The sequence below is a fragment of the Populus alba genome, chromosome 17 (assembly GCF_005239225.2).
Source record: "Populus alba chromosome 17, ASM523922v2, whole genome shotgun sequence".
In the NCBI taxonomy this organism is placed as follows: domain Eukaryota; kingdom Viridiplantae; phylum Streptophyta; class Magnoliopsida; order Malpighiales; family Salicaceae; genus Populus; species Populus alba.
This window is the reverse complement of record NC_133300.1, coordinates 2,378,884-2,450,972: the sequence shown is the minus strand read 5'-3', so window position 1 is coordinate 2,450,972 and position 72,089 is coordinate 2,378,884. Positions and strand designations below refer to the sequence as shown.

At 35.3% G+C, this 72,089-nt stretch overlaps 3 protein-coding genes and 1 pseudogene across 3 annotated transcripts; all 4 read right to left on the bottom strand.

Annotated features, from left to right (window-relative positions):
- Positions 1-6,238: 6,238 nt before the first annotated feature.
- Positions 6,239-10,575, bottom strand: LOC118045978 (putative disease resistance RPP13-like protein 1). Its single transcript, XM_035054727.2, has 2 exons — positions 10,032-10,575; positions 6,239-8,463 (listed from the first exon to the last, which is right to left on the bottom strand). The coding sequence occupies exons 1-2, from the start codon at positions 10,356-10,358 to the stop codon at positions 7,519-7,521; spliced, it is 1,272 nt and encodes a 423-aa protein (XP_034910618.1). The 5' UTR covers positions 10,359-10,575; the 3' UTR covers positions 6,239-7,518.
- Positions 10,576-33,907: 23,332 nt separating this feature from the next.
- LOC118045975 (putative disease resistance RPP13-like protein 1) lies at positions 33,908-36,590 on the bottom strand. The gene is made up of 2 exons (XM_035054723.2): positions 36,123-36,590; positions 33,908-35,316 (listed from the first exon to the last, which is right to left on the bottom strand). The coding sequence occupies exons 1-2, from the start codon at positions 36,543-36,545 to the stop codon at positions 34,237-34,239; spliced, it is 1,503 nt and encodes a 500-aa protein (XP_034910614.1). The 5' UTR covers positions 36,546-36,590; the 3' UTR covers positions 33,908-34,236.
- Positions 36,591-43,415: 6,825 nt separating this feature from the next.
- Positions 43,416-45,192, bottom strand: LOC118045981 (uncharacterized). The gene is made up of 2 exons (XM_035054730.2): positions 44,048-45,192; positions 43,416-43,731 (listed from the first exon to the last, which is right to left on the bottom strand). Exon 1 carries the CDS (start codon positions 45,118-45,120, stop codon positions 44,101-44,103), a length of 1,020 nt encoding a protein of 339 aa, XP_034910621.2. The 5' UTR covers positions 45,121-45,192; the 3' UTR covers positions 43,416-43,731; positions 44,048-44,100.
- On the bottom strand, positions 45,186-53,383 carry LOC118045979 (putative disease resistance RPP13-like protein 1; annotated as a pseudogene).
- Between the last annotated feature and the right edge of the window lie 18,706 nt (positions 53,384-72,089).

Genomic DNA, 72,089 nt, shown 5'->3' with positions numbered 1-72,089 from the left:
AGCTTTTTTTTAAAATAACAAATCATCATGATTGGAAAAGAAAGTTTCAGTAAAAAAAATTATATCTTTATAATAATTTATGTGCTTGTAAGGAAAAATAAAAGAATAATTAATTCACATAAACAAAATAAAAATTCACAATAACAAAATATATATTTTATTCTTTTGTAAAGATTCATATGCAATATTTAAAGGCCAAGTGAATGAAGCTCATGCGCACCTATGCTTGAAAGGCTAGGCTCAAAGGCTTGATTTGCAACATGGTCAGCCTCCATTGGACCTAAAAGGTCAGGTTTGTGTGTGTGTGTATATATATATATATATAAACATATAACATGTTATTTGTCTAAGATTTTTTTGAATTAGAATAGAGAACATGTCATTCACTTGAGCAAATAACATATTGTTGTTTAGTAGGAAATTGGAATCCACCTTTTGAGCTACCAAACTTTCAAATATCAACTTGTTTTCAACCAAAAATATCTTGGGACCTTAAAAACAAACCATACAAAAAACCTTTATAAACACCAATTTATCTTTTCTATTATGGTTAAATAGTGAAATCACATGTATTTAACTTCCTTTTTAAAGGTAAATCTACTAACACTAAAATCAATATTTTTTTTATTCTTGAAATATAACTCACCAAAAATACTTGTTTTCTTTTTTTCTTTTTCTAGCAATTTTCTTTCTATACTCGCTATATCAAGGAATTGAAATGTAAGGAAAATAAATTTTTAGAATTAAATATAAAATAGCTAAAATTACAAGGGTTAGAAAAAAAATAGAAACCACAATGAACTTTAATGAGAAATTCCAAGAACAAAACTCAATAGTCAAAGAGTGAAACATGTGGGAAATGAAGTTTACAGCTAAAATATGAACACATAAAATTGATTCAAAAATATTTTTTAAAAAACTTCATTTGGCATTACTCTTAGAAGGTATTTGGTATAAGGCTAAAAAACCATGGGTGAAATTATCACAAAAATAAATTATTATTATTATTATAATAGCAAATTTAAAAAGTGTAATTGTTGGCTTATAAAAAAATACTGATTTCTTACAAATTGAACCAGAAAATACTTGTGAAAAAAATAAAAAAGGAGAATATAATTATTTGGCAGTATGATTGCAATTGTTTTAATTTTTCGTGTCAAAATACATAATAATAATGTTTTTTTTAATTTTTTAAAAATTATTTTTAACATTAGAACATCAAAATAATTTAAAAATACTAAAAACATATTGATTTAAAATTAATAAAAAATAAAAAAAAATTAAATTTTTTTAAAAATATTTTAAAATATAGACGCTAACAATACAATATCTAACTTCAACTTTTTCATTGATTGAGCTTGTCTTTTGAAAAATCCAAGAACCTCAATAGAGGACAGCCTGTCGACCAAAACCTCAATGACAGCACAGATAAATATCCTCTACTCAACTCCAGAGCCACGGTGGATTTTTGCGGAAGGCCGACAATATCAAAAGGACGGGAGAGAAATAAAAAAAGGTAAGAAAGCAGAAGCCATGGTGGATCTTCGCGGACGGTGTGAGAGAGAAGGCCGTCGAAAGCAGAATCCAATGAATTGCATTAAGAGAACAAACATACAGACTGTTAAAGGAAAAGAAAAGACAAGAAGCCCCATGTAGTATTCAAGGGAGGAGGGAGGAGGGAAGCGCCTGCTCTGATATGGATTCAAGCTTAGGGCAACCCTCGATACTCAATTTCCTAAGAGAGGTGAGGTGATGAAGCCCCTTATAGTCCAGAGACTTCAGATTTCCCAGACGTTTGATTTTAAGGGTTGTGAGAGTGGAGGGCAACGTCTCCTCGTCAAAAGACTCCACATCGTTCCCAGTAAATCTGAAGCATGAAAGAGAAGGGAGTGCTTGCAAACCACATACCTTGAGCTTGATACAATCCACAATGCAAAGTGTGTGTAATTTGGAGGACAAACCTCCTTCAGGAAACGAATCAACTTCTGGAAGTGATCTCAATTGCAAATCCTCAAGGGAAGGGAGGAGGGAATGCATGTTTTCTGGCAAAGACTTCAAATATAAGCAACCCTCTGTTCCCAGCACCCTTGGTTCTCCATTATTCCTCCATCATTCAGATCACCCTGGTTTGCTTCTTGTCTCAAAGCGATTGAATGGCGACAATTATAATTCTTGGCACCGTGCCATGAAAATTTCTCTAAGTGCCAAGAATAAGACAGGTTTTATTACTGGCAAAATAAAAGAACCCCATGAGGCTTCAAATCCTGAAGAACATGCTCTTTGGCAGCGCTGCAACGACATGGTACTTTCTTGGATTCTAAATTCTCTTGAGCCAAAATTAGCGGATTTTGTTCTTTCATGCAACACTCCTGATGTTATCTGGGAAGATCTTCGTGAAAAATTTTCTTTAGGGAACACTCCCCGTATTTTTGAAGTTCAGTGAGACATCTATAGGATTGAGCAAGGTCAGATATCAGTTGCAGCATATTACACAAAATTGAAGGGTTTATGGAACGAGCTTGTATCTTTCAATTCAGAGACATGTACCTGTGGTGCGCAGACTAATCGGACCAATCTTATTCAGTTTCTCATGGGACTCAACGAGTCATATTCAGATGCAAGGGGTCAAATTTTACTGATGAACCCTTTATCAGTTCGTCAAGCTTATGCCTCCGTTGTACAGGAAGAAAAACAACAAGAGTTGGGGGCTGATGTCATCATACCATCAAATACAGCAGCCATGGTTGTGCGTGGCAATTACAACATGTCTAAGGGTCGGCAAAACAATCAAGTTCATGGGAATCAATCAAATAATTCACGTAATAAAGAGCCTTTTTAGTGCACTTACTGTGGTGATATGTATCACAGGAAAGCAACCTGTTACAAATTAATTGGCTACCCTCCTAGTCATCCGAAAAGTAAAGAAAAAGCACCACACCAGCGCCAAGGCTACTGTTGTAACTCAAATTTTGACCCACCTTTTTTATAAAAATCCAAAAATAGCAAAAAAAACAACAAAAAATCCAAAAAATATGTTTTTAATATATTTGCATCATTTTTAGCATTTTCAACGTCGTCTAAAAAAGAATTTAAATTTTCAAAGGTTTTTGGAACGCGTTCGACTTTTCACGTGTCATTTTAAAATCATTGATTTTCCTCATCGAGTCGACGTTGATATTGCTCGTTTTCAAAAAAATACAAAAAAATAAGAAAAATTAAAATTTACAAAAAAAAAGAGGAAAAGAGAAGGAAAGGAAAAGTTGAGGGACTAGTTTGAAAACCTAGCAAAACTTTTTTCTATAAATACCATGCTATACAGAATTTTAAAGGGAGGGGGGGTTTATTTTGTAATTTTGGGGAGGCAACATAAGGGAGGGTTTTCATTTGGTAATTTTGGGGGAGAGGGAACCAAAAACACAAAGAAAAACCCTACAAGCTTAGCTCTATTTTTTTTCTCAGCCGCCAGGCCGGCGCCTCCCCAGCCCCCCCTCATCGGATTTTTTCTTCTTCTCGCCGGCCAAGGGCTTGCCAACAGCCACAGCCACAGACGTCTCACCCTCACGGTCCCCCCTCTCTGATTTATTCTTTCCTTCTTTTCCCCAAGGCTGTTGATTTTCCATCCCCACAGACCTGCACTTTCCTTCTCTTTCCCCCCCGATCTGTTCTTCTTTCTCTCCACCGGCCGCAGGCCACGGTCTCCACGCCAGCACAGACGCAACGAAGCTTCGTTCATCGGCGCAGATCGGCCTCCAGCAGCAACCCTGCTGTCCTCTTCATCTTCGTCCGACCAGCCTTGCAGCGGCGTCTCCTCCACAGGAGCAAGCCACCGCCTCCGCCTGTTTCTTCATGACCAGCCGAACACAGCGGCGCTCACAGACCTAGATCTGCCCGCCATCGTCCTCCACGACCGATCTGCCACCGGAGAAGAAGAGGAAACGAGAACAGATCGGCGGAGGGAAGCAGACCCGAAACGAAGAGGAAGAGAAAAAAATAAATAAATTGAAAACAGAGAACAAAAATTAAAATCGACTGGTGTGTGTTCTTTGCTTGATCTGCAGGTCGGCGCCGGCAAGGAAAGAAGAGGGGAAGAAGTCGACCCAGACCCCCTGTTGCAGGTTTTCTTCTGTGGCGGCGCGTGAACTCACGCGCCGCCAGTGGCGGTTGCGCGTGGATCAGACGCGCCGCCACTGTCTTGCCGCTCCTGGAGTATGCCTGACACTGTTCCGGAGGTGCAGAAGTGGTTTCTAGTTTGTTTTGGGTTTAATTTTTGTAATTTCAAGTTGTTTAATGTAATGTTTGTGTAATTTTGAGTTTTTTTTATATAGTTTGTATTTTATGTAAATGTGGATGTAAAAAAAAGAAAAGAAAAGAAAAGAAAAGAAAAGAGGAAGTGATAAATAATAATAATAAAAAAAAGAAATGTTTGTGTGTGTTTGTATTTTTTTTTTATGTATGTTATTGAATAAAAAAAATAAAAAAAGGAATTTAAATGTTTTTTTTTTTTGTTTTGGGTGGGCTGGAACATCAGCCCAGCCCCTTTTCACTCCGGGCTGGAACATCAGCCCAGCCCATGTGGCTGGGCTGAGTCCATTTTTTTCTTTTTTGGGCCGGAACATCAGCCCATGGGTCTGGGCTGAGTCTGTATTTTTTTGGGCCGGAACATCAGCCCAGCCCATGCGGCTGGGTTGAGTCCAGCCCTGTTACCAGAGGGCTGGAACACCAGCCCAGCCCATGCGGCTGGGCTGAATCCAGCCTTGTTCTTTTTTTGGGCTGGAACATCAGCCCAGCCCATGCGGCTGGGTTGAGTCTAGCCCTGTTACCAGAGGGCTGGAACACCAGCCCAGCCCATGCGGCTGGGCTGAGTCCAGCCTTGTGCTATTTATTATATGTATATATATATTTATTTATTTATTTTGTGTTTTTTTTACATATAATTTTTTTTTATATATGATAAAATTGCAAGAATAAAGAAGAATTTAATATTCTGATTTCATCACGGATAAAGAATCATGAACTTACATGTAAGTTGTATTTTCTGAAATTCGATGAAAGAACAGAATTTTTAAAACTTCTTTAATACATCAAGTCCACAAAGCAGCTTACCTCAGGTAGGGTGCGTTAGGGGTGCTAATACCTTCCCTAACCACAACCAGTCCCGTACCCGCGATTTCTGAAAAGACCAGTACATCAGGTTTTCTAGTAGCCCTCAATAAATTACTAGGTGGCGACTCCAACGAACCAAATCAGCAAAACAGAATGAATAATCGCCAGCCGATGTCGCGTGCCGGGATTTTTTTTTTGGGTGCGACAGCTACTATAGGCACTCTGCATCTGGAAACCCCTCTGCAAATCAAGTGGATTTTAATCCCACTTTTCAGGAACTCCATGTCTCTCTGCCCAACTTGACTGAGGATCAATATGATACTTGATAGTGGGGCAACCCATCATATTACTTGATTGCTCACAATCGCTGGATACTTGATAGTGGGGCAACCCATCATATTACTTCTTATCCCACATCATTAAAGCATGTCGACAAGAATTTATCTTTGGCACCTGTTTCCTTACCTAGTGGAGACGTGGCAAACATTATTGTGACTGGCTCAATTCAATTTAACAATTCTTTTCAATTGAATAATGTCCTCTGTGTGCCAAGCTTTAAAGTTGATCTTATGTCTGTTGGCAAGACAACCGAGGATTTAAATTGCTCAGTGACTTTTTTTCCATCTTGGTGTATTTTGCAAGACTTGGCTACGAGGACAATGATTGGTGTGGGTAAGCGACGTAATGACCTGTATTAACTTGTGGCATTGGCTTCAACTCCTCCTTCTACCCGTTTTGCTTGCAATTTGATCATCTCATTCGATCTTTGGCATCCCCGATTGGGACACCCTTCTTCTAATCGTTTATAATTTTTAGCTAATCATTCACGCAAATTCAATTTTGATTCCAGTCATACATGTGACGTTTGTCCATTGGCAAAACAAACTTGTCACCCTTTTCCTTCTAGTTCAATTTCAACTTCGAAGTGTTTTTCTCTTATTCATTGTGATATTTGGGGTCGTTATAAAACCCCTTCTATTTCTTGTGCCTTTTATTTCTTGACCATTGTGGACGATTTTTCTCGTTTTACATGGGTTTTTTTAATGCGTAACAAGAGTGAGACACAAACTCTACTTCGTCAGTTTTTTCATTATGTTGACACTCAATTCAATACAAAGGTTCAAAACTCCGTTATGATAATGGGGCTGAATTTCTTTCATTAAAATTTTTTTTCCTTGAGGAAGGCATTCTTTTTCAACACTCTTGTGTATACACACCTCAGCAAAATGGTGTCGTTGAGCGCAAACATAGACACATCCTTGAAACTGCCTGTGCTCTTCGTTTTCAATCTCATTTGCCAATTAATTTTTGGGGAGAATGCATTCTTACTGCCGTCCATATTATTAATCGCCTTCCTACTCTGTTGCTTCACAACAAAACACCTTTTGAAATTCTTTACAACAAACTTCCTGATTATTCTCGCATGCAAGTTTTTGGATTTATTGCCTTTGCAATCATAGTCAATCCATCCTCAAAATTTTCTCCCCGTGCCATAAAATACATTTTTCTAGGTTATCCTATGGGACAAAAAGCTTACAAATTTTATGATATTGCAACTCAGAAAATTTTCACCAATCAGGATGTGGTATTTCTTGAGGACACTTTTCATCATCCATCACAAGTCACTCCTACAGCACACAATCCATCAGCCTTGCCTATTCCTCTCCCTATTATGTCGATCCCTATTCCCATCTTCCTTCCTCATCGGTCACCATTGACCCCTTCGATTCTCCCATTTCCTCTTCACCTGTACCAACTGACTCAGTACCCTCCCTTCCTGAGCCACTTTTCTCCACTCCATTAAATCCACCAGCTACACAGCAAACCCTTGTTCAGTCGGCTGACTCTACCCTTCTTGAACCTCCTCTGGTTCTTCTTGATCAGCCACTTCGTCGTTCTCAATGTCCTCGAGAAGCCAACGTTTGCCTCAAGGATTATGTTTGCTCGCAGGTGACTCTGCCTCCACATCAATTGTTCTCGGCCTCGTCTACACCTCCACCAGGTACGAAATATCCTCTCTGTCATTTTATTTCTATTATTGGTATTCTCCATCACATCTCTGTTATATTGCAAATGTTAGTCGTGATAAGGAACCTCCTACGTATGACCTTGCTGTGAGTGATCCTAAGTGGCAGGAAACTATGAACTCTGAGCTTCAAGCTCTCATTGACAATCAGACATGGAGCCTCGTTCCTTTGCCTCCTGGCAAACGCCCGATCAGTTGTAAATGGGTGTATCACATCAAACGCAAGGCTGACGGTTCTGTTGAGTGCTATAAAGCCTGTTTGGTCGCTCAGGGTTTCACACAAACTGCTGGAATTGATTATCATGACACATTTTCCCCCACTGCAAAAATGGTAATTGTCTGCTGCCTCCTTGCTATTGCTGCTAGTCTGAACGGGCCTTTACATGTTGCTATTGGATATCTTCTCCCATTCCTTGACATCTCCTTGTTAGAGCTGGAGGGATGTTTTCATTCGACAAACCCCACATGTTGCTATTGGATATCTTCTCCCATTCCTTGACATCTCCTTCGGAATGCAAAAGACCCCCAAGAGTTTTCGCAGCCAGCGGTAAACCTTTGCACTTTCTCGCTATTTCTCTGCCAAATGTTTCCAAGTGTGAGAATGCTCCAGAATTTGCACTGCTAAATGCATGCCTTGCAAACAACTGCCAGCAATCTTCATCGCTGATTACATTCAAGCGGTGAGAGGGGATGACAGTTTGCGTGACTCTTGCTACATCTTCATTCCGTGTTGTCACGACAATCTTACTTCCAGGCTCTGCATACTGCAAAGGCAGCAGTAATTTAACCCATTCGTTGTACTCAATGTTCCACGCATCATCTAGAACAAGTACAAGTTTTTTCCCTTTCAATGCCTCCATTAGAGATTCATCTGGTTCTTTGGTGCGGCAAGTACCTCCGTTGATCTTCTTAAGAATATCATCAACTATCCTGGTGACGTCAAATTGTTGAGAAGCCCAGACCCAGGCTTTGAGCTCGAAGCACTCATCTACCCGTCTGTCTTTGTAGATAAGCTGAGCAAGAGTGGTTTTACCAACCCCTCCCATGCCCACAATAGGAATCACACCTACATTTGCACCATTTGTATTGTTTTTTGTCAACAAGTACTTCATTATGGCGTCCTTATCAGCTTCCCTTCCATATACGTGATATTCATCAACCACAGGAGTTGTTTTCTCTGACAATGGTCTCCATCCACCAGTACCTTCTATGTGGCGCAGATCACCCTTGTGTTTAACTAAACGTTCAAGCTTCTCATAGATCTTTTGCAACTCTGCTTCCATCTCTTTCATCCTTTTATTAGCTGGATTAAGAATTGGAAACAAATTCCTTACCTGCAATGGCGGAACATATCCATGTATATGAGATAGAATTTAGGAACATATAAATACTAAAATTATTAAACTCGTACCGAGTAAGCTAACACACAGATGCAATGATGTTTTGTTTATAAAAAATTAAAATGAGATTATTTTCTTAAAAAAAATTAAGTCTAACCAAGATTCTAATGAGATGATAGGATGGTGAATTAACCCTCCAGGTTACTAAAATTTGAAAGATAAATTCAACAATTAGCAGAGTAAACATAAAAAAGTGATGCAATGATATCGTTTGAAAAAGCTTTTGAAAAATAGTATATTTTCACCTTATGACACCTAAGAAAAGCAATATTTACCCTATGTGTTTCTCAATTTCTTATTTGTAGGCATAACAAGATAGTTGTATTACTTCCGAATAACGACATTTAGTAAATGTTGTGCTTTTAAAGAGCGACAAGGTGAAACTTCAATCATCTGACTCAATTAATTGACTTGTTTATAATGATTACTTAAATCGGTTGACCGATTATGAAAATAATAAGAAAAATCTCAAAAATACCAAAATCAAGGGGCCTCGATGAGATTTTTTATATCTAGAGATTTGACAGTTTACATAGTGACACGGTGGCTACAATAAGGAAAATGATTTTTTAAAACTTCTACACAGGTTTGAGTGCGATCTAACAGTCGAATAAAAAATTATAGTCTTTTAGTCGTTATTCTGGTTTGGCGGAACCAGATCTCCTCTTGAGCCTTAAACTATCTCATCGGTCCGAAATGTATTTGTTAGGTCATACATGTAATTCGTTTAGGACAAATTCTCATTTAGTTATGATAGACACACACATGGCTATTTAAAATCACTTTTTATCACAAGTCTTTATACATCATTTGACATTGAAAAATAGATAACAAATACTGTGTGAATAATAATTTTTTAAAATTTTAATTGAAATCTATTTTTTTTAGTCTACATATTGAACACATATATATTTTGACTCATAATTAATATTTGAAAGAAAAAAATTCATAAAATTATAATTTTTATGTGAAATGATTGACTAGTTAATACAATTGAATCCAATCAACTGACCAGTTGAACCGGATGATTGAACTTTCACTTCATCGTGTTTCAGAATAACAACATTTACTAAATGTTGTTATTCAAAAATACAAAAGTATGCTATTTCATAATTTTTTTTTCAAACGGTGTTATTATACCAATATTTAACATTTATTGTGCTTATTTTAAAAAAATATTGAATGGTCAACTTTTGATTTTTTTTTAAAAAAAACAATTTAATTCAAATTCTAGAATTGAACATGTTTTAATTAAGTTGACAGCTGGGCCAAGCCAGTGGTTGGAATTTGTTGGAATAATAATGAGTAGTGGTTGCAGGAGAGTATCATAGGGTTGGTTGCATGAGATAAATTAGCATCATTGAGTGAGGGGTGTTGTTTGCATGAAATATTTCAAGAAAAGATTTGAAATTTTCTGATATTTTACAATTTCGAATTGTGCTTGTAAAAATCAGAGGGATCGATACTAACATTATACGAGAAAGGCAAGAACATATGCTTACCGGATTCCTCACACGTCGAGAGGCAGCTTTAATATCCTTGGATCGTAGGTGTTCATATTCAATCACCTCCATTAAGTCCTCAGCTTCATACACAGCATGTCTAGCATCATTAAGCCACCTCTGCACAGCGGGCTTGGTAATCTGCTTCTCCTCCGCGTCGTCGAGAAGTCCGTTGAGAGTATTCAGTGTTTCTTTCAGCTTTCCCAGAAGACCATCATTGAGCTTGTGGCTTTTGAAGAAGCCCAGAATCTCAGGAGCGGTCACCTTCTCGCTCAGAACCTCAATGACAGCGGAGAGAATTGATCCTCCAATGTACTCCACAGACATGATGGGATCTTTGCAGAGAATTGGAAGGAAGCAGAAGCAAAGAATTGTGGAGAAGAAGATAGGGAAGAGAATAAGACATTTAACGAATGGAAAAGGAAAGAAAAATCAAAGTGAGTACGCGGGTTCTCAGTTGACTTCACAGCTCAGCCACTCGAAACTATTGACCCCAGATTATCACTATACAATTCATCGGATACCCTACGAGTTCAGAAAAGACAGTTTCTAAGCTCGAGTGAGAGTAACCTTTGAATAGTTTCTTAAGAAACAGAAAAGAAAAAGAAAAAGAAACGAATAGAGCCATCACATATGATTTTAATTTTAAATTTTTATTAGTAAATATTTTATCTTTTAAGTAATCTATCTCTCCAAAATATTTAATACTCCTTAAATAAATATAAAAACTACTCTCAAAAATTTAAAAACCCAAAAGAAATATTAAAACTAGCCGGAGAATAGCATGTTTTGGGTCAAAAACAGCCTAAAAAGTTTTATTAGTAAATTATTTTTGAGATGAGTCTATCAAAATAATTTAAAATATAAAAATATTAATTTTTAATAAAAATAAATTAAATTATTTAGAAACATAAATTAAACGTTCTTATCTTCGTAATCTCAGGTAGGAAGCCCACAGGAATTTGCATAGGCAGAAAGGATCAAGGGAGACAGCTGGGAACCTTCACTACCAGAAAATTAATAAATACCAACGGAAATACCGAGGGAATATTTCCGTCGGTAAATTTCCGAGGGATTTTACCGACGGAAATATTTCCGAGGGATTTTACCGACTCAAAGATTCCCTCGGTATATACCGAGGGAATTACCGTGGAAAAAAAAAATAAAGCAAAGCAAAAAAAAAAAGATGACGTGTCATTTTTTACCAACGGAATTACCGACGGAATTTTTCCGTCGGTAATTCCGTTGGTAAATCCGTTGGTAAATCCGTCGGTAAATCCGTTGGTAAACTGTGAACACTGTTCATCATGTCAATTACAAAGGGAATTACCGACGGAATTTTTCCGTCGGTATTTTACAGAGAGCTCCAGAACTGTTCATCTTCCAATTGCACTGTTAATTGTTTTACTTTACGGACAAAATCACCGACGGATTGAAAATTCATCGGCGTGTTTTGGCGGTTTTCTGAAAAAATTCAATTGATTTAAAATTTTCATTTAAATATTACAGACGGAATCACCGACGGATTGAAAAATCATCGGTAATTTTTGGCAGTTTCTAAAAACTTTTTACGAAATTGAATATTTAAATTAAATATTGAACCTTTGTATTTAAATTAAATCCGCTTATTTCACAAGAGACAGACTCATTTCTTCTTCTTCTTCTTCTTCTTCTACTACTACTACTTCTATTTCTTCTTCTTCTTCTTCTACTACTTCTACTTCTACTTCTTCTTCTTGTTCTTCTTCTTCACTATATGTAAAAAACATCAATATGTATTTCTTTCTCTTCTTTTCTCTCCTCATCTCCTTCTCTTTTCCTCCATGCTCGGGTATGTCTTCTTCTTCCTTCTTCTTTTATCATCTTAGTTTTTTTTAATTAATATGCTTCACGAATTGTTTTTTCCTTAGCTTCACTTGCAAGTATATTAAGGTAAGATCTTTCTTTTTTCTTATTTTTTCATGATTTTTCACTATATTTGTTTTTTATTTAATTTTAATTGATTTTGTTCTTAATAATTGTATAAATGTTGTTGTGAGTTTTTTTTTTTTTTCATATGAGATCAATTTTTAGTTGATTTATTTATAGGATTTTTAAATTTTTAGCAATTGCGACTTCATTTTTTTCATATGAATTTTTAGTTGAATTAATTTTTTTGTTTTATTTATTTGTTACAAATTTGTTTGAGTTGATTTTCTTATTCTTTTTTCCAAGCATTTTGAGTATATATTATACAATGTTGATTTATGTTAATTTAATTATTTTATAATTTTATAAAATAATTTTTTTTAAATGTTTTTAAATAATTACCGACGGATTTACCGACGGAAATTTCCGTCGGTAAATCCATTGGTAAATCCATCGGTAATAAAAAAAAATTTACCGACGCGCCTATTCCGCCAGTAAATCCGTCGGTAATATTATTACCGATGGAATTACCGACGGACAAAAAATTACCGACAAACGATTCACCGACGAAAATTCTCCGTCGGTGATTTAGTCGGTTAATTAATTACCGATGGAATATGTGTCTTATGCCGATGGAAAAATTCCGTCGGTAAAACTGTTAAATCTTGTAGTGCTTGACCTCAAAGACCCAAATATTAATTTTAATTTCTCAATTTCTTTCCAAGTGTTTATATTGCATCACTCTCCCACTCTACCGAGTCGTTCCTCGAATATTCTCAACGAAAAGGATTTAAAAAAGAAAAACACAATTTATTAGCACAGATTGTGTTGCCGGCCAAGAAAAGCAACCGTGATAAGTGGGGAAGTTATCATTTTCTTACTTTTGTGGTGTAAAATTATTGATATGAAGCTATCTGGTCAATTATCAAATTAACAAACAATCTTCCTTTGACGTTGACTTGTCGTCTCATTTGCCTGAAACCAAGCATACGTTGTGGAATTGAAAACTAAGCAAAGTTGCAATCAATCTCGTAACTTATGGATTGATTTGGTTCTGCAAGGAGTAATATCACAGCCAGCTTTGAAAAAAGTGTTGTGTTGTTTTCATAGCAGTTAATTTTTAAAATATTTTTAATTAAAAATATATTCAAATAATATTTTTTTTAATTTTTAAATTTTATTTTTGACATTATCATATTAAAATGATATGAAAACATAAATTATTTAAAATAAAAAAAATTAATTTTTTTTAAATTAATTTTGAAATGTAAAAACAAAACAACCTTGAAGGAGGTGTTTGAGAACATTATAGTGGTTACTTTTCAAAATATTTTTACTTACAAATATATTAAAATAATATTTTTTATTTTTTTAAAATTTATTGTTTACTTCAACACATCAAAACAATGCAAAACTATATATAAAAAAAGTAATCTTCAACAAAAAGAGTTAAATTTTAACGAAGAACCTGCAATTCTAAATGGGACAAAATATAACAATGCAAGGTAAAAAGGCTGTCAAGTGCTGGCAAGGCAGAGTTCCGAATATGACAATAAAGGAAAGCAAACATCCGACTATCTTTGTTGTGGCTCCGAATGGATCTGTTGCTCGGATAAGGGACCAATGTAGCATTTCGGCTAAATTATACTTAATTTTCCTTTAATTAAGTTAATTAAACTTTTTAAATTTTTAATGAAATCATTGAATTTAATTAATCCTTTTAATTTTGATCAAATTAACTTTCAAACTTAATTTTATTTTGGTTTAAGCTGTTAATTAAATTAATAAGGCCCATTAAAAGTTCAGTTAAGGTTCTAAACTTAATTATTTTGCAAGTCTGCCCCAATAATCAATATATTTCTTCAATTTAGTCCTAAATTGTCATTTTTTTGTTCAATTAGGCTCTCCATTGAAGCAAATTGAGTTCTCAACCTTTTCCATTTGGTCCTCATGGTGCCATGTTTGACTAAATCTTTCCATTCATATTTGATTATAGATTCCACTCAAATTGTATGTTTTGGATTAAAAAAAATATATGCTTTGTAAGGAATTTAAAAGTTTTTGATTGAGAAAATTTATGAGAAGGCCCTGAATTATAAGATCCAAATTATCCATGATATTATTGCTCATATATTGTTAAAATTAAAATAAATTTAAAAAGGCATGCTACTTATAGGAATGTATGAATCGATTACACACATCCATAACATCCTGATGTTGGAAGGCTGTCCCTAGGACAAGAACAAAGCTGGTAATTAATTGATGAATCCATTTAATTATGCTTTTAAATTTCAAGATTATTTTTTGGGTTATATTCTAATTATCCCCTAACCATCAACCAATTCTCAATTGAATTCTAGAAAAATAAAAAATTGTATCTATCATCTACTGAAAAATACACAATCAACCCTTGCCTTAAGGTTTTTTGCCTTTACAATCATCAAAAAGAGGGCCTATTTCTCTTCTTTTGTTTGTGGATCTAGTAGAGAATTATGTGAAAATTGAGAGATATGTCAGTTCCCTTATTATTATTATTATTATTATTATTATTATGTTAATTTATAGCTTAAATTAAATTGATGAGTTAACTCGCTGATCCTGTTAAATGTTATTTGTGTTTCTTTCAATTTTCCGAGAAGACCATCATTGAGCTTGTGGCTTTTGAAGAAGCCCAGAATCTCAGGAGTGGTCAGCTTCTCGCTCAGAACCTCAATAACAGCGGAGAGAATTGATCCTAGCTCCAATGAACTCCACAGCCATGATGGGATCTTCCCAGAGAATTGGAAGGAAGCAGAAGCAGAGAATTGTAGAGAAGAAGATAATAAGATGTTCAACGAATGGAAAAGGAAAGAAAAAACCATGTTCTTAATATAAAATATATTTTTGTCGAAAAAAAAGAGAGTTTTGAATAAAGAAATAAGTTTATTCTCCACAATTTAAATTATTAGAATTCCTACAAATATTTAGCTTAAGTACAACAAAATTAAATATAAATAAGTTTTAAAAATTGAACTGCGACGCCGGAGATGCCATACTGGCTATTTTCTTGGCTAAGTGACATGGCATTTTCATCAAGGAAAACTTTTAAAATCATGGTTCAGTAGATCTTTCAATTAATGTGATATTACCATTATGAAATTTATAAACATTATCACCTATCGATTCATTATTATTTGTTTATATAATTATTAGGATGCCTTGTAAAGATATCAACGGTCCTAATAATGCCAAGTGTCAGAAGATTCACTACCAGAAATTCGCTAAATACCAACGGACATACCGACGGAATTTTTTTTGTCGGTAATTTTCGGCCGAAATCACCGACGGAAAATATTCGTCGGTAATTAGGTCGGTAATTACCGATGGAAATAGGCCGTCGGTAATTACCGACCGAATTACCGACCGAAAATTCAGAATTAATGAAAAAAGGGCGGGCAGTGGCGCGAGGGTTTTAGCGGGTGATTTTTCCGACGGAATCACCGACGGAATTAAAAACTGGGGCCCGTACGCGTGATGGGACCTGTTCACCGTCAAAAAATACCGAAGGAATCACCGACGGATTTGAAATGCCAGATCCGTACCGGTGACGTGACCGGTGCACCGTTAAAAATACCGACGGAATCACCGAGGGATTTGAATAGCAGGTCCGTGCGGTGACGTGTCGATTGCCCGTCAGAATTACCGACGGTTTTTGCCGACGGATTAACCGACGGAATACAAACCGTCGGTAATTCTGTCGGCAAAAGTGAATATATGGCCACTCTGTCGACACTCTCCTCCCCCATTTCTCCTTCTTCTTCCTAATCCTAACCCTCCCCATCTGCAAAATAACCAGCCCCCCCTCGCCCCAAAACAAAAATCTTTCTCATCTTAGCACAACAAGTTGTATTTGTTTTGTGGTCACAGCATCCGTGTTCTGATTTACCGATGGATTTTATCATTTTTTGTAAGTAATTCTATCTTTTAAAATTTTAACATTTAAATGTTAATTTTATTGTTTTTTTAGTATATATATTATTTTTTTTAGTAGATGTACATGTTTTATTGTTATTTCTCAAACAAACTTGTAGTATATGAATGTATAATTTTATACTTGTTATGGTTTGTTTTAGATTTTGTAAGATTGTATTTGTTTGAAAATTGTTAAAACTTAATTTGTAGAATTACCGAATTACATGTTGTGTTTTGAAATAATTAAGAGCTTGCTTAATTAATGGGTCCTTTTTATAGAGGTTCGATAGAAGTCATGGATGATCGTTCATGGATGTATCTAGATTCACCCCAAGGATTGCGGAGGATGGATTATTGTAACGGGGTTCAGGGTTTTATTAATTTCGCAACATCTATTCCCAGAAATTTTACTGGAGGCGGTATTAGGTGTCCATGCAGAAAGTGTCAAAATAAAAAAGTATCTGCATCCAGATGTTGTAATGATGCATCTTCTACACAAAGGGTTTGTGGAGGATTACGAGTGTTGGTATGCACATGGAGAGGTATTTGTTAGTAATAGGAGAATGGGAGAAACGGTGGTTGGGTCAACTTCTAGTGCTAGCAACGTGCATGAAGCGGCAAATGACAACACTAATCCTTACAGAAACATGGTTATGGATGCAATGGGAATGAATCAAGATAATGTCAATCAATGTCCAATCGTAGAAGAAGAACCTAATGCAGAGGCAGCTAGGTTTTTTGATTTGTTGAAAGATTCTGACGAACCATTATGGGATGGCTGCACAAACCACAGTAAATTATCGGCTGTGGCACAGGTGTTCACCATCAAGTCAGATCACGGGTTAAGTGAGGCCGGGTATGACAAAATTATTGATTGGGCAAGAAGCATTTTACCAGAAGGGAACAGGCTCAAAGAGAACTTCTATGCTGCGAAGTCCATGATGAAACCCCTTGGTTTAGGATACCAGAAAATTGACATGTGCCCTAACTTCTGCATGTTATACTACCTTGAAAATGTTGTGATGACCGAGTACATGACATGCGGGCATTCCCGTTACAAACCCAGAACTGGCAGGGGGAAAACTCTAGTGGCATAAAAAAAGCTTAGATATTTCCCGATCACACCAAGACTGCAGAGGTTATTTATGTCACCAAGGACTGTTGAGCACATGACATGGCACCAAACACACGATGCCGTTGATGGTGTGATGGTGCATCCTTCTGACGGCGAAGCGTGGAAACGCTTTAACAGTGTTCATCCGGACTTTTCTGCTGAATCAAGGAATGTTCGACTTGGGTTGTGTACAGACGAGTTCAACCCATTTGGGTCATTTGCTGCTCCCTATTCTTGTTGGCCGGTCATTCTCACATTTTATAACTTGCCACCGGGAATGTGTATGAGGCCGGAGTTCATGTTTCTATCTACTGTCATACCCGGTCCAAGCAGCCCGGGGCGGAATATAGATGTTTGTCTTCGACCGTTGATAGATGAGCTGGCGCAGTTGTGGTCCTCTGGATCTCTGACTTATGATATATCGAGGAAACAAAATTTCCTTATGAGGGCGGCTTTGATGTGGACTATCAGTGATTTTCCAGCTTATGGAATGCTTTCTGGTTGGAGCACGCATGGGAAACTCGCATGTCCATACTGCATGGAAAACAACAAGGCATTCACGCTAGCAAACGGAGGTAAAGCTTCTTTTTTTTACTGTCACCGTCGCTTCTTGCCACTTAATCACAGGTTCAGAAAAAATAGAAAAGATTTCTTTATTGGTAGAGTTGAAAAAGATGTTGCATCCCCGCGTCTTTCTGGTGAAGAATTGCATCATGTTGTATCAGAGTACGGTGACATTGTGTTTGGCCTTCAATCAGGTAAGCAAAAGTTTCCTGGTTTTGGTTTGACCCATAATTGGGTAAAGCGAAGTATCTTTTGGGAGCTTCCGTATTGGAAGACTAATCTTCTCCGCCATAACCTTGACGTCATGCACATCGAAAAGAACGTGTTTGAGAATATTTTCAACACCGTCATGGATGTGAAGGGGAAGACAAAGGACAACATGAAGGCTAGATTGGATATAGCTTTATACTGTAACCGTAAAAATATGGAGTTGGTTTATGACGAGTCACGGGTTGCAAAACCAAGGGCAAGCTTCGTGTTAGAGAAAAACGCACAACTGCTAGTCTATAAATGGCTTAAGAGTCTGCGTTTCCCGGATGGACATGCATCGAACATATCAAGGCTTGTTAACATAGAGGACTGCAGATTGTATGGAATGAAGAGCCATGACTGCCACGTGTTTATGCAAACACTCATCCCATTAGCTTTTCGTGATTTGTTGCCAAAGGGAATATGGGATGCACTAACGGAGATCAGTCATTTCTTCAGAGATATATGCTCCAGCAAGATGAATGTTGAGCACATTGAGATGCTTCAAACGAATATCATCGAGACACTATGCAAACTTGAGATGATATTCCCTCCTTCATTTTTTGACTCAATGGAGCATCTCCCTATACATCTACCGTTCAAGGCAAAAGCTGGAGGACCGGTCCAGTATAGATGGATGTACCCATTCGAACGGTGAGATATTACAGTTGCAATGGGATTCATATCTTAAAGTATTTTCTATGTTTTTCTTATTTGAAAATACTTGAATTGTACTTCAATGCAGTTACTTTTTTAATCTAAAAAAAAAGGTTAAGAACAAGGCGCATGTTGAGGCTTCGATATCTGAGGCCTATATTGTTGAAGAGATATCAACATTTATCTCGTACTATTTCGAACCTCATCTGAGAACAAGAATCAATCGCGTTCCACGGCATGACGATGGCGGTGAAGTGCCTTCCAGTGGGAACTTGTCAATATTCTCCAATACTGGACGACCCACACCTAAAAATGCCGTAAGAGGAAGATATTTGTCGGAAATAGAATTCAAACAAGCACACAACTATGTTCTATTTAACTGTGATGAGCTGAGACCATTTATTCAGTAAGTCTATATATGTGTAATAGTAATTAAACTTTGTCAGTAATATACTGTTAATTATATATTATAATATCATACACTCATTATCACTTGCAGGCAACATCGACAATATTTGCTCTCCAATAACTCGCAGCTGACCGAATCCCAGATCTTTCAATTACAAGATGAACAATTTGCCACATGGTTCAGAACACATGTAAGCACTATCACAAACTCATTCTAACGTATGCATGTCATTACGAGATTCTCGTTCATTTACCGTGTATTGATGTACATTTAATTACATATATTTACAAGGTTTATCAAATGGGAAGGAGTGCACCCAAGTCATTGTCTTCACTAAGCCTCGGCCCTGAAAGAAAAGTTAGGTGCTACAACGGGTATTTTGTCAATGGATATGTTTTCCATACTGAAGAATACGGGCAAGGAAGAAAGACATACAACTGCGGTGTTTGTGTTAAGGGATCAACAAGTAGCCAGTTAGAAGTTGACTACTATGGTAGATTAGAAGAGGTCGTCGAACTGCAATATCATAGCGAGCAGAATAAAGTGTTTTTATTCAAATGCTATTGGTATGACACGACGGACAAAGGAATCAAAGTTGATCCGCACCATGGTTTGGTCGAAATCAACTCAAAAGGTAGACTCCGCAACATAAACGATGTCTTTGTTTTCGCAAAGCAATGTCAACAAGTTTATTACACATACACCCCTTCATTTAGAAAGGATCGTTCAAGAGTTGATTGGTTGTCCGTTTTAAAAACGAAACCACGGGGTCGTGTCGAGGTTGTTCAGGATGAGAACGAAGACACAAGTGTGCGAGATGAAGTCTTTCAAGTTCGTGAGTTGGTTGAACCATATCGAGTTGCTCCTTCGATTGAATTGGAAGAAAATTCAAATTTTCAAGTTCTCGATGATAGTCTTGTTGATATTGACGGAGAGGAGTTGAATGTTGTTCTCAGCTCTAGCGGACAAGCAAATGTCGATGAAGAAGATGATATCCATATTGAAGATTGCGATGAAGATGATGACAATTCAATTGACGAGGAAGAAGAAGAAAATTCCGACTAATTATGAAAATGAAGCCCTATGTAAAAACATTTGTCTCATGTAATTTAGATTATTGATGATGTATTTTGTAAAACAAAATATTTACTGTTTAAGCAATGTGGTTATTGTGTTTATATGATGGACAGTTTATCAGTTAAGTTTCTGCAGGAAGGTAAACAGGCAATACAAAGACAACCTTTCCTGCATCATGCAATCTTACCGACGGATAGTGATCCGTCGGTATCTCACAGAGAGTTCGAAATTAATTACGCGAAATGCCACCACCACCGACGACATTACCGACGGCTTCACCGACACATACACCGATGGATTCTAGTCTGTCGGTATCTCACAGAGAGTTCGAAAATATTTACAACAAAATGCCACAATCACCGACGTTCATACCGACGGATAATTATCCGTTGGTATCTCACAGAGAGTTCGAAAATATTTACAACAAAATGCCATAATCACCGACGTCCATACCGACGGATATTTATCCGTTGGTATCTCACAGAGAGTTCGAAAATATTTACAAAAAAATGCCACAATCACCGACGTCCATACCGACGGATATTTATCCGTCGGTATCTCACAGAGAGTTCGAAAATATTTACAACAAAATGCCACAATCACCGACGTCCATACCGACGGATATTTATCCGTCGGTATCTCACAGAGAGTTCGAAAATATTTACAACAAAATGCCACAATCACCGACGTCCATACCGACGGATAATCATCCGTCGGTACCTCACAGAGAGTTCGAAAATATTTACGCGAAATGCCACCAACACCTAATTACCGACGGAGTAGGTCCGTCGGTAATTTGTCGGTTACACATATTACCGCCAGAATTACCGACGGACCGAACGTTTTCCAAAGTGCGTTAATTGCGCCACTGAACTTGTCAGATTACCGACGGAATCACCGACGGACTACGAAAAATTTGGAGGGCTTTTAAAAATTCGGAGCGAAATTCGAAAAATACCGACGGAATTTTTACCTGTTACCGACGGAATTTTGCCCTGTTACCGACGGAGGTGAATTCCGTCGGTGATTCCATCGGTAAAATTGACCTATAAGTTCCAGCCCCGCCGCTTCGCCTCATTTTTTCTTCTTCTCTCTGCCGCTTCGCTTCTCCTCCGTTTTTCACCTTAGATTTTTCATTTTTTTCACCTCAATCCTTAAACACTTTCACCTTTAATCTCTAGCAAGATTTGGTGTTGTAAATCTTCATTATATTAAAAGGTATGTGTTTTTTTTCTAATTTATTTTATTTTATTTTATTTTTAGTTGTTTTTATTTTTGTTGTGTTTGATGTTTTTTGTTGCAATGTAGATAAAGTTTTGAATTTGACACATTATTAAGGTATGTATATTTCGTTCCTTTTTTTTTGAATTTTTTGAATATTTTTTGAATTTGTTGAATATTTATGAATTTAATTGTTGAATAATTTGAATTTAATTGTTGAATTTATTGAATATTTTTTTGTTGTTGTGTTGTTAGAATTGTTATTAGTTAATTTAACTTAGAATTAGTTAAAGTTGAATATTTGAATATTTTTTTAATATTTTTTGAATTTGTTGAATATTTGTGAATTTAATTGTTGAATAATTGAATTTAATTGTTGAATTTATTGAAAAAAATTTTTGTTGTGTTGTTAGAATTGTTATTAGTTAATTTAACTTAGAATTAGTTAAAGTTGAATATTTGAATATTTTTTTGAATAATTTTTGAATTTGTTGAATATTTGTGAATTTAATTGTTGAATTTATTGAATATTTTTTGTTGTTGTGTTGTTAGAATTGTTATTAGTTAATTTAACTTAGAATTAGTTAAAGTTGAATATTTGAATATTTTTTTGAATTTTTTGAATTATAATTGTTAATGTTGAATTGTAATGATTAATTTGTTGAATTATAATTTGTTGAATTTATTGAATATATTTTTGTGTCATATTTTTTATTGTTTTGAATTTATTGAATTGTAAGGATTAATAGTTGAATATGTTGGAATAATTAGTATAGATTGGTTCGATTGGATGTGGCTATTGTTAATATTTGCAGGTTTGTGAATTTGGGTAGTATCCAGTATGGGGGAGGTGCTGCTGATTTTTTTTTTAACTTTTGAATTTTATTATACAATTATTAATATAAAATTGTTTAGATGCGCAAAATGAAAACCAGAGCTGGTCGTCTAGTCGTCTAGTCGAATCAAGTTCGTCTAGCAGCAATGATGATGTTTCCTTAGGTGCCTCTCAAGAAGAGGCACCTACACCACCTGCGCCGTCAACCGATGCTGCCTCTTCCAGCGATGTTTCACATCGCAGACGCGGCATGCCTTCGAAGCGGAATCAATTTACCCGCCAGTTCGAGGCACAGTGGAAGGACGATCTTTCAATGTAAGTTTGTTAATGTTTTAGTTTTTTTTATATAAAAAAAACAAATTTAAAACATAATTTATGAAGTAATCACAAATTAATTTCATTTCTTTTCAGGTTCACAAACATTGAGGCCGCCGATTAATATCATCGGCGTTTAAAGCGTCGATGGAGATTCCATTGTTTCAATGGAGTCAGATATCCAGACATCCTGAATGGATGCCTCAAATCAATGCATGGTTTCGTAGATTTTGAGGTTCGTGTTAATATATAATTTTCAGCTTATTTCTAATAAATTCAAGTTATAATTGTAAATAATTTATTAACATTTTAAAAGATTATTTTTTTATATACAGCATCGATTCTGCTGGGACGATGAACATGACAGTGTTTGTGAGGAGGGTGTGGGAAAATCACGCGGCAATTAGGTAACATCGAAAACAATACGACTTTTTTTTTACATAATTATTTATGTTTTGAAATGTAATTTTTTCGTGCGTGAATTAGGTTGCGTGATTTTTGGTATGACGCCCAGAAAAAAGCAAAAAAAACAGTGAGGGATAAGGGGTTACAAGGCTGGAACGATATTGCGGTTTGGAGGGATTTCAAACCAATATACATCCCGGAAGATATATGGCCGCACTATCTTCAGCACGTGACGTCTGAGCGGTTCACTCGACGCTCACAGTCCGGTGCCGGCAACCGGAATCGGCAAATTCATGGCTCAGTTTGCTGCACATGCGAAACGGATGGTAAGATTAATTTAAATGAAATATATCGTTCAATTAATTTGTTGTTAATACATTTGTTTCATTATATATAGGCTACGTCTCTTGGACGTGAGCCGAGCCCTATGGAGCTGTTTGTGGAGACGCACGTGCGGAGTCATGACCGCCAAAAGGGGACGCAACAGTTCGTTGACAACCGTGCTCAACAGTTTGTGGTGTGTTTGTTCAACCATTTTATTTTATAAGTTATTATCATGTTTATTGAATTGAATATGATTTTTTTTTTTTCAGGAGACCTATAATAATCGGTTGAGGGAGAGATACGGGGATGATCCTTCGACCCATCCGGAATTCGATCCGGATTTGTGGATGGAGGCTGGATCGTCAGGTGGACCCGATAAAAATCGGGTTTACGGGCTCTCCAACACTACCGCTGCCAAGTTGCGGTCGACCGGTACTGCTTCAACCGGTGGGAGCTCCCAATCTGTATCGAGCTCCCAATCTAAGGAGTTTGTGGCCTTGCAGCAAAGGTGCGACCACCTATCAGAGGCGTACACACAACTTAAAGAAGAGCAAAGATTGGCGAACGAACAACACAGATTGGCGGACGAACAACGCAGAGCAGAGTCTGAACAACAAAGAGCGGCCTATGAAGAGCTTCGTCAAATGGTCATGAACATGACACAAGGTGGAACATGTGCGCCTAATCCTTTTTGGCCGCCTAACCCCCACCCTCCTCCTCCTCCTCCTCCTCCTCCTCCACCTTTATATTAATTGTTTTTTTTTTAAACACATTCATTTTGTAATGAATATTATTTAACTTTGAGTTTTTTTTTGCTTAATATAAATTTTATTTGCATAATTGGTTTGTATTACTATTAATTTATATTATTTTTTTCTAAATAATTAAAAAAAAAATTACACAGGGATTTACCGACGGAAAAAATCCGTCGGCATTGGACACCCATCACCGACATATTCACCGACGGAAATAATCCGTCGGCATTGGACAGTGTCTGCGGTATTCCATCCCATCACCGACGAAAATAATCCGTCGGTATAAAAATACCGACGAATTTACAGACGGATTTATTCGGTCGGTATGAAATATCACCGACACTTTTGCCGACGGATGTAGTCCGTCGGTATTTACATAACACCGACGGAACATATTCCGTCGGTATATTCCAAGCGGGAAACTTTTTTTTTTTGGCGCACACGGTCCGTCGGTAAATGTTTTTTTTGTATTACCGACCGATATAGCGACGGAATGTGGAATCACCGACAAAAGGTATTCCGACGGGAGTATTTCGTCGGTAATATAGTCGGTAAATACTTTACCGACGAACGTTCTATCACACATCGACGGAATATTTTCATCGGTAAAACTGTGAAATCTTGTAGTGATTAGCAATTAATATTGTTACAATGTTGTTAGTATTATTTGTTACAAAGGAGAATCTGTTAGCATGAATACTGAGTGTAAACGGAAGAATATTCTTCGTATAGTATCTTCCAATACTGCATAAATAAACTGAGAATAAGGTATGTACACATTAAGCAAAATTAAGTAAGTAATATAACAGTGCATGAATTTCATCTTCTGCTTCTCTGTATAACAGATTCATTTATTCTCCATTCTTCGTTCTTTTCACTCTCTAATCTTTCTTCATTTCTATTGCATTTCTATATAAATATTACTGTCTTTCATTGTATCAGAGCACTGGAACTCTTGATCTTGTGGCCATTAACTTCTGAATTCTGGCTTTATTCTCATCCTCTTCATAAAATTATTGTGTACTTGTTGATATGCCTATCAGCTATTTGATATATTGCCTAACAGATCCTCTTCTTCAAAACTCCAGTTTTTCTATTACTTCACCGAACATTATAATCTTCAATTTTCTGCTTTCTCTTACATTCTAAAATGGTGAGTAGCTCTCAACTTCATATTATTCAATCTCCTATCACTTCTCTGCTTCCTGCAATCTCTATTGCTATAACAGTGAAGCTTGACAATACAAACTACCTCGTTTGGCAATTTCAAATGAAAATTCTTCTTGAGAGTCATGGAATTCTAGGATTTGTTGATGGTTCCAGAAAATGTCCAAGTCATTTTGATACAGATTTTGATATTGAGGGTGTTGAATCTAATGATCATCAGATTTGGAAAATGCATGACAGAGCACTTATGCAACTACTTATTGCCACTCTTTCTTCTACTGCCATTTCCTATGTCATTGGTTGCATCAGCTCTCATGATATGTGGATTCAATTGCAGGATCGTTTTTCTACAGTAACCAAGGCAAGAATCTTTCAGATGACGAGTGAACTTCAAACCATCAAAAAAGGTTCAGAACCGGTGTGTCAATATCTGCAGAAAATCAAAGATGCCCGTGATCATCTCTCTGCCGCAGGAGTTTATTTTGAAGATGAGGATATTGTGATCTTGGCTCTCAATGGCCTTTCCTCTGACTATAACGCATTCCAATGTATGGTTTGAGGTAGAGATAATGTGTTATCTCTTAAAGATTTTCGCTCTCAATTGCTTGTTGAAGAAGCTACCATTGAGCATACCCATTCATCTTCTCCATTTGTCTCTGCTATGCACGTTCAGAATCAAGTCTCTCAAGGCAAGGCTCTGGTTCTTGATGAAGGTAATTCTAATCCTCTTTCTTCCAACTTCAAGTCAGCTCCTACTTCTTAATTTTCCTCTGGCTTCCATGGAGGTTTTAACGGCTATCAGAGTGGTTTCAATGGTCATAACACTGGTGGTTATTTTCACCACCGTGGCTCTCAATTTAAGGGTCGTGGTAGAGGTCACCATACTTTCCCATCTGGCCAACGATATTATCCTGCTCAACCAAGCTTTAATCCTGGTATTCTTGGTCCTGGAACTCATATCCCTACTTGCCAAATCTGTGGTAAAAGAGGTCATGTTGTTGCCGATTGTTATCAACGTCACAACCAAACCTCAGCCCCTACCTCTTTTGTTCAATGTCAAATTTGCTGGAAATATGGTCATTCTGCCATTCAATGTTATCATAAAGGCAACTTCTCCTATCAAGGTCGTCCTCCTTCCAATAATCTGAGTGCTATGGCTGCTACCTTTCCTCCACCTCCTGAACCATTTTGGGTGGCTGATACTGGAGCAATAACCCATATGACATCTGATTTCTCTCAACTTTAGGAGGCTACTCCTTACTCTGGTCCTAATGCTATTAACACTGCAGGAGGTTCAGGTTTAAGCATTTCTAGTACTGGCTTTTCTGTTTTGCCTATTTCATAATGCTCCTTACAATTACACCAAGTGTTGCATGTTCCTAAGCTATCTCAACATCTGCTGTCAGTTTATAGGTTGTGTAAAGATAATCATTGTCGATTTATTTGTGATGACTTTGATTTTTGAATTCAGGACAAAATCACGGGGAATGTCCTTCTCAAGGGATTGTGTAGTCACGGTTTATATGCTATTCCTTTTTCTGTTTCTTCTAGTTCCCACACACCTTTTCAACTTGCATCAGCTTCCCATCGTAATCAGTCTTGCTATCTTGGTCATCCCTCTAATAGCATCACGTCCACTCTTCTCACTCAGTCTCAGATTCCCTTCACTTCATATCCTACCAAGTATGTTTGTACCACTTGTTTAGAGGGCAAAATTACTAAGCTTCCTTTTCCATATCCAACAGTTAAGTCTCTTCACCCTTTAGAAATCATACATAGTGATGTTTGGGGCCCTACACCCGTAATGTCTATTGATGGCTTTAGATATTATGTTAGTTTTGTTGATGAATGTACACGGTACTCTTGGATTTTTCCAATGATCAATAAAGGAGAGGTTTATTCTATTTTTGTCCATTTCCATACATTTTTAGTTACTCAATTTTCTGCTACACTTAGGGTCTTTCAAAGTAATGGAGGTGGTGAATATATTAGCAACAACTTCAAAAAATTTCTTACCAAGGGCATTGTTCATCAAATGTCATGTCCCTATACCCCTAAACAAAATGGTCTTGCTGAGAGAAAGCATCGACATATTATGGAAACCGCCATCACTTTGTTACAAACTGCCCATCTACCTTATAAATTCTGGTTTCATGCTTGTGCTACTTCCATCTATTTGATTAATAGATTGCCTTGTCAAATTCTCCAGCTGCAATCTCTTTTTTCCTTGCTGTATGGTTCCTCCCCTGTCATCCATCACTTGTGCATCTTTGGTTGTGCTTGTTTCCCTTTACTTCGGCCTTACAACACTCATAAACTACAGCCCAAAACTTCCACATGCATCTTTTTGGGCTATGCCGACCAATATAAAGGGTATATTTGTTTTTCTCTTCATACCAATCGCATCTTTGTGTCTCGCCATGTCCTCTTTGATGAATCATTGTTTCCTTATATTTTTGTGCCTATGCCTACCGTATCTTCTTCTTTGCATATGCCTGATATCTCTCCTTCTTCCCAATCTGTCTCTCTTCATAAGTCTATTTTGCCTCTTATTTCTCCTCCTTCTGCATCATTACCTTCTTTGTCAACTGGTATATCTTCACAGCCCTCTCCTCTCCCCGTGGATCCTGATTTCCACCCTGAGCGACTGTGTGTTGTTTTACCTCTCTCCCCTATGAATATTCATCCCATGACTACCAGGTCTAAAAGTGGCATTTCCAAGAAAAAGGCCTATTCTGCCACTGTTCGGTCTCTTGATCTTTCTCAGGTTGAACCTCGTTCCTTTAAGATTGCTTCTGCCACTGTTGAATGGCAATCAGCCATGCAGGAGGAAATTGAGGCTCTTCATGCCCAGGGTACTTGGGACCTTGTTGCTTTGCCACCTGACAGAAATCTTATTGGTTGTAAGTGGGTCTACCGGCTGAAGAAGCATGTTGATGGTTCTATGGCTCGTCATAAGGCTCGCTTAGTGGCTAAGGGGTTTAGTCAAGAGGAGGGTATTGACTATGGAGAAACCTTCAGTCATGTGGTGAAACACACCATTGTTCGCCTAGTTCTTGCCCTTGCAGCTCACTTTAATTGGTCCTTGCGGCAGCTTGATGTGAAGAATGCATTCTTGCATGGAATTCTTCATGAGGAGGTTTATATGACACAACCTCAAGGCTTTATTAGTAAGGCGCACTCCTCTGATTTTGTTTACAGGCTAAGGAAGTCTTTGTATGGTCTTAAACAGGCTCCTCGTGCCTAGAATGAGCAGTTCACAAGTTTTTTGCCCAGCTTGGGGTTTCAAGCATCTCTTGCTGATTCCTCTTTATTTGTTCAGCACTCTTCTCATGGCACTCTGATCTTGCTCCTCTATGTTGACGATATCATTCTAACTGGCAGCCATTCCTTTCTTTTTTCATTTGTTATTACTACTCTATCTCAAGAATTTGACCTCACAGATTTGGGTCCATTGCATCATTTTTTAGGGCTGCAGATTTCCTATCTGCCTTCTGGTTTACTTGTGTCTCAAACCAGCTATGTCACTGACTTACTTGCCAGGGTTGATTTGTAGAATTCAAAATCTTGTGCTACTCCTTGTCTTCCTCATCATCACTTGCTCAAGGATGATGGCCAACCCTATTCTAATCCGTAGCAATACAGGAGCATTGTGGGAGCCTTGCAGTATCTCACTTTCACCAGGCCTGATATTGCCTTTTTGGTGAATCAAGCTTGCCAGTTCATGCATAATCCAATGGTTTCTCATGTTGTCGCAGTCAAATGTATTTTGCGATATCTCAAAGGTACCCTACATATTGGCCTTCACTTTCATCCTGGTCCTCTTCATTTGTAGGCCTATAGTGATGCCGACTAGGCTGGAGATCCTAATGACCGCCAGCCTGTCTCTGGTTCTCTTGTGTATTTTGGTTCCAGTCCTATTTCTTGGTCTTCTAAGAAACAATATACTGTTTCTCGTTCGTCTACGAAGGCTGAATATCGCGCTCTCGCTATCACTGCTGCAGAGCTTGCCTGGATTCGTCAACAACTTTGTGACATTCATATTCCTTTACTTCTGCCACCTTTAATTCATTGTTATAATATTTCTGCTATCTCCCTTGCTTCTAATCCAGTGTTCCATTCCAGGATGAAACATCTTCAGATCGATTATCATTTTGTGAGAGAGCAGGTTATCATGGGTGATTTACTGGTTCAGCATGTCTCCTCTAGTGATCAATTTGCTAATATCCTCACCAAAGGCCTTTCCATCTCTTTATTTCAGCATCATTGTTCCAATCTAATGCTTGGCTCCTCCCAGCCTATGATTGAGGGGGCATGTAAAGATATAAATGGTCCTAATGATGCCAAGTGTCAGAAGATTAGCAATTAATATTGTTACAATGCTGTTAGTATTATTTGTTACAAAGGAGAATCTGTTAGCATGAATACTGAGTGTAAACGGAAGAATATTCTTCGTATAGTATCTTCCAATACTGCATAAATAAACTGAGAATAAGGTATGTAAACATTAAGCAAAAGTAAGTAATATAACAGTGCATGAATTTCATCTTCTGCTTCTCTGTATAACAGATTCATTTATTCTCCATTCTTCATTCTTTTCACTCTTTGATCTTTCTTCATTTCTATTGCATTTTTATATAAATATTACTGTCTTTCACGCCTTTCGACAATATGCTTTCGTACATTGTATTTGAAAGTGATTTTCAAAGTATGTTTTGTATATAAAAACTTCGAATTAATGTCTTTTTTTAATTATATTTTGATGGTTTTTACTTATTAACAAAAGCATTCCTCCAACCCAAACGTAATTTTGCAAATGCACTTCTCCAACCCAAACGTGATTTTGCAAAAGCTTATGGACTACATTAACAAACACACTGCATCTCTAATATTAATCTTAGGCAGCATTAGTATAAATTTGAGAAATAGGGATGAATTATTATAGAAGCAATGATTACAAGTGTTGATTTTAGGGTGTGAAAGTTGGCTTTTAAACATGTTTTGTGTATTTATAAATTAAATGGTTAAATGTTTTTTAGAAAGAGATAAAAACATTATTTAATTATCGATGATAGATAAATTTTCTGTAACTATGTGCATGCAAATAGTTTTTTGAAATTATAACAACATCATCTTGAAAATTCACAAAATGGATCGAGGGTTATGAACTGTTAAAAAACTAGACTCAAATTCTCTATACAATAGATGAATCTGAAGCTTGTAGAAAGAAGTAGGAAAAAATAGCTAGAAAAGTGGGAGAAGGAAGGAAGGCTAAAGAAGTGGACAAGATCTCCGTAATAGCTCTCATAGCTCTGGATCTGTTGCTTGGACCGGGGATCAAATATAGCATTTTGGATAATCCTGGTGTCTGCTTCTACAATTTCTTTTCACTTCTTAAAGGTTAAAAGGCTGAACGTGCAACTTTTTTTTTTTTTTAGGGCAGGAAATATGTTTTATTTTGCCTAACAAAAACATATGCACCTCCTTTTGTTTCCAACCACAAAAAAAAAAGAGGGGATATAAATTTGAAACACTATTTATGTTTTTATATGATCATAAATGATGGAAGGTAGCTCAAATCATTAAAAGATTGAGTTTTAGTTTATGTTTTAATTTAATTTATTTGAATTTTTAGTTGAAATTTATTATTTAAACATTATTTATTGGGTTTGATTTAATTATTATTAATTATTTTATTTAGTGGATTATAAACTTAATTGCTTGTTCTACATAGAGTTGTAGTATTTATCAGCGTTTTCTTCTTTTTCACTGGCTTCCTTTTCTTTTCTCTCTTCTTTAACTTCAAATTTTTTTGTCCTGTATCGAATTTGGTATTAGAGCATTGTTTTTGGGTGGGATTAGAATTGTTTTCTTCACTTGTAGTCATGATTTAGAAGAGGGAGAGGAGGCATAGAACTTGTGAGAACCAAAAAGGTAGGCACATTAGAGAAGAAAAAGCTACTAAGAGAGGATGGAGGTGGTGATGCTGCAGTTCTTGTCTCTTTTTTTCTTGAACAAACCGATGGAGAACACATGAGGCGAAGGTAAGGGTTTTTTGATCATTTTTTGTCCTTTCGTTGCTCTCTTTATGGTTTCCATATCTGATTACTTTTTGCTTATGCATTTGCAATTGAAACCAATCTCTCTCTTTTTTTTTCACTTTGTTTTTCTGTTTTGTTAACGAGAAGACCTTTAATAATGAATAAAGGATGTTTTTTGTACAATTGATTTGGTTGTGGCATGGTATTGTAAATGCACATGCAGTTCTTTCTGCCTTTCAGGCAGGTCTGGACCTAATGACTGCAAGTGTCTAGTTTTTTTATTTTCTGGTTTCGTTTGGAACCAATGGTTGATATGTGCGGATAACACTTATAATACATATAGTTTTTATTTTTTTTTATTGATTTTTTTATTTTTATTTTATAAAAATAGTATTCATAGCTATTTGTCTCTAATCATTTTATTTTATTTTATTTTTATATTAAATTTAACACCATTTCTTTTGATATTTTTAAATCCTTCAACTAATTAGATATTATTTTGATTTTATTCCTCATTATTTGATTTCTATTTTTTAATAATGAATTTAATCTTTATTTTATTGGTTTTTTTAAAGATTTCATCACTTATCTTTTCTTTTTTTTTTAAAGGTTTGCACATATTGATTTTGGTTTTTTCATGAGAGAAATTATATTTAAAAAAAAATTATTCTTCAATAATTAATTTTTATGAAATTAGTTTTTGTGTTTTATTTTTGCTTTCCTTTCGATAAAATTATCTAAAAATTATCTAAATCACATGTCCATGTTCACATGGTTGACTTAGAAAAAATTTAATTACTTTATTTTTCAGTTGACATGAGATTGTTATTTTATCCCGGTTGAGGGGTTGTTACAATATTAAATTTAGATTTAGATTCAATTATAAATAAATTATATTCCATAAAATATTAAAAAATATAATTTTAATAATAAATTTATTTTTACTTTCACTTAAGGCTCCGTTTGTTTACTGGAGAGTAGTTTCCTTTTGGAAAGTGAATTCCGAGAAAGTATTTTCTGATGTTTGGTAGTGTAATGGAAAATGAGTTAGAAAACACTTTACAGTGTTTGGTTATGTCATGGAAAATGAGTTGGAAAATAACTTATTAATATTTTATTTTTCTCAAGTTTATTAAAATAATGAGGAACAAATCTTACAAATTAAAAGGTTGAATGAGAATGAAATTAAAAATATATATATAATTTCATAAATTATCTCAAATAAAATAAATAATAATCAAAATAATATAGATCAGATCTAAAAAATTAAAAAAAAAGATGAAGAAATTAAAATAATAATAATCAACATTTCATAAATTATTTCAAATAAAATAAGTAACAATCAAAATAATAAGGACCAAATTTGATAGATAAAAAATTTCAATAAAAATATGATAAGGAAAAAAGCAAATAGCAATTATAAAAATAAGGACCAAAGTTAATATAAAAATAAAATTTTAAGAGATGAAATTGAAAAATAAATATTCAAAACAAAATATATACAACAATCAAAAGTTTGAGGATCAAATTTGATATAATCAGCAAATAATAACATTTCTAAATTTTTCACAACTTCCGGAAAGCGTTTTCCCCCCAAATTTTTCAGGAAAACACTTTCCTGAAAACCAAGCCAAATTTTTCTTTTACTGGAAAGTGTTTTCCATTGATCAACTTTCTATTGGCAAACAAACACAAGAAAGTTTGGAAAGTGATTTCCCGGAAACCACTTTCCGGAAAACAAACACAGCTAAAAGGAAAACACTTTCCTGAAAACCAAGTCAAAATTTTTTTTAACTGAAATTGACTGGAAAGTGTTTTCTGTTGACCGGAAAGTATTTTCTGTTGACCGGAAAGTGTTTCATGAATGAATTTTCTACACGCATCCAAATTCCTTCCTCAAGCTGCGGACATTCTTCAATAGAAAGCCTCAATAAACAAGGAAGGTGACGAGGCACGGCACTTGTTAACTCGGGACAGCCTGCTATGAAGAGCTCTGCAAGATGAGGGAAAGCACCAGCTACATCTGTTTTCCATTCCTGCCATTTTTTCATCCCCTTGAACTTTAATATTTTGAGGGATTTAAATGGATTCTCCATCGAAGGGTCACTTCCATAGAACTCGGGACCAACTGCCACGACATCATCAAATCCTTTAATATAGAGCTCTTCAAGAGATTGCAGCTGCCCCAATGGTGGCAAGAGGATGCAGTTCTTACATCCAGAAAGTGTCAACTGTACCATATTTAAGAAAGAAGAGTTTCCAAGCCAGCCTGGAAACGTTGTACCCCCGTAACCAAGAATGAAAAGCTGTTTCACATTTTCAGAAGGGTCCAATCTCTCAAGTACTTCTCTCTCGTGCCGCGTGTCATCCGTATTGCCATCCCACATCAACCCCAACTCCTCAATCTTCTTCTTACCCTTCAAATCGGCATCCAAAGCATCTTGAGCATTTGCAACATCTCTGAGATTCCGAATAGAAAGTGTTTTCCTTATATGTGAGAGCTTGCCCAGCTCTTTCATGCTAGACCCACTCTCTTTTCCGACGATGTAAGATTCCAAAATTCGAAGCTTTGTGAGTTTCCCCATTTTTGGTGGCATCTCTTTCAAATTTGTCGCTTCAATGTTAAGATGTTGTAAGTTGACCAAGTTGGAAATGTTGGATGGCAACTCCATGAGATGCCGGCACCCATTCAACAATAAACTTTGCAAATAGTACAAGGTGCACACATTTTCAGGTAACCTTTCAATTGCGGTGGAAGAAAGGTCCAAGTGCCGCAAATGTTTCAAGTTGCCAATGGAATTGAGCAACTGAGAAGAAACATCTTGTAGATAAAATAAAGATAGCATTTGCAAGCGCTTAAGATTTGGCAAGATGTCATTTCAGTGCCTCAATATCAACTTTCCTTAAAGTATAAAGTGGAAACAAGGTGCGCAAATGTTGGACTCCATGAATGCTACGAAATATCCGAAGTCCTCCGCCATATGCTGCCGCTAAAGGGATTGATAAATAACGAGTCCTTTCTGGAAACGAGCATGAATGTTCACCCTCCAACACAGAGCCCGATTCATTAATACCAAGCTTAAAGCAAAATTCTCCTGACGCGTATTCAGCTAAATCACTTATGATGTCATGCATGCTGAAAAAATATGATGGAAACGAGCATGAATATTCAAGTGAGTGCTGGAAAAGTGACCTGGAGACAAGATCATCAAATTATTTTTCACCTATATCTTCCATCTCCTCAACGCCTCTGGGCTGGACTAAAAACCCTTGTGCCATCCATTCAGTGATTAATTCATCCTTCTCGAATACATAACCCTTGGGAAATATTGCGCAATAAGCAAAACAACGTTTGAGGTGTGAAGGGAGATAATAATAGCTCAATGTTAGAGCTGGAGGGATGTTTTCATTCGACGAACCCCACATACTGCTATTGGATATCTTCTCCCATTGCCTGACATCTCCTACGGAGTGCAAAAGACCCCCAAGAGTTTTCGCTGCCAGCGGTAAACCTTTGCACTTTCTCACTATTTCTCTGCCAAATGCTTCCAAGTGTGAGACTGCTCCAGAATTTACACCACTAAATGCAACCCTTGCAAACAACTCCCAGCAATCTTCATCGCTTATCACATCCAAGCGGTGACAGGGGATGACAGTTTGCGTGACTTTTGCTACATCTTGATCCCGTGTTGTGACGACAATCTTACTTCCGTGCTCCACATACCGCAAAGGTAGCAGTAGTTTATCCCATTCATTGTACTTGATGTTCCACGCGTCATCTAGAACAAGTAGAAGTTTCTTCCCTTTTACTGCCTCCATTAGAGATTCATCTGGTTCTTTGGTGCGGCAAGTACTTGCGTTGATCTTTTCAAGAATATCCTTAATAATCCTGGCAACATCAAATTGTTGAGAAGCCCAGACCCAGGCCTTGAGCTCGAAGCACTGTTTTACCCTTTCGTCGTTGTAGATAAGCTGAGCAAGAGTGGTTTTACCAATCCCGCCCATACCCACAATAGGAACCGCACACAAATTCGAGCCATCGGTGTTGTGTTGTGTCAACAAGTGCTCCATTATGGCTTCCTTATCAGAGTCCCTTCCATATACATGAGATTCATTAACCAGTGGAGTTGTTTTCTCTGACAATGGACTCCATCCACCAGTACCTTCTATGTGGCGCAGATCACCCTTGTGTTTAAGTAAACGTTCAAGCTTCTCAAGGATCATTTGTAACTCTGCTCCCATCTCTTTCATCCTTCTATTAGCTGGATTTAGAAATGGAACCCGATCCCTTACCTGCAATGGTGGACTAAATACGTGAGATAGAATTCAGGAAAATATTATAATTTTATAATATCAAAACATAAACATTAAGATTTTTACATCTAGAGAATTAATAAGTTTTCTTTCTACAGATCTTTTTCAAGAATTTACAATTGTTGATGCTAACTTAACATTAGTGATTTTCATAGCCCTTATTATATTATATTAAAAGTAAAGTATTTATTTTTAATATTTAAAACAAAGATATGAAGCTTTCATATATAAAATATCATTTCAGAGTCTAATTGTGCTAACAAAAAATAAGTGCATAATTCTTGGTGATTATTGTATATATAAATACTAAGAAATTTAATATTTATAACCAAAGGTTTTGAATCTAGTAAGTCCTAATTATTCATCATTAAAAATATTGAAAGACAATTCAATTTTATATCCCTTATTTTTTCAGAACAATTAAAATTTATTTATGCTCTTATAAAAAATATATAATTTAATTAAAATTGACAAAATTTATATAAATAATTCAGATTTTAAAAATCCAAAGCCCATGTTTAGAAAACTAATTAATAAATGAGAATTTGCAAGCATAATTTCGCCAGAGACACCAAAAGCCAATGATATTAGTTGCATGCATAACAATGAATACTCTTTAATTAAAACTCACAGAAAGACAACAACCATGCCTAAAATTATTTTTTCCTCGTTTACAGACTAGAGAGCATAAATGAAAGTTTAAAAAAAAACAAAAACAAAAACAAAAAAACAAACAAACATTTTATGAGGAAGCAAGGTCTATAGGTGCAAGAACTTATGCTTACCCAATTGCTGTCAGGTCGATCAATGTCCTTGGATCGTAGATATTCATAATCAATCTCCTCCAATATGTCCTCAGCTTCATACACAGCGTGTTTAACATCATTAAGCCAGTTCTTCACAGCAGGCTTTGTAATCTGCTTCTCCTCCGCATCGTCGAGTAGTCCGTTGACAGTATTCAGTGTTTCATTCAGCTTTTCCAGAAGACGGCCATCGAGTTTGTAGCTTCTGAAGAAGCCCAGAAAATCACGAGAGGCCAACCTGTCGACCAAAACCTGAATGACAGGGGAGAGAATTGATCCGCCGATCAACTCCAGAGCCATGGTGGATTTTTGCAGAAAGGGTGAGGGTGGGAATATGTGAGAGAAAAGAGTAGTGGAAAGCAGGAGCCTTGGTGGATTTTTGCGAAAGGGTGAGAGAGTGATCATGTGAGAGAGAATGATAAGCCACTGAATTGCATGATGGGAATACGTAGGCTTCGAAGGAAAGGAAGAGACAAGAAAACCCGAGGAAGCGTATGCGTTTTCTCTCAATGTATAAAAATGATGGGATCTTTGCATCCTTTCTCTTTCTCCATTCATTCATTACAATTCGTACATTTCTTATTTAATTCACCCTAATTGCAACAATTCAAACAATATAATTACTATTACTACTGCAGAACCCACGAAAATAACCATTGTAACGTCTCTGTTTTTTTTTTTCATTTATTTATCTTTGATTTCTCTATAAAATATATATATATAAAAAGAACAAGAATAACCACCATTACAATAGAGTTGGATCATACTCCCAACAGGATCTAAATAGTATTAGGTATTGCTGTCAACAGGATCCAATAGCAATGATCGAGTCTGTTTCATTAAAAATTCAGGTCTGCAATTGGCTCGGAGTAAACTAGTCGACCCATTAGGTCAACCTGGAACTCGGGTGACCAGCAAAAACTCGGTAGAGATCATTTTTTTTTAAATGTGTTTTTTTTCTCCTACCCAAAAACCCTTCTTTTTTTCATTTTTTTTATTTGTTTACTAACTCATTTCAAAATTCACTATATAAACACTAGAAGAATGTTTTATTTTTTCAATGTGAGATTTGAAGCCCTTTAGTATATACATTCTATGTTCTTCAGAAAAAAAAAGTTATGTTTTTTCAAATATGAGATAAAAAAAAAAAACCTTTTTAGTTTAAATACTTCAACTTAGAAGAATAAGATGATATCTTTCCGATATGAGATAAAAAAAATCTTTTGAAATAATATTTTAAACTTAATTGTTTACAACATGTATAACCTATATCCACGTGGATTGTTTCTTGAAATTTTCATATAAAATAATAAAACATCAAGTATGGTGACTCGGGGCCTTGACTAGGTCTATTTCGTTCAATATTTGGGCCTGCAAGTGGCCTAGAGTAAACTGGTTCACACACCGGGTAAACCCGGAACTCGGGTGACCCAATAAAAACCCAATAGAGATTGTTTTTTTATTAAATGTGTTTTTCTCCTACCCAAAGACTCTTTTTTTCATATTTTTCAGTTGCTTGCTAACTCATTTCAAAGTTCACTATATAAATATTAGAAGAATATTTTATATTTGCAATGTGAAATTTAAAGTCTTTTAATGTGTGTGTATTCTATGTTCACAAGAAAAAAGTTAATAGTTATTCAATGTGGGATAGAAAATATTTTTTATTTAAATACTTCAACTTAGAAGAATACGATAGTCTCTTTTCAATGTGAAATACAAAACCTTTTGAAATAATCTTTTAAACTTAATTTTTTACAATATGTATAGCTTATATCCATATGGATTATTTCTTATTTTTTCATATAAAATATCAAAACCTCAAATATGTCTTTTTAATTTTTCTTGGTTGACCCAAGTCAACCCGTGTAAACCAAGACTTAGCCCATTAGTCAGGTTAACCCCTAGGCTGGGTTTGATAGCTATGGATGCCATGAAAATATAGCTTTAAAGAATGCAATTGAAAAAAAATAAAGTAATATGACCGGTTAAAAAACCAAAAAAATAGATAAAATCTTCTCTCTTTTATTTTGTTTAGAGCCACTTTTAAAAAATATTAATTTTTTTGTTATGTGTTTAAAGATAAATTTATGGACACTAAGATCAATATTTTTTGTTCTTGAAATACAACTCACCAAAATACTTCTCTTTTTATCTAATGACTTTATCTTTATACTCATAACATCAAGGAATCAAAATGTGAGGAGAATGAAGTTTTAGAATTAAATATAAATAGCTAAAACTACGAGGATAAAAGAAAAAACTTTAGAAACCCAAATGAACTTTTATGAGAATTTCAAGGACCAAAACTCAATATTCAGATAGTGAAACGAGTGGAAAATGAAGTTTACGGCTAAAATGTAAACACATAAAACTACTAGGTTAAAAAATATTTAAAAAAAAAAAAACTTCATTTGGTATTACTCTTAGAAGGTATTTGGTATAAGGCTTAAAAATATGGTTGAAATTATCACATAAATAATAATTATTATTATAAGAGCAAATTTAAAAAGTGTACATGTTGGTTTTTAAAAATGACTAATGTATTTACCAATTAAACAATTAAATACTTGTGAAAAAAAGAGAGAATAATTTAATAATCAACTTCAACTTTTCCATTAATTAATTAAGATCTAAAAAATCCAAAATTTATATTTTTTTAATATAAAGTTAAAAAATTTACATATATTATAAAAATATATTTCATAAAAAAAAAATTTATATATAATTCACAATCGCTCATTGCAGGACTTCATATGTTTGAACACATTATAGGATCTTCTCATTATCAACACTTTTAAATATATCTTTTTCGATATAAATAACCAAATAATCATTCAACAAATTATCCCCAATTCGATTGTGTAATCGACTTTTAACCAATTTCAACACTTAAAATATTCTCTTTACTGATGCAGTAGCCACTGGTAAAATTAATGCTAATTTTATCATGCAATATATGTTAATTATTAAATTTATTACTTATATACTAAAACACGTTGGATTTTCACTATGTATTTGTTACTATGCAATTTTTTTTTTTTCAGTTTGGTCATGGCAGCCGGGCCCAAGACGCTGAGGTCTGGCGTGAGTGCTAGACCCAATCACCAAATCCTAGGTCTGGCAGCCATGTAAGACCCAAACATGGCCGCCACACCCAAGTCTCTAAGGTCCGGCTCAGCCGCAAGACCCAAGTGTATTGGGTCTAGCTTGACCTACCAGACCAAAGAGATATGAGTGTGGCATGGCTGTCAGACTCAACTATCTTGGGTGTGGCATGACCGGCAGACCCAAAAGACTTAGGTCTAGCTTGCTCGCCAAACCTAAAGGTCTTGGGTGAGGCTCGATCACCAGATCTAAGGCTATTGAGTCTGACATGGTCGTCAGATCTAAGGATATACCAAATATCTTGGGTCTGACATGGTTGTTATCATAGTTATCAGACTCAGTCCCACTTGACGGGTCAACCCAGGACCTGAGTAACTCAGGGCTTTGGTTGGGTCTGTTTCATTCAAAATACAACTCTCCAAAATCAACATTTTTTGTTCTTGAAATACAACTCACCAAAATACTTCTCTTTCCTCTTTGTTTTTCTAGCGACTTTCTCTTTATAATTGCAACATAAAGGAATTGAAATGTGAGGAAAATAAAATTTTAGAATTAAACATAAATACATGAAACTATAAGGATAAAAAATAAAAATAAAAACTTTAGGAAATAAATTGAACTTTTATGAGAATTACAAGGATCAAAACTCAATAGTCAAAGAGTTAAACGGGTGAGAAATAAAGTTAACGGTGAAAATATAAAGATATGAAACTATGAGGTTCAAAAATATTTAAAAAAATTTCATTTTGGTATTACTCTTAGAAGGTATTTGGTACAAGGCTAAAAGAACATTGGTGAAATTATCACATAAATAAATAATTTTATAATAGCAAATTTAAAAAGTGTAATTGTTGGCTTATAAAAAAGACTGATATTTTTACAAATTGAACGGTTAAATACTTGTGAGAAAAAAAATAAAAAAGAAGAATAATTTAATGTTTAACTTCAACTTTTCCATTGATTGAGCTTGTCTTTTGAAAAAGCCTAGAACCTCAGGAGAGGACAGCCTGTCAACCAAAACCTCAATGACAGCACGGAAATTCTTCACAAGATCTCAGGTTAAGAATATAAGTTTCGAGTTGATTATAAATTGTTACAAGCTTAACCATGAAAGTCGGCCGTGCTGGCATCCCTGACTGTTTGCCGGGGATCGTTTTGTAATGATATTCTCGTCGGACGTGATCTTTCTTCTCTACTGTATTAATGATGCATCATTTAGTACAAATCTTTACATCTTCTCTGTGACATCCCACGAGCTCTTGAAAAGAATGGTGCAGTGCAGAACCCTACCATTCAATGAATTGTTAGGAGATGAGGTCAAGATTTCTGAGTCAGGAAGTTGTCGATTCTTGCGAAAGGGTGAGAGAGAGAGAATGATAGCAGTAGAAAGCTAATATAGCCACGGAATTCCATGATGGGAACACGTGGACTTTAAAGGAAAGGAAGAGACAAGAAAACGCGTGGAAGCGGTATGTACGAATAAATTTGATAATCGAATAATAAAAAAGATAATTTCTGTGTTTAATACAATAAATTTAAAAATATATAAACAGTTAAACCGTAAAAATTATTATGGATTAATTATCTTCTTGTGGACATCCATAAAATATTAATAATAAGTTTTTTACATGAGAAGAATGATAAATTATAAATTATAAATTTAATATATATTAAAAATAAAATTAACTTAATTAGATATATAAAAATTGATGAAAGAAATATTTTATAATATAAGAAACAAATTAAGTCGTTAAACTTTATTTATCTAGATAAAATGTTGATAGCAACCATATTCGTTGCACATTTGAATTAATCCCATAAATTTTAAAAATTATAGTTTAATTGGTTAAATTTTAAATTTTTTTTTAGAAATTACTGGTTTGAGTTTTAAAATTTTAAAATCATTAAAAGTTTATATAATTATTAATTTTAAAATTTATAAAATTAGTTGAGATATGGGTGTAAATATCAATAATGCGCTGCCGTGGATAGCACATAACTTGGTGCATCGGAAGCACGATGTTAATTTCCAGAGCCACCAATGATGCGCCGCCGTGGATAGCAAAGACGAGTTAATTTTAGGACTCTTTTGACTATTCTTCATCTCTGCAGAGTCAACAAAGCCACTTTCAAAGTCTTCTTATATAACAAGACAAACCCTATTTATGACATTGATGCATACCTACCATCCTTTGGTTTTTCTTTTCCACACAAAATAGCTCCCTTCGTGGAAATCTTAATTGTTAACTTTTTCACCGTGATAATGGTTATTTTTTATTTAAAAAAATATTAAAAATATATTTTTTATTTTAAAAAATTATTTTTTATATCATCACATCAAAATAATCTAACCATAATAAAATAATATTAATTTCATGTAAATATTTTTAAAAAAATTATAAAATACAATTTTCAATATAAAAACAAATTGATGTATTGCCAATGTGGAAACCCAAAGAATATACAACCTCGGTGAAATTAACAGGTGAATACGACCGTGCCCTTTCATTTTTCCATGCCAAACGCTCCAGAGAGCTAGCGTTCTCTTCTTTGGTTTATTGACCGTGCATGTCCCTTACATAAGGTAATTTTTATTTTTGTGATGTAAAAGTATTTTTGAAAAAAAATTATTATTTTTCATTTTTATTTCAAATTAATTTTCAAAATGAATCTTTAATTTTGACATTCACTGGGTTCTTCAAGAATTTAGCACATGACATGTTAAGTTTTCAGTAATTAAGAAAAAAGGGCCAAATGTTTTCACCTAGGGTCACACCGAAATGATAGGCAGGATTGCCGTCACCGTCACGGGCAAGAAGGATCCGACATGTACAATATTAAATTCATGGAAGCCGGTTTAAAACTTCCTAACCATATTAAATTATTTATATTATATTTAGGGCTGGGTCACAAAATAAATTTATTAAAAAAATACTAAATTAAAAAAAAAAACTTAAAAGGCCAAGATTTCAGTTATTTTATTTTTTGAGCTGAAACTATAAACATCATTAAAAAACAAATGTTGAAAAAAACATTTTCTTACAAGCCCGAGTCCTTGCCAGCCTTGGTGCTCAATGTATTAATCTTTTATATCAGCATGATTAAGGCATCATCAAGTGGATTAAGTATGGATTAACTGTCTTCAAATGGGCATAAATAAGATAAGAATAATAAGTTTTCATCTATGCCTTTAAGATGAAGGATGGACCCGAGTTTTAAAGTATAAAATAATATAAATATATAACTAAATTAATTAAGATTTAAAAAAATCTAAAAATTATAAGTTAATTTCTAATATAAAGCTTAAAAATTTATATATGTATTATAAAAAGATGATTTATGAAATTTTATTTTTTTATAATTTATAATTGTTCTTTGCAAGATTTTATATATTGAAAACGTTATAGAATTTTTTTATTATTAACACTTTTAAATATATCTTTTTCGATATAATTAACAATAATCAAACAATCATTTATCAATCTTCTTTGATTCGATTGCGTAACCAACTTTTAATTAATTTCATCGCTGAAAATATTCTCTTTATTGATGAAGTGGTTTGTCTCCATTAATTTTGAAGCAAGATCATTTATTCATTTTACTTTTGGAAATTCTTCACAGGATCTCATGTCACGAATATAAGTTTCAAGTTGATTATAAGTGCTGCAAGCTCAACTATGAAGAAAATAGATGGATAGAATTAAGCAAGATGAATCAACTTTTGCTTATCATAAGCCATTATTTGCCACTCCATCACTACAAAGGGAAAGACTCTTTTCCTTGGCCAACAAGCTATATTGGCTACAGTTTTGCCTTGGGTGTACCATTTATTAGTTTTTTTTTTTTTACAAAAAAGTACTTTGATGCTTTCAAATTGATTCATCAACTTTTTTTTATGTATATGTTTTAGATTATTTTGATGCACTAATCTTAAAAATAAATTTTTAAAAATAAAAAGAAATATTATTTTGATGTATTTCAGTATAATTTTTTTAAAAAAAAACAATCACAATCACACTACTAAATACTCATGGGATATAAAATTGTGACCTTAGAGAACAAGTCAGCTTATTGATGAGAAGTAGAAATATGAGCATTACAAATCAAGAGCTTCTTCTAGGCAATCAAGTTAAAGACTAAATTTGATGCAAAGTACAAATCTTAATAGAACTCGTTGAAAATAATTTAGATAATTTTTTTCTTAATTTCCTTACATTGTTGGCAAAAAGTTTGCGAAAAGGTGGCAAACTTGTTCGCAACACAGAGTTCCAAGTATAACAACTCATGCAAGCAAACATCCGACTCTGTCAAGATCTCTGGATCTGTTGCTTGCACTGGGATCAAACATATCATTTTGGATGTCCTGATTTCTGAAATGCTGCATCGTTGGCCAGCAGTTATCTCTTTCAGGTTTTACCTTTTCTTTTCACTTTGCCATCATCCTCATTTCATCCTGGGCATAGGCCATCTATCGAGTTTAATCCTGAACATAGATCCATCAAGAATATAATGCTGTTAGTATTAAGCATCTGTTAAATATTCTGATCAAAGTTTTTGTTTTAAATATCTCATAAAATCCCAGTGAATTATCAAGTAATAGCTGATATACAATGTTAGCAAAATCACTATTATTCTTCTTGTTTTCATTTATCTTTGTTTTTTGAACAAATTGTTGGGAACCTATCTCTACCTCATGTGGTGATGGGCTGTGCGGTGAAGATATGTTGTTGTGAAAATGCCATGCTCCAAAAATAGAATTTAAAACAAAGGAGATGCAAGGCTGAGAATTTAGTAAATACCTGAGCACGTTGGACAAATGACAGGAGAGTGTTATTGCATAATTCTTCATCCTCTAATTATAAACTTTTATACTGCTGATGTGAGAAATTTTGGGCCAATTTTCCCCCGTCTCCCTTTCACACCTTGTGGCCAGCAAAGGACAATCGATAATCTTAAGATATTCAAGGGAGGAGGGCAGCCCTTCTTCTGGCATGAACTCAAGCTTAGGAGAATGCGAGATCAACAACTTGCGAAGAGAGGTGAAGTGTTGAAGCCCCGTATAGTTCAGAGATTTAAGATTTCTGAGATCTGAGATTTGAAGAGATACAAGGGAGGAGGGCAGCCCCTCACCTGGCACGGACTCAAGCTTGGGAGAACTAGAGATACGCAATTTACGAAGGGAGGTGAGGTGCCGAAGCCCCTTATATTCCAGATCTTCAAGATTCAAGATTTCAAGGTTTTCAAGGGAGGAGGGAAGCATGTCTTCTGGAAGGGACTCCAGCTTAGGACTCTTGAGAATCAATGTGCGAAGAGAGGTCAGGTGCTGAAGCTCCTTGTAGTCCCGACCTCGTTGATCCCATAATTGAAGGCATTCAAGGGAGGGAGGCAGCCCCTGCAACGATGCAAGCTTTGGACAATTCCAGATCTTCAATTTGCGAAGAGAGGTGATGCGCTGAAGCCCCATGGATTCCAGAGATTCCAGTGTCATGACATGAAGGTATTCAAGGGAGGAGGGAAGCGCCTGCTCTGATATGGACTCAAGCTTAGGGCAACCCTCGATACTCAATTTCCTAAGAGAGGTGAGGTGATGAAGCCCCTTATAGTCAAGAGACTTCAGATTTCCCAGACGTTTGATTTTAAGGGTTGTGAGAGTAGAGGGCAACGTCTCCTCGTCAAAAGACTCCACATCGTTCCCAGTAAATCTGAAGCATGAAAGAGAAGGGAGTGCTTGCAAACCACATACCTTGAGCTTGATACAATCCACAATGCAAAGTGTGTGTAATTTGGAGGGTAAACCTCCTTCAGGAAACGAATCAACTTCTGGAAGTGATCTCAATTGCAAATCCTCAAGGGAAGGGAGGAGGGAATGCATGTTTTCTGGCAAAGACTTCAAATATAAGCAACCCTCTAACACAAGGCTTGTCAAATCTGGGGCAGCTAGTCCTCCTCGGGGAAAGACACCAAATTAGGACACTGTCTGACAGTCAAATGACGGAGAGCAGGAAGAGATCTCTCGCCTATACAAAGAGATTCGAGATTGAGACATTGTTTGACTGTAAGTGTGGATACCTGGGGTAAATGGTCTAGCCGGCAGGAATTAAATGAACTACATCTATCGATTTCAACATCTGTGAAAGAAGAGGGATCCACATTACTCATTTGCTCCATTCCCTTTAGTTGGGGATATTCTCTAAATTGAAGGCACCGCCCACCGCCATATAATACCGATGCATTTATACGACCACTAGAACCATCAAATACATTGATTTCGGTGAGCAGGGGAGCCTCTGGAATTGAAACCACAAGCTGCGGACACGCTCGAATCTCAAGTATCAATAAAGAAGGAAGGTGATTAGGCAAGCCATTTGTTAACTCGGGACAACCTGCTATCAAGAGCTTTGCAAGATGAGGGAAAGCACCAGCTACATCTGTATTCCATTCCTGCCATTTTCTCATCCCCTCGAACTTTAATATTTTGAGGGATTTAAATGGCTTCTCCATCGAAGAGTCACTTCCATAGAACTCAGAGCCAACTGCCACGACGTCATCAAATCCTTTAATTTGGAGCTCTTCTAGAGATGAAAGCTGCCCCAGTGGTGGTAAGGAGATACAGTTCTTACATCCAGAAAGTGTCAACGCTACCATATTTGAGAAGGAAGAGTGTCCAAACCAACCTGGAAACATCGTACCCCCATAACCAGTAATGACAAGCTGTCTCACATTTTCAGAAGGCTCCAATTTCCCAAGCACGTCTCTCTCATGTTGTGTGTCATCCGTATTACCACCCCATATCAACCTCAGCTTCTCAATCTTCTTCTTACCCTTCAAATTGGCATCCAAAGCATCTTGAGCATTTGCAACATCTCTGAGATTCCGAATAGAAAGTTTTCTCCTTATATGTGAGAGCTTCCCCAGCTCTTTCATGCTAGACCCACTCTCTTTTCCCACAATGTAATATTGCAAAGTTCGAAGCTTTGTGAGTTTCCCCATTTTTGGTGGCATCTCTTTCAAATTTGTCCCTTCAATATCAAGATGTTGTAAGTCGACCAAGTTGGAAATGTTGGATGGCAACTCCATGAGATGTCGACACTCTCTTAACAATAGAGTTTGCAAATAGTACAAGGTGCTCACACTTTCGGGCAACCGTTTAATTAATGTCTGAGAAAGGTCCAAGTGCCGCAAATGTTTCAAGTTGCCGATGGAATTGGGCAACTGAGAAGATTTATAGCTCCACCGATATAAAGATAGCGTTCGCAAGCGCTTAAGATTTGTCAACATGTCATTCAGCACCCACTATCAATCCCCCCCACGTATGTTAGTGGAGACAAGGTGCGCAAATGTTGGACTCCATGAATGCGAGGAAATATCTTAGAGACCCCATCATATAGTGTTGAAGTGATTGATAAATGACGAGTCCTTTCTGGAAGCGTGCATGAATTTTCACCCTCCAACCCAGAGCCCGATTCTCCATCCATAACAAACTTAAAGCAGAATTCTCCTGACATGTATTCAGCTAGATCAGTTGTGAGGTCGTGCATGCTGAAATATGATGGGGCGTAAAGTGATTGCTGAAACAATGACCTAGAGACAAGGTCATTGAAGTATTTGTCACCTATTTCTTCCATCTCCTCAACACCTCTGGACGGGACTAGAAAACCCTGTGCCATCCATGAAGTGATTACTTGATTCTTCTCAAATACGTAACCCTTGGGAAATATTGCACAATAAGCAAAACAACGTTTGAGGTGTGAAGGGAGATAATAATAGCTCAATGTTAGAGCTGGAGGGATGTTTTCATTCGACAAACCCCACATGTTGCTATTGGATATCTTCTCCCATTCCTTGACATCTCCTTCGGAATGCAAAAGACCCCCAAGAGTTTTCGCTGCCAACGGTAAACCTTTGCACTTTCTCGCTATTTCTCTGCCAAATGTTTCCAAGTGTGAGAATGCTCCAGAATTTGCACTGCTAAATGCATGCCTTGCAAACAACTGCCAGCAATCTTCATCGCTGATTACATTCAAGCGGTGAGAGGGGATGACAGTTTGCGTGACTCTTGCTACATCTTCATTCCGAGTTGTCACGACAATCTTACTTCCAGGCTCTGCATACTGCAAAGGCAGCAGTAATTTAACCCATTCATTGTACACAATGTTCCACGCATCATCTAGAACAAGTAGAAGTTTTTTCCCTTTCAATGCCTCCATTAGAGATTCATCTGGTTCTTTGGTGCCGCAAGTACCTGCGTTGATCTTCTTAAGAATATCATCAACTATCCTGGTGACGTCAAATTGTTGAGAAGCCCAGACCCAGGCTTTGAGCTCGAAGCACTCATCTACCCTTCTGTCTTTGTAGATAAGCTGAGCAAGAGTGGTTTTACCAACCCCTCCCATGCCCACAATAGGAATCACACCTACATTTGCACCATCTGTATTGTTTTTTGTCAACAAGTACTTCATTATGGCTTCCTTATCAGCTTCCCTTCCATATACATGAGATTCATCAACCACAGGAGTTGTTTTCTCTGACAATGGTCGCCATCCACCAGTACCTTCTATGTGGCGCAGATCACCCTTGTGTTTAACTAAACGTTCAAGCTTCTCATAGATCTTTTGCAACTCTGCTTCCATTTCTTTCATCCTTTTATTAGCTGGATTAAGAATTGGAAACAGATTCCTTACCTGCAATGGCGGAACATATCCATGTATATATATGAGATAGAATTTAGGAACATATAAATACTAAAATTATTAAACTCGTACCGAGTAAGTTAACACACAGATGCAATGATGTTTTGTTTATAAAAAATTAAAAACAAATTAAAATGAGATTATTTTCTTTAAAAAAATTGAAGTCTAACCAAGATTCTAATGAGATGATAGGATGGTGAATTAACCCTCCAGCTTACTAAAATTTGAAAGATAAATTCAGCAATTAGCACAGTAAACATAAAAAAAGTGATGCAATGATATCGTTTGAAAAAGTTTTTGAAAAATAGTATATTTTCACATTTTCACACCTAAGAAAAGCAATATTTACTAAATTTTATTATTACTAAGCATATCAAGATAGTTGTCGTACTTCGGAATAGCGACATTTAGTAAATGTTGAATTTTTAAAGAACGTCAAGGTGAAACTTCAATCATCTGACTCAATTAATTGACCTGTTCATAATGGTTAGTGAAATCGATCGATTGATTCTGAAAATAATAAGAAAAATCTCAAAAATATCAAAATCAAAGGGTCTCGATGAGATTTTTGATATCTAGAGATTTGACAATCTATATAGCGACACAGTGGCTACAATAGGGAAGATGATTTTTGAAAACTTCTATAGAAGTTTGAGTGCGATCTAACAGTCGAATAAAAAATTATAGCCTTTTTAGTCGTTATTCTGGTATGGCGGAACCAAATCTCCTCTTGAGCCTTAAACTATCTCATCGGTCTGTAAATGCATTTGTTAGATCATACACGTAATTTGTTTAGGACAAATTCTCATTTAGTTATGATAAAACACACACATGACTATTTAGAATTACTTGTTATCACAAGTCTTTATACATCATTGACATTGAAAAATAGATAATAATTACTGTGTGAATAATAATTTTTTAAAATTTTAATTGAAATTTATTTTTTTAGTCTACATATTGAACACATATATATTTTGACTCATAATTAATATTTGGAAGAAAAAATTCATAAAATTATAGTTTTTATGTGAAATAGTCGACTAGTTAATACAATTAAATCCAATCAACCGACCAGTTGAACCAGATGATTGAACTTTCACTTCATCGCGCTTCAGAGGAACAACATTTACTAAATGTTGTCATTTGAAAATGTGAAAGTATGCTATTTCATTTTTTTTTTCAATCGGTGTTATTATACCAATATATAACATTTATTGTGCTAATTTAAAAAAAAAATTGAATGGGTCAACTTTGATTTTTTTTTAAAAAAAAAATTAATTCAAATTCTAGATTGAACATGTTTTAATTAAGTTGACAGCTGGGCCAAGCCAGTGGTTGGAATTTGTTGGAATAATAATGAGTAGTGGTTGCAGGAGAGTATCATAGGATTGGTTGCATGAGATAAATTAGCATCCTTGGGTGTTGTTTGCATGAAATATTTCAAGAAAAGATATGAAATTTTCTGATAATTTACAATTTCGAATTGTGCTTGTAAAAATCAGAGGGATCGATACTAACATTATACGAGAAAGGCAAAAACATATGCTTACCCGATTCCTCACACGTCGAGAGGCAGCTTTAACATCCTTGGATCGTAGATGTTCATATTTTTGACCATTTTTATTTTAATTATTATTATTATTTTATTTACTAAAAAAAAACGATAAAAAATGATGATAAAAAAAATAATAATAATAATAATGATGAAAAAAAACAAGTAAAATGAAATAAATAAAGAATGAATTAAAATTTGGGCTAAGGGCAACATGATTGGAAGTTTTAGGGTTTAATTAAACTTTGGAATTAATCTAATTAAGTTTGGAATTAATTTGTTTAATCCAATTAAGGGTTTAATTGAAGAATTGATAAATTTTTAGACTTAATTAAGCTTGGAATTAATTTAATTCATCTAATCAAGGGTTTAATTGGAAAATTAATAAGTTTTGAGACTTAATTAAGCTTGAAATTAATTTAATTCATCCAATCAAGGATTTAATTGGAGAATTGATAAGTTTTGAGACTTAATTAAGCTTGGAATTAATTTAATTCATCCAATCAAGGATTTAATTGGAGAATTGATAAGTTTTGAGACTTAATTAAGCTTGGAATTAATTTAATTCATCCAATCAAGGGTTTAATTGGAGAATTGATAAGTTTTGATACTTAATTGGACTTGGATGTAATTAAATTAATGAAATCAGGGACTTAATTGAAGAAATATTAACGATTGGGGTCCAAATTGCGAAATTAAAATCCAAGGATTACATTGAAAAAGGCGCGCAAATGCAGGGGGCTAATTACCGTTTAAACCAGGGGCTTAATTACAAAAGTTTTGAAACTTTGAGGGTCAAAGTAAAAATGGCCACTGCTGTCTCCAAAACGGCGTCGTTTTGAAGACGCTGTTCATCTTCTTCTTTAAACCAGCAACCGTTTTCCACAGTAAAGGAGGCCGAACGTTGCAGCAGTAATGGTCGTCCGTTGGCCTCAGTTATGAGCGTTTAATGGTGGCCGTTCTTCAGCCTACGACCCGTTACCAAACCACCAAATCCTATATAAACCGAGCTGCACCAAAGAGCAAGGGGCTGGTGGCAGAATTGTAGAGAGAGAGGAAACCAAAACCGAAAACAATACCAATACAAATAAACCAGAGAGGCTCCTAAGTTTTTTTGGTTAAACCCCAGACCAGGAGTGAACCTTTTCCCAACCTATACCAGCTCAAAACAGGAACACAGAAACGAACCGAGAGGGACTAGAGAGAATTAAAAAAAAATAGAGCACAGGTGAACTTTTCAGAAGAGGGCAGAGGAAACAGAGGGCAGTTAGGCAGAGGTCGAAGGAGGAATTCTGGCTTACTATTGACGGGCGCCACCGCTGATCATCGCCTGACACGCTGACACTCCGGCGAAGCAACCTGCAACAAGGTAAGCTTCCTCTGTTTTCTTCGTTCTTTAACTTTGGAGATTTCAGTGCCTTTTGCTTACCAAAGAAAGAGTTCAGTGCATTTTGGCACTGTGTGAAGGTAATTAATTACCTTCGCACGGTGCCATGCACGCATGACGTTGGGTCATGCGTGCTGTAGCCCAGCCGGGTCACTGGCTTGGGCCAGTGACCGGGCTGGGCTGGCTGGGTCTAGCCCAGCCCATGTGGGCTGAGCTGGGTCTAGCCCAGCCCATGTGGGCTGAGCTGGGCCCAGCCCAAAAAAATAAAAAAAATAGGAAAAAATAGAAAAAATAAAAAAATAAAAAATATTTGTATGCATGAATAAAAATAATATAAACTTACTGGTTTATTCACCAACGCCAGAGTCGGGAATAAAATACTGGTTTGAGTTTATCTCATTTTTATTTGTTATTTTTTATTTAGCAAAAAATATATGTGCATGTATAAAAAAAAATAAATTTATTTTTTTTTTACTTATTTATTCACTAACGCCAGAGTCGGGAATAAAATAAAAACACTGATTTTATTTTATTTTATTTTATTTTTGTCCTTTTCTATTTAATTATATAAACAAAAATAAAAAATATGTGAATGCGTAAATTTAGTTTATTCACTAGTTTTAGAGCCAGAATCTAAAATATTAATCTAAATTTATTTTATTAACTACGTAATAATTACCAACGCCAGAGTTGGAATTATACGTAGTTAAATATTCACTGACGCCAGAGTCAGGAATATTGTGAATAAATCGTCAGAACATAAACCAATAAAATTTAGCAATTTAAGACAAAAACAACAATGCAGTTTGCCTTAGGCAGAACGTTTAAGGGGTGATAATATCTTCCCTTTTACGTAACCAGTCCCAAACCATAGAATCTCTGTTGACCAGTTAGGGTTCCTAGTGACCATAATACTAGGTGGCGACTCCTTAAACCAGACATTTTTTTTTCCTAAAAGAACCGGATGCCAGAAATTTGTTCTTTTTCCATAATTCAAGAGAATTTTTTTTTAAGGCCGCCGCGATGTCGGGTGCGACAAGATTTTTAATATCTAGAGATTTGATGGTCTACATAGCAACACAGTGGCTACAATAGAAAAGATGGTTTTCGAAAACTCCTATAAAAATTTGAGTGCGATCCAACAGTTGAATCAAAAGTTATAATTGTTTTAGTCGTTATTCTGGTATGGAGGAACCATATCTTCTCTTGAGCCTTAAACTATCTAATCGGTCCATAAATGTATTTGTTAGGTCTCATACACGTAATTTATTTAGAGCAAATTCTCATTTAGTTATGATAGACACACATGATTATTTAGAATCACTTATTATCACAAGTCTTGATACATCATTGACATTGAAAAATATATAACAACTACTGTGTGAATAATAATTTTTTAAAATTTTAATTGGAATCTATCTTTTAGTCTACATGTTGAACACATGTATATTTTGACTCATAATTAATATTTGAAAGAAAAAATTCATAAAATTATGGACCAGTTGATCAACTAGTTAATACAACTGAATCCAATCAACTGACCAGTTGAACCAGCTAATTGAACTTTCACTTTGTCGTGTTTCAGAAGAATAACATTTACTAAATGTTGCTATTAAAAAATACAAAAATATGTTATTTCATAATTTTTTTCAAACGGTGTTATTATACCAATATTTAACATATATTGTGCTAATTTTAAAAAAAAATTGAAAGGGTCAATTTTGATTTTTTTTTATTTAAAATTATTCAAATTCTAGATTGAACATGTTTTAATTAAGTTGACAGCTGGGCCAAGCCAGTGGTTGGAATTTGTTGGAATAATAATGAGTAGTGGTTGCAGGAGAGTATCATAGGGTTGGTTGCATGAGATAAATTAGCATCATTGAGTGAGGGGTGTTGTTTGCATGAAATATTTCAAGAGAAGTTATGAAATTTTCTGATATTTTACAATTTCGAATTTGTGCTTGTAAAAATCAGAGGGATCAATAATAACATTATACGAGAAAGCAAGGTGTACAAGAGCAAAACCATATGCTTACCGGATTCCTCACACGTCGAGAGGCAGCTTTAATATCCTTGGATCGTAGGTGTTCATATTCAATCACCTCCATTAAGTCCTCAGCTTCATACACAGCATGTCTAGCATCATTAAGCCACCTCTGCACAGCAGGCTTGGTAATCTGCTTCTCCTCCGCGTCGTCGAGAAGTCCGTTGAGAGTATTCAGTGTTTCTTTCAACTTTCCGAGAAGACCATCATTGAGCTTGTGGCTTTTGAAGAAGCCCAGAATCTCAGGAGCGGTCACCTTCTCGCTCAGAACCTCAATGACAGCGGAGAGAATTGATCCTCCAATGTACTCCACAGCCATGATGGGATCTTTGCAGAGAATTGGAAGGAAGCAGAAGCAAAGAATTGTAGAGAAGAAGACGTTTTTAACGAATGGAAAAGGAAAGAAAAATCAAAGTAAGTACGCGGGTTCTCAGTTGACTTCACAGCTCAGCCACTCGAAACTATTGACCCGAGATTATCACTATACAATTCATCGGATACCCTACGAGTTCAGAAATGACAGTTTCTAAGCTCGAGTGAGAGTAACATTTGAATAGTTTCTTAAAGTGAGCAAACACTTTATACTAACTAAGCATTTCTTGAATAAAAAAGAAAAAGAAACGAATGGAGCCATCACATATGATTTTAATTTAAAGTTTTATTAGTAAATATTTTATCTTTTAAGTAATCTATCTCTCCAAAATATTTAATACTCCTTAAATAAATATAAAAACTACTCTCAAAAAATTAAAAACCCAAAAGAAATATTAAAACTAGCCGGAGAATAGCATGTTTTGGGTCAAAAACAGCCTAAAAAGTTTTATTAGTAAATTATTTTTGAGATGAGTCTATCAAAATAATGTAAAATATAAAAAATATTAATTTTTAATAAAAATAAATTAAATTATTTAGAAACATAGATTAAACGTTCTATCTTCGTAATCTCAGGTAGGAAGCCCACAGGAATTTGCATAGGCAGAAAGGATCAAGGGAGACAGCTGGGAACCTTGACCTCAAAGACCCAAATATTAATTTTAATTTCTCAATTTCTTTCCAAGTGTTTTATATTGCATCACTCTCCCACTCTACCGAGTCGTTCCTCGAATATTCTCAACGAAAAGGATTTAAAAAAGAAAAACACAATTTATTAGCACAGATTGTGTTGCCGGCCAAGAAAAGCAACCGTGATAAGTGGGGAAGTTATCATTTTCTTACTTTTGTGGTGTAAAATTATTGATATGAAGCTATCTGGTCAATTATCAAATTAACAAACAATCTTCCTTTGACGTTGACTTGTCGTCTCATTTGCCTGAAACCAAGCATACGTTGTGGAATTGAAAACTAAGCAAAGTTGCAATAAATCTCGTAACTTATGGATTGATTTGGTTCTGCAAGGAGTAATATCACATCCAGCTTTTAAAATAGTGTTGTTTTCGTAGCAGTTATTTTTTTAAAATATTTTTAATTAAAAATATATTAAAATAATATATTTTTTTAATTTTTAAAATTTATTTTTGATATTATCATATTAAAATATATGAAAACATAAATTATTTAAAATAAAAAAAATTAATTTTTTTAAGAAAAATTTTAAAATGTAAAAACAAACAACCTTAAAGAAGGTGTTTGAGAGCATTATAGTGGTTGCTTTTCAAAATATTTTTTACTTAAAAATATATTAAAATAATATTTTTTATTTTTTAAAATTTATTTTTTTACTTCAACACATCAAAACAATGCAAAAATATATAAAAAAATAACCTTAAACAAAAAGAGTTAAATTTTAACGAAGAACCCGCAATTTTAAATGGGACAAAATATAACTATGCAAGGGAAAAAGGCTGTCAAGTGCTGGCAAGGCAGAGTTCCGAATATGACAATAAAGGAAAGCAAACATCCGACTATCTTTGTTGTGGCTCCGAATGGATCTATTGCTCGGATAGGGGATCCAATGTAGCATTTCGGCTAAATTAAACTTAATTTTCCTTTAATTAAGTTAATTAAACTTATTAATTTTTTAATGAAATCATTGAATTTAATTAATCATTTTAATTTTGATCAAATTAACTTTCAAACTTAATTTTATTTTGGTTTAAGCTGTTAATTAAATTAATAAGGCCCATTAAAAGTTCAATTAAGGTTCTAAACTTAATTATTTTGCAAGTCTTCCCCAATACTCAATATATTTCTTCAATTTAGTCCTAAATTGTCATTTTTTTGTTCAATTAGGCTCTCCATTGATGCAAATTGAGTTCCCAACCTTTTCCATTTGGTCCTCATGGTGCCATGTTTGACTAAATCTTTCCATTCATATTTGATTATAGATTCCACTCAAATTGTATGTTTTGGATTAAAAAAATATATGTTTTGTAAGGAATTTAAAGTTTTGATTGAGAAAATTTATGAGAAGGCCCTGAATTATAAGATCCAAATTATCCATGATAGTATTGCTCATATACTGTTAAAATTAAAATAAATTTAAAAGGCATGCTACTTATAGGAATTTATGAATCGATTACACACATCCATAACATCCTGATGTTGGAAGGCTGTCCCAAGGACAAGAACAAAGCTGGTAATTAATTGATGAATCCATTTAATTATGCTTTTAAATTTCAAGATTATTTTTTGGGTTATATTCTAATTATCCCCTAACCATCAACCAATTCTCAATTGAATTCTAGAAAAAAAAAATTGTACCTATCATCTACTGAAAAATACACAATCAACCCTTGCCTTAAGGTTTTTGCCTTTACAATCATCAAAAAGAGGGCCTATTTCTCTTCTTCTGTTTGTGGATCTAGTAGAGAATTATGTGAAAATTGAGAGATATGTCAGTTCCCTTATTATTATTATTATTATTATTATTATTACGTTAATTTATAGCTTATTCTCTCTTTATGAGTATGAACATGAAGATTTTGGGAAATTCATTCCACATGCAAGCCTGCCCATTAAATGGGTTAGTCTTTGCGGAAAAACTTCATCTGATTTTGGAAGACTCCCTCTTAATTGTTAATTCATTTAAATTAAGTAGCGTTTCAACTTGCTAGGGCTCGCAGTCGCAGGGGGGTAGGTTGAATTCGTCACACATATTTGAAGACTTCTTCACCTTTCATTTATTTTCAAAGCGTAAAAGACCAAATGAATGAAGGACAGTTGAAATACTGCATCACCACATGTAAGAGTTCATTTTTTCCTCGAAAAGATCAGCACTAAATATGCTTCTTAACTATTGAAGCCAAATTGATAATCCATGATTAAGGTTTTATGTTAAGAGCCTTAGTTTAATTAGGTAAAGAAGTGTTGTTTCAATTAATGTTTACCTGATAAATCAACTCGGTGATTCATCGAACCAAAACCTAATTTGAGTTGAATTGCAAATTAAATTATATAGGAGTTCATCTAGTCAATCCATTACCACAGGCAGAGGCATGGCAAAGGCCGGGGTGGGCTTTAGCCCAAGTCAAGATTTTATCAATATTTTTTTATTAGTTTTATGTAAAATAAATTTATAATTCTCAATTAAGTTATCAAAAAATTCTAAAACTTTGTGTGGAGCCTTCTAATATAATGCTTTAACTTGGGTTAAAATTTTAGAATTTTTGGAGAAATTGAGAAATTTGATGAAAAATCATAATTTGACCAGTTTTACGTTATTGGACGTAATTTTCAATCCGACCATCAGATCGAGCTGAACTTTTACGAGGGATCTTAAAATATATTTAATAAAATTTGGTTAAAATTTTAGAATGAACGGTGTTGGTAGTGTTAATAATAATAATAAAAAAAGAACCGTCAAATAAAATAAAATGACTCATTAAGAGTAAAATGATTATTTGCTACTAAAAAATAAAACAAATTGGCTCCTCTTTCCTTTTATATGTTACCGACTGGGCAGAAGCAAAATAGAAAAAGAAAAAGAAAGGCGAAAGAGAGATAGAAAAAAGTAAGGGAAAAACATAAAAAAAAAAAAAATCAAGGAAAAAATAAGAAAAGTGAGAGAATAACTTTGTAAACTTATAAAATTCAACTTATAAAATACTAATCTATGGAAGAATCAAGTGAAGGAAGAAGGAAGTGAAAGAGAGAAAAATTTTAATTACTTTGTTTTCCAGTTGACATAAAATTATTATTTTATCCCGGTTGAGGGGTTATTACAATATCAATTCAGATTCGATTATAGATGAATTATATTCCACAAAACATCGAAAGATATAACTTTAATAATGAGTTTATTTTTACTTTCGCTTTATTTTTATGTACTTTCAAATTTATTTTTTAAATATTTTGGATAGTGTATTTGAATTAAAACTTTATTGTTAATTTTAAAAAATTTATGTACATGAATTAATAATCATTCTTAAAAAATATTTATATATTTATTTAATAGACTAGAACAAAAAAAATTCCTGGCTCGGCCCTTGTCCATTACCCTTTTAAAATTCAGGTTGATTTTTCAAAAAATAACTGAAACCATATTATTTTACATTTATTTTTAAATAAAATAGAAAAAAATTTCATTTTAAATTAAATTGATGAGTTAACTCGCTGATCCTGTTAAATGTTATTTGTGTTTTCTTTCAATTTTCCGAGAAGACCATCATTGAGCTTGTGGCTTTTGAAGAAGCCCAGAGTTGAGAATTATTGAATGTCTTAGATTTAGCCTTAGCCAACCTTTCCTATTTATATATGTAGGGCAGAATACAGTAGTAACCATAGGGATTACAACATTGGATTAATCCTACATTACATTAATATCCTATGTATAGATATACATGATATACATTCTATAATATGCCCCCTCAAGCTGAGGGTGGAGGATCGACCCGAAGCTTGAACCTGAAGGCAGTAAAGGACGCAGCGGAAAGTGGTTTGGTGAAGACATCAGCAAGTTGATCCTGAGAGGGGATAAACCGAATTTGAATTTCCTTCTTTGCTACCCGGTCACGGACAAAATGATAGTCTACCTCAACATGCTTAGTACGAGCATGAAAGATAGGATTTGCTGAGAGATAAGTAGCACCAAGATTATCACACCAAATAATAGGAGCTGAGATGGAGGGAACCTGAAGATCTCTTAACAAATATTGAAGCCAGATGACCTCAGCAGTACCATCTGCTAAGGCTTTATACTCAGCCTCAGTGGAAGAGCGAGCAACTGTACGTTGCTTGCCGGATTTCCAGGAAATCGGTGTTTGACCAAAGAAAACAAGATAACCACCCGTAGACTTGCGATCATCAATACTCCCAGCCCAATCAGCATCTGTAAAACCATGAAGAGCAAAGGAGGTACCTCGAGTGATATGAAAACCATGAGAAGCCGTTCCTTTGAGATAGCGGAGTATGCGTTTAACAGCAGCCCAATGGAAATCTGTAGGAACATGCATGTACTGACAGACTCTGTTAACAGCAAAACAGATATCTGGGCGAGTGAATGTAAGATACTGGAGAGCACCCACAATTTGACGAAACCGTGTGGGATCAGAAAATGGATGATCCGGCTGTAGAGCAAGTTTAGAGGGAGAAACTGGAGTGTCAACCGGTTTGCAGGAAGTCATACCAGCCCGAGTGAGGATGTCAAGAATATATTTTTGTTGGCGCAACATCAGACCCATACCTGTAGACTGAACTTCAATACCTAGAAAGTAGTGAACATCACCTAAGTCACGTAGCTTGAATTCAGAGCTTAGTAACTGGACTAGATGATGGAGCATGGCAGAGTTGCTGCCTGTAAGCAGAATATCATCAACATAGACGAGAAGATAGAAGATATTAGTGCCATCAGATAAGATAAACAGGGAAGTGTCAACCTTGGACGCAAGGAAACCAATAGAGAGTAAAAAATCACTCAGACGAGTGTACCATGCCCTTGGTGCCTGTTTTAAACCATATAGTGACTTGTGCAACCTGCACACATGAGATGGAAGAGTAGAATCAACAAAACCTGGAGGTTGTTTCATGTAGACCTCTTCAGTAAGAACACCATTGAGAAAAGCATTATGAATATCAAGCTGATGGATCTTCCAATTGCGGGAAACTGCAATGGAAAAGACTAATCTGACGGTGGCCTGCTTAATAACTGGGCTGAAAGTTTCAGAATAATCAATGCCTTCCTGTTGAGTAAAGCCTCGAGCAACTAGACGGGCTTTATAACGTTCGATGCTGCCATCAATACGATGTTTGATACGATATACCCATCGGCTGCCCACAACATTCATCGATGGATGAAAGGGCACTAGAGACCAAGTATGATTGGATCGTAAAGCCTTGATCTCATCACACATGGCATCATGCCAAGCCACATACTTATCTGCATCAGAAAAGGCAACAGGTTCAGAGGAGGGAGAGAGCAATACCCGTGAAACAGCTGCAGTAGAGGCAGCAGAGGACACCATATGGGCATGTTTTGGCTGTCGTGATCGAAGGATCATAGGGTGTCGGTTGAGAACTGGTTGTGACGCAGGTGGAGGAGGCATGACAGAGGTGTCATGATGCAACGGATAGGCGGAGAGATCCACCACCAGATTTAGTCCAGGAGAAGAATCCGGTGAAGAAGCTGCCGCAAGGGGAGAGCTGGCAGCAGAGGCAGAGTCGGCAGAAGCCGAATTGGTGGCAGAAAAAAAAAGAGGAGCTGAAGACGAGCCAGAGGATCTCCCACTATGCGCAAGAACTCCGTGCTGGAGAACAGGAAACACTGAGCTGCAACCTGGAGCTGCAACAATATGGTTAGATAAAGATGCATGGGGTGATCGGCAAGGGAAATATGGGGGCTGTGGTGCTTGAGTCGGCAGTAAGGGTAGGGCAGAGGCAGAGGCGGGTGGGGATGGATTTTGAGCTGTAAACAATGGTGAGAGGTTGAGATTTGGGAGGATGGTAATAGGGGATGGTGTATGGGTTTGAGAGGGAACCTGTGCAATCTGTTCAGATTTATCAAACGGAAAAACATTTTCATGAAAACGAACATGACGGGAGATATACATGCGATGAGATTCAATATCAAAACATCGATAACCAAGGTGAGAGGGACTGTAGCCAAAAAATATACAAGGAGAAGACCGAAAATCTAATTTGTGATTATTATAGGGACGCAAGAAAGGAAAACATAGACATCCAAAAGTACGTAAAAATTGATAATCAGGAGACCGTTGAAACAAACAATCAAAAGGAGATCGATTATCAAGAACAGAAGTAGGCATACGATTAATGAGATAAACCGAAGTATCAAATGCATAATTCCAAAAACGAAAAGGAGCTTTACATTGACCTAGAAGAGTAAGACCGGTTTCCACAATATGCCTATGACGTCTTTCTACCATTCCATTTTGTTCGTGAGTATGTGGACATATCAGACGATGATGAATACCAACAGTTTGGAAGAAAGTGGAGAGTTTGCGATATTCACCGCCCCAATCAGTTTGAACAGATTTTATTTTTAAAGAAAACTGACGTTCGACAAGAGTTTGAAATTGATGAAAGACAGAGTAAACATCAGATTTTGCAACAAGTGGATAATACCATATATATTTTGTGTGCGCATCAACAAATATAACAAAATAACGATAACCATCCGAAGAAAAAAGGGGAGCAGGACCCCACACATCACTAAAAATTAATTCAAGCGGAGCAGAAGTTTTGTGACCAGTAGGTCGTAAAGACAAACGTGACGATTTTCCTAAAGGACAACTTTGGCATTGAAAATTAAGACTTTTGTTGTTACACATGATCTTATTTTTCGAGACTAAAAATTTAAAAAATACGGGAGGTAGGATGACCTAGGCGACGGTGCCACAAATCAGCAGAGGCAGAGGTGCAAGGAGACCAATAGGCTTGAGGAGTTGACAGGACGGAAGACCTGAACTTGGATAAAGTATAGAGACCATCTTTACTCTGACCTGAGAGAAGGACTTCATTGGTGTTGAGATCCTTGACATAAAACAGAAAAGGGTGAAATTCAAAATAAACATGATTATCGAGACAAAATTTTTGAACAGAAAGCAGAGGTTTCGTGATTGCAGGAACATGTAGAACATTAGATAAAGTGAATGAACGATGTGGGTTATATATTTTTGTATGGCCAATATTAGATATGGAAAGTCCCTTACCATCACCAACATGCAAATTATCATTACCATTGTATGGTTCTGAAGCAGTCAAGGTTGCAAGGTCGGGTGTGACGTGTTGGTTTGCACCGGTGTCCGGAAACCATTCAGCAGCAGAGGCAGAATTATTGAATGCCAAATTGGCACTGTGTTGCGGGCCATGACTGCGTTGCTGAAGTTGGGAACACTGAGGAGCAGTGTGTCCATAATTGTTGCATAGCTGACAGCGGGAATTTGAGCCTCGGCGCTGCCAATTTCCTTGCCAGCTGCTGTGCCTATTTTCGGTGCCATATGGAGGAGCAGAATTATAATTAGTTGGAGGGTTACGAAAATCAGACCTGTAGGAATTATTTCGGTTTCCTCGGTGAGAAGGAGAACGCCAGCTGCCACGCCCCATATGTCTTCCAAACTGAGCAGAATTGTAACGTTGAGACAGTAGTGCTGAAGGTGGCGTGGGCAGCAGTGGTTGGTTGGCGTTGGCAGCAGATCCCATAGACAAATGAGAGGTTTTATGAATAAATTCATGAGTTAGCAGATGACTAAGCAAATCTGCATATGGTAGAGGATCCGCCCTTGTAATAAGACTTGTTACTAAGTCCTTAAATTCTCAGCGAAGGCCACGAAATATATAGAGATTAAAATCGGTTAGCGAGATAGGCCGGCCAGCAGCTGCTAGCTCATCAAATAAAGTCTTAGCTTTTTGCAAAAATTGAGTTACCGAATCATCACCTTGTCGAAGTTCTTGAAGGGAACCATGTAATTGCATAATACGGGAATTGGATGTAGAGGCTAGAGCTTGCTCAAGTGTGAGCCAGACAAAACATGAGGTTGGACAATCAACAACAAGATGAAGAACTTCCATGGACAGCGAAGAGAGCAAGGCACTTAGAATTAATTGATCCTGTTGTTTCCAACGAAGAAAGGATTGAGATACCTGAAGAGTAGCACCATCGGCAGCAGGAATATGTGGAGAGGGGCAGGAGTTTGAACCATCAACAAAGCCGAAAACTCCTTGGCCTAAGAGGTATGGTTTCATCTGCATTCGCCAATACAAGTAATTGGTATTCGTTAATTTCATAGAGATGACCTGATGGGTGTGTGAGAGGGACACAATTGCTACGGCAGAGGCAAAGGCTGCTGTAATTTCAGCAGACGAAGATGGCAGCAGAGGAGCATTGTCCGGATTGAGCAGAGGATTGTCCGGATTGAGAAGAGCATGGCCAATATTAGTGTGCTGTGGCCACTGCATAATTGAGGCTGAAGAAGAGAGCTGTCCTGCGGCTGAAGAAGAAAATTGTAGCGAAGGAGGTGGGACAACAGGGGCTGCTGCAGAGGAGGAGAAGGCTGCCGGCTGAGAAGAATCCATTGCTGTAGAGAAAGAGAAGGCTGCCGGCTAAGTGTTTTAATTTAACCTAGCTCTGATACCAAGTTGAGAATTATTGAATGTCTTAGATTTAGCCTTAGCCAACCTTTCCTATTTATATATGTAGGGCAGAATACAGTAGTAACCATAGGGATTACAACATTGGATTAATCCTACATTACATTAATATCCTATGTATAGATATACATGATATACATTCTATAATACCCAGAATCTCAGGAGTGGTCAGCTTCTCGCTCAGAACCTCAATGACAGCGGAGAGAATTGATCCTCCAATGAACTCCACAGCCATGATGGGATCTTCCTAGAGAATTGGAAGGAAGCAGAAGCAGAGAATTGTAGAGAAGAAGAGAATAAGACGTTCAACGAATGGAAAAGGAAAGAAAAATCAAATTAATTATCACTTTAGTCCTTCTCTTTCCATTATCACTGTACAATTCATCGGACGAGTAGTAGGTACTCACGACAAAAAAAAAAAAGTTAGCTTACAAGCATTAATTATAATTTATTCTTTTCTTTTCGGTTAAATAAAACTAATTAATTTATCCTTAAAAATTTTAAAATATAGTTTTAAATTTGTTTTTACATTATTATTTTTTAATATTTTTTAATTTTAGTTTTTAACCAAAGCGTCTAAACTTTACAATTATGCCAGATTCATGTATATTTTTTAAAAAATATAGAAATTTACTTATAATTATTCTAAAAAATATTTATTTTTTATTTTATGGATAAGAAAACGGATGTTTGGTTATGAATTTAAATAATTGGGATTCTTATATAAATATCTTTTTAAATCACTTAAGGTGTTTTGTTATTTTTTTTTTAAAAAAAAAACAAACCATGTTGTTAATATAAAATATATTTTCGTCAAAATAAAAAAAAATGGAGTTTTGAATAAAGAAATAATTTTATTCTCCACAATTTAAATTATTAGAATTCCTACAAAATATTTAGCTTAATTACAACAAAATTAAATATAAATAAGTTTTAAAAATTGCCCTGCGACGCCGGAGATACCATACTGGCTATTTCCTTGGCTAAGTGACGTGGCATTTTCATCAAGGAAAACTTTTAAAATCATTGTTGAGTAGATCTTTCAATTAATGTGATATTACCATTATGAAATTTATAAACATTATCACCTCTCGATTCATTATTATTTGTTTATATAATTATGAGGACGCCTTTGACAATATGCTTTCGTACATTGTATTTGAAAGTGATTTTCAAAGTATGTTTTGTATATAAAAACTTCGAATTAATGTCTTTTTTTAATTAAATTGATATATTTTGATGGTTTTTACTTATTAACAAAAGCATTTCTCCAGCCCAAACGTGATTTTGCAAAAGCATATGTACTACATTAACACATAGCATCTCTAATATTAATCTTAGGCAGCATTAGTACGTATGAAATTAAGAAATAGGGATGAATTATTATACAAGCAATGATTACAAGTGTTGATTTTAGGGTGTGAAAGTTGGTTTTTAAACATGTTTTGTGTATTTATAAATTAAATGGTTAAATGTTTTTAGAAAGAGATAAAAACATTATTTAATGATCGAGATAAATTTTCTGTAACTATGTGCATGCAAATAGTTTTTTGAAATTATAACATCACCTTGAAAATTCACAAAATGAATCGAGGGTTATGAACTGTTAAAAAACTAGACTCAAATTCTCTGTACAATATAATAATTTGAAGCTCATAGAAAGAAAAAATAGCTAGAAAAGTAAGAGCTAATTGATCTGTTGCTCTGGATTGGACAAGATCTCTGTAATAGCTCTGGATCTGTTGCTTGGACCGGGGATCAAATATAGCATTTTGGATAATCCTGGTGTCTGCTTCTACCGGTTCTTTTCACTTCTTAAAGGTTAAAAGGCTGAACGTGCAACCTTCTTGTTTTTTTTTTTTTTTTAGGGCAGGAAATACGTTTTATTTTGCCTAACAAAAACATATGCACCTCCTTTTATTTCCAACAAAGACAAAAAAATGAGGGGATATAAATTTGAAACACTGTTTATATTTTTATATGATCATAAATGATGCAGAGTAGTTCAAATCATTAAAAGATTGGGCTTTAGTTTATGTTTTAATTTAATTTATTTGAACTTTTAGTTGAAAATTATTAATTAAGCATTAATTATTTGTTGGATTTGATTTAATTATTATTGATTATTTTATTTAATGGATTATAAACTTAATTGCTTGTTCTACATAGAGTTTTAGTATTTATCAGCATTTTCTTTTTTTTCACTGGCTTCCTTTTCTTTTCTCTCTTCTTTAACTTTAATTTTTTTTTGTCCCGTATCGAATTTGATATTAAAGCATTGTTCTTGGGTGGGATTAGAGTTGCTTTCTTCACTTGTAGTCATGATTTAGAAGAGGGAGAGGAGGCATAGAACTTGTGAGAACCAAAAGGATGGAGGTGGTGATGCTGCCGTTCTCTTTTTTTTCTTGAACAAACCGATGGAGAACACATGAGGCGAAGGTGTGTTGTTTCTTCTTTCAGTAAGGTTTTTTTTTTTTTTTTTTTTTTTTTTTATCGATTTTTGTCCTTTCGTTGCTCTCTTTATGGTTTCCATATCTGATTATTTTTTTGCTTATGCATTTGCTATTGAAACCAATCTTTTTTTTTTTTTTTCACTTTGTTTTTCTATTTTGTTAACGAGAAGACCTTTAATAATGAATAAAGGATGTTTTTGGTACAATTCACAAACTAGACTCAAAGTCTCTGTACAATATAAGAATCTGAAGCTCTTGAAAGGAAAGTAGAAAGAAATAGGAAAAAATAACTAGAAAAGTAAGAGAAGGAAGGCAAAAGAAGTGGACAAGATCTCTGTGATAGCTGTGGATTTGTTGCTTGGACCAGGGATCAAATATTGAATTTTGGATAATCATGATGTTCGCTTCTACCTTTTCTTTTCACTTCTTCTTAAAGGTTAAAACGCTGAATGTGCAATTAGAAATGAGCAAAAAAACTGATTAAATTGAGAAAATTAAAAAAAAATAACTGAAAAAACTAAACCATAAAAAAAAACCAATTAAACCGATTAGAATTTTTAAAATACCGAGCAGTTCGGTTTTATAAGCCTGAAACCGAAAAAAACAAACTGAACCGAATCCAAATCAAAAAAACCAAGTCAAAATGAAAAAACCTATTAAAAATTACAAAAATATCCCAAAAAACAATATAGTTTTTTTTTAATATAAAATAACTGAACCGAAATGAAAACCAGTCGATTTGAACCGGTTTTCGATTTGTTTTCAATTTTTTTTTTAAAACCATTTTGGTTACTTTTTTTTATAAAAACCAAATCGAATAACAAATGATAACCCCTAGGTGCAACCTTCCTTTTCTTATTTTAGGGCAGGAATTTTTTTTTCTTTCCTAACAAAAACATATATATGCACCTCTTTTTGTTTCCACCAAAAAAAAAAAAAAAAAAAACTAAAAAATAGTGGGGATACTAACTCATGTGATCATAGATGATAGATGGTAGTCCAAATCATAAAAAGATTAAGCTCTAGCTTATGTTTTAATTTAATTTATTTGAATTTTTAGTTGAAATTTATTACTTATACATTATTTGTTGAGTTTTATTTAATTATTGTTGGGTATTTTATTTAGTGGGCTATAAGCTTAAGTGCTTGCTCTAGTTAAAATTTTAGTATTTGATAAGCCTTTTTCTTTTCTTTTCTTTTTTTGGCCTCTTCTTCTTTTCTCTCTTCTTCAACCTTAAATCTTTTTTGTCCCTTATCGAATTTGGTACTAGAGCATTGTTCTTGGGTGGGATTAAAGTTGTTTTCTTCACTTGTAGTCATGATTTAGAAGAGGGAGAGGAGGCATAGAACTTGTGAGAACCAAAAAGGTAGGCACATTAGAGAAGAAGAAGCTACTAAGATAGGATGGAGGTGGTGATGCTGCAGTTCTTGTCTCTTTTTTTCTTGAACAAACCGATGGAGAACTCATGAGGCGAAGGTGTGTTGTTTCTTCTCTCAGTAAGGGGTTTTTTTATTGATTTTGGTTTCTTCATGAGAGAAATTATATTTTTTTAAAAAATTATTCTTTAATATTTAATTTTTATGAAATTAGTTTTTGTGTTTTGTTTTTGCTTTCCTTTCTATAAAATTATCTAAATTACATGTCCATGGTCACATGGTTGACTTAGAAAAAATTTAATTACTTTGTTTTCCGGTTAGCATAAGATTGTTATTTTATTCCGGTTGAGAAGTTGTTACAATATCAATCCAGATTAAGATTCAATTATAAATAAATTATATTCTATAAAATATCAAACAAATATAACTTTAACAATAAATTTATTTTTACTATCATTTTAATTTTATGAATTTCTTACACGCCTCCAAACTCTGACCCCAAGCTGCGGACATTTTTCAATATCAATAATCGATAAAGAAGGAAGGTGAAGAGGCAAGGCACTTGTTAACTCGGGACAACATGATATGTTGAGATCTCTAAGTTGAGGGAAAGCACCAGCTACATCTGTTTTCCATTCCTGCCATTTTTTCATCGCCTTGAACTCTAATATTTTGAGGGATTTAAATGGATTCTCCATCGAAGAGTCACTTCCATAGAACTCAGGACCAACAGCCACGACTTCATCAAATCCTTCAATATGGAGCTCTTCAAGAGATGGCAGTTGCCCCAGTGGTGGTAAGGCGATGCAGTTCTTACATCCAGAAAGTGTCTACTTTACCATATTTGAGAAAGAAGACTTTCCAAGCCAGCCTGGAAACCTTGTACCCCCGTAACCATTAATGGCAAGCTCTTTCACATTTTCAGAAGGCTCCAATCTCTCAAGTACTTCTCCCTCGTGCCGTGTGTCATCCGTATTGCCATCCCACATCAACCCCAACTCCTCAATCTTCTTCTTACCCTTCAAATCGGCATCCAAAGCATCTTGAGCATTTGCAACATCTCTGAGATTCCGAATAGAAAGCTTTTTCCTTATATGTGAGAGCTTCCCCAGCTCTTTCATGCTAGACCCACTATCGTTTCCCACGAAGTAATATTCCAAAATTCGAAGCTTTGTGAGTTTCCCCATTTTTGGTGGCATCTCTTTCAAATTTGTCTTTTCAATATCAAGATGTTGTAAGTTGACCAAGTTGGAGATATTGGATGGCAACTCCATGAGATGTCGGCACTCCTTTAACAATAAGCTTTGCAAATAGTACAAGGTGCACACATTTTGAGGTAACCTTTCAATGCCGGTGAAAGAAAGGTCCAAGTGCCGCAAATGTTTCAAGTTGCCAATGGAATTGATCAACTGAGAAGAAATATGCAAATGTCTAAAGATTTCGCAACGTAAAGATAGCATTCGCAAGCGCTTAAGATTTGGCAAGATGTCATTCAGTGCCTGAATATCAACTTCCCTTAAATTATAAAGTGGAAACAAGGTGCGCCAGTGTTGGACTCCGTGAATGCTACGAATTATCCGAAGTCCTCCGCTATCTGAAGTGATTGATAAATAACGAGTCCTTCCTGGAAGCGAGCATGAATGTTCACCCTCCAACCTAGAGTCCGATTCATTAATACCAAGCTTAAAGCAAAATTCTCCTGACACGTATTCAGCTAAATCACTTATGAGGTCATGCATGCTGAAAAAAGAACGAGTTGATCGCCGGAAAAGTGACCTGGAGACAAGATCATCAAAGTATTTTTCACCTATTTCTTCCATCTCCTCAACGCCTCTGGGCTGGACTAAAAAACCTTGTGCCATCCATTCAGTGATTAATCTATGCTTCTCGATTTCATAACCCTTGGGAAATATTGCACAATAAGCAAAACAACGTTTGAGGTGTGAAGGGAGATAATAATAGCTCAATTTTAGAGCTGGAGGGATGTTTTCATTCGACGAACCCCACATACTGCTATTGGATATCTTCTCCCATTGCCTGACATCTCCTACGGAGTGCAAAAGACCCCCAAGAGTTTTCGCAGCCAGCGGTAAACCTTTGCACTTTCTCACTATTTCTCTGCCAAATGCTTTCAAGTGTGAGACTGCTTCAGAATTTACACTACTAAATGCATCCCTTGCAAACAACTCCCAGCAATATTCATAGCTTATTACATTCAAGCGGTGAGAGGGGATGACAGTTTGCGTGACTCTTGCTACATCTTCATCCCGTGTTGTCACGACAATCTTACTTCCTTGCTCCACATACGTACCGCAAAGGTAGAAGTAGTTTCTCCCATTCATTGTACTTAATGTTCCACGCGTCATCTTGAACAAGTAGAAGTTTCTTCCCTTTGACTGCCTCCATTAGAGATTCATCTGGTTCTTTGGTGGGGCAAGTACTTGCTTTGATCTTCTTAATAATATCCTTAATAATCCTGGTGACGTCAAATTGTTGAGAAGCCCAGACCCAGGCTTTGAGCTCGAAGCACTCATCTACCCTTTTGTCGTTGTAGATAAGCTGAGCAAGAGTGGTTTTACCAATCCCGCCCATACCCACAATAGGAACCGCACATAAATTTGAGCCATCGGTGTTGTGTTGTGTCAACAAGTGCTCCATTATGGCTTCCGTATCAGCTTCCCTTCCATATACACGAGATTCATTAACCAGTGGAGTTGTTTTCTCCATCCACCAGTACCTTCTATGTGGCGCAGATCACCCTTGTCTTTAACTAAACGTTCAAGCTTCTCATAGATCTTCTGCAACTCTGCTTCCATCTCTTTCATCCTTCTATTAGCTGGATTTATTAATGGAACCAGATCCCTTAGCTGCAATGGTGGACTAAATATATGAGATAGAATTCAGGAAAACATTATAATTTTATAATATCAAAACATAAACATTCAAGATTTTTACATCTAGAGAATTAATAAGTTTTCTTTCCACAGATCTTTTTCAAGAATTTACAATTGTTGATGCTAACTTAATGCACGCAGTAAAATTCAAGTTTTAAAAAGATAGTGATTAAATGTCATTAGTGATTTTCATAGCCCTTATTATATTATATTAAAATAAAGTATTTATTTTTAATATTTAAAACAAAGATACGAAGCTTTCATATATAAAATATCATTTCAGAGTCTAATTGTGCTAACAAAAAATCAGGGCATAATTCTTGGTGATTATTATATATATAAATACTAAGAAATTTAATATTTATAATAATGGGTTTTGAATCTCGCAAGTCCTAATTATTCATCATTAAAAATATTGAAATACAATTCAATTTTATATCCCTTATTTTTTTTCAGAACAATTAAAAATTATTTATGCTCTTATAAAAAATATATAATTTAATTAAAATTGACAAAATTTATATAAATAATTCAGATTTTTAAAAATCCAAAGCCCATGTCTAGAAAACTAATTAATAAATGAGATTTTGCAAGCATAATTTCGCCAGAGACAGCCAATGATATTAGTTGCATGCATAACAATGAATACTCTTTTTTGGAATAAGTCCATATATTGAAAAGGATAACCAGATGACAATGAATACTCTTTAATTAAAACTCACAGAAAAGACAACAACCATGCCTAAAATTATTTTTTCCTCGTTTACAGACTAAAGAGCATACATGAAAGTAAAAAAACAAAACAAAACAAAAAAACAAACAAACATTTTATGAGGAAGCAAGGTCTATAGGTGCAAGAACTTGTGCTTACCCGATTCTTGTCAGGTTGAGTGACGCGGGACAACAAAAAAAAAGAATTAAAGAAAGAAAAGAAAGAAGCTTTAGAGAAAGAAAGAAGCTAAGAAGAGGAAGAGAGGGGGATTGGAGAGATGCAAAACTTGCAAATTTTCATTAATCATTCAAAAGTCCCTTAACATTTAGAAAAATAGGGTATTTATACTAAAACCCTAACTACAATAAGCAATTGGGCTTATAGCTCACTAAATAAAATACTTAACAATAATTAAATCAAGCCCAACAAAATAAAGACAAATTAATAAAACTCATCTAAAAGTTCATATAAATTAAGCCCAAAACACAAGTTAAAGCCCAATTTCTCAATGGTTTGGACTATCCTCCATCGTCTATGATCATACGCGTGCATAAATAATATTTCTGGTTCGGTGTCCCCATCAATTCTCCCGGGGTTGGAAGAACTCGACCCCGTCGAGTATAGGTCAAGACAGCTCCGATAATGCTCTCAATGACAAGGATCAAGCTGTTGTGATGCTCCTCTGATAATCCAAGTATAGTCTGAATCTGGTCGTCGAATTCATATACTGGGATTTGCTGAAGTTCACCATCCCTGGTAAAAACAACTTGTGCATTCAAAGTAGCATTAATATGTTCCTTTTGTGCCAAAGATATGGATAATGAGGTAGGGGTATCAAAAGGAGAATCAGGGATGAGTTGTATTTTATAAATACTGAGGTCTTTCATGTTCAAAGTAGAACTAATATCAAAGTTTAATGGCAATTTAATGACATAAGTATTTGATTCAATCATTTGCAACACTTTGAATGGTCTAGCACTACTTACTTGCAATTTATGCTCGGTTTCCAAAGGACACCGTTCAGGTCTAATCTGTATCATGAAATAATCTCCAACATTAAGTGCATCATGATACTTAAGTAAATCAGCTCGAAATTTGTATTGTTCATTACTTGCTTGAATTTGTTTCATGATCTCAATATGCAAATTATGAACCCTACATGGTAATGACTCAGCTGACTTAGACATCCTATTGTGAGGGGATATGGGAAGGTGTTCTATCAGTTCCTCAGGTTTGTAACTATGAACACTAAATGATTGAGGGTGTGGAATGAGACAAGCATTGTCTGAAACCTGTGTAGATATGGTATGGACACAATCAAGTAACCTAGGATTATCTTCATCTTTCTCATCACGTGCATGTGGTAAGAAGTCAAGAAGTTCAACATGTTGCTCTAAACTTATGATGTCCTGGACACCAAGCCTGTGGGATGAGGAATCAGGTAGTTTAGGAGGACTAATATCATGAAACTCTTCTAAAACCATACTCATCTCTATAGGCGGTTCCACTAAAGAGTTTCCTAAAATTTCCTCCACCATTAAAGCAGACATATCAGACTCTTTCTTAACCTTAGTCTCAAGCTCATGTGGACTCATAGTGTTAAGTCCCTCTTCTTGCACATCCTCATCATCAAGGTCACTAAAATCCTCAAGATTAGGCTCATACACTTCAACACTACAATATTCCTCTTTACATAGATCCTTATATTTTTGGATGACTAAAGGTTTAGAGGTACAATCTAAAGAGATATGACCAAAACCTAGACAATTAGTACACTTAACCATAGAACTCACTTTAGACACTTCATTAACAACTCGTTTGCCTTTATCTTTCTTGTAAGGTTGTGAGTTACTAGGATTAGGTATGTGGGGTGGAGCAACTAACAAAGAATCACTACTTCTGAATTGGGACCTAATAGGGATACTATAAGAGTCCTGATGATTTTTCCACTAATTCTTTGTGACCAACTTGTAATCTTTAGTTAAGGTATAAGCTTGGTCAAGGGTAGATACACCTTGAAATACAACTTCTCTTCTAAGATCATCATTTAAGCCTTTACAAAATCTACGCAAAGTCATGGCTTCATTCTCTCTCATGGCACATCTAATCATGTAATCGTTAAACTGTGTTATATACTCATTGATAGACTTGTTCCCTTGTCTTAGATTGTTCCATTGGTCTAA

Coding starts and splice junctions, on each gene's coding strand:
- LOC118045981 (XM_035054730.2), bottom strand. CDS start 45,120: ATGCATTCCCTCCTCCCTTCCCTTGAGGATTTGCAATTGAGATCACTT.
- LOC118045975 (XM_035054723.2), bottom strand. CDS start 36,545: ATGATCACTCTCTCACCCTTTCGCAAAAATCCACCAAGGCTCCTGCTT. Junction 35,317..36,122: donor ATCGACCTGACAGCAATTGG/GTAAGCATAAGT, acceptor CCACCATTGCAG/GTAAGGGATCGGGTTCCATT.
- LOC118045978 (XM_035054727.2), bottom strand. CDS start 10,358: ATGTCTGTGGAGTACATTGGAGGATCAATTCTCTCCGCTGTCATTGAG. Junction 8,464..10,031: donor CTCGACGTGTGAGGAATCCG/GTAAGCATATGT, acceptor CCGCCATTGCAG/GTAAGGAATTTGTTTCCAAT.